The sequence below is a fragment of the Dermacentor variabilis genome, chromosome 7 (assembly GCF_050947875.1).
Source record: "Dermacentor variabilis isolate Ectoservices chromosome 7, ASM5094787v1, whole genome shotgun sequence".
NCBI lineage: Eukaryota > Metazoa > Arthropoda > Arachnida > Ixodida > Ixodidae > Dermacentor > Dermacentor variabilis.
Window position 1 is genome coordinate 65,082,877 of NC_134574.1, and position 63,087 is coordinate 65,145,963.

Below are 63,087 nucleotides of genomic sequence, written 5' to 3' on the forward strand. Positions count from 1 at the left end.
GAGCAAGCATCGGACTAGGCCAACGAGCACTAGGTTGAATAGCGTCAGACTCAACACTCCGCCTTGCGGTACTGAAAAGTGCCGCCACCGATTCCGGCTTCAATCAGAGCACCTATAATGGCATAATGTGCTATATTATCATAGGCGCCTTTTATGTCTAGGAATAATGCAGCAGTGATTTGTTTCCGACGTTTTTAATGCTGAACAAACGTAACTAAATCGATGATATTATCTATGGATGAGCGCCCACGCCGGAAGCTAGGCATAGCATCTGGGTACACGTTGTAATTTTCCAGGTACCATTCCAGGCGCGTCAAAATCATTCTTTCTATTATTTTCCCTATGCAGCTGGCCAGAGCGATGGGGCGGTACGATGACAAGTTTAACGGTGATTTACCAGGTTTGAAAAGTCGAACCAGGCGGCTGCAATTTAATTCACGTGGAACCAAACCGTTGCGCCAAGACTCGTTGTAATGGTTTAGCAGCATGAGTCGTGCTTTCTTCCCAGGATTGTCGAGCGCCGCATAGGTAGCCCCGTCCAGGCCAGGTGACGAAGAGCGCCTGCAAGTCGCCAGTGCTGCTTCAAGCTCCTCCAGCGAAAAAATTACATCCATGCGGGAATCCCGTGGCACAGGAGTGGCACATGGTGTAATTGCGCGTTGGAACTGCAAGCTGGAAAGTCTTGAGCAAAATTCTTGAGCAATCTCAATTTCGCTGCGACCTTGGTGCATAGGTAGAAGTGCAAGTGCTCATATGCCCAGACCCGGGCGAGGGCATCACATTCGCTGACCGAGCACTTCCGTTCATGATGGTGCAGAATACAGGAGGTGATTGTGGTGGTTTGACGTTACCCGCCGTGGTTGCTCAGTGGCTATGGTGTTGGGCTGCTGAGCACGAGATCGCGGGATCGAATCCCGGCCACGGCGGCCGCATTTCGATGGGGGCGAAATGCGAAAACACCCGTGTGCTTAGATTTAGGTGCACGTTAAAGAACCCCAGGTGGTCAAAATTTCCGGTGTCCTCCACTACGGCGTGCCTCATAATCAGAAAGTGGTTTTGGCACGTAAAACCCCAAATATTATTATGTGGTTTGACGTCATCTCCTTTTATCACGCTGAAGCACAGCGCGTGGCCCATATCCTGATGTATGAGTAGTAAAATATACAGATACCTCAGGATACAAATGTGAGAAGAACATCACAAGATCTTAGCAGAGCTTTAAGTTGTTTCAAACAGCGTTTTGCTAATGCGGTCCTAGTGAAAGGCGCATTGCTTCGAAGCTGGACATGCACTGGTTGAAAAGGCGTCATGAAAAGCTGTATCACATCATGCCATGGTCGTCATACAGTCGCCAAACTTTCGTCACTCCATCTCTGCCATCCGACTCACATTACGGCGTTATGTTGGCGCCATCGTCGTCACGCCATCGTCATCATGCGCTGGTTGTCATTGCATCGTCCTCATACCATTGCCACGCCATCATTCTCGCTGCGTCGTTGTACATTTGCAGTCAGACTACCATCGTGATGTCGTTGCGGTCCTTCCACTGTCGTGATTCTAACTTAATAATACCGCTCTTGTCTTGTCAAGCACGAGCATGACCACGCAACGTGACTGGCAAAAAGTCATGAAAAAGACAGAAGAAACGATGAAAAGCCTCGTGGCGCAAGGAATGTACGGAGAAGGGGCGTGATTACGAGACGAGAAGCCGACGAAAGAAGGCAGCAGGGGGGAAGCAGTAGCCCGATGACTGATGGGTCTTGCTGCTGCACCCGCTTGGTCCTTCGGAGCCTCGTGCTCAACATTTAAAGCCTTCGTAACGTTCAGCGGAGCACCGACCAGAGCCTCTCTGCACCTTCCTAGACTATCTGCACCTCCCTGGCGTTCCTGCTACGCTATGCCATATAGTCTGACCACCCTTGTTCGGCTTAATAACTCAGCCGCAGCCCACTCGACGACTGCAGCCCTCTTGCCTTAAACTGGTCGGGTACTCCACAACGAACCGTGGTGATATGTGAACTTTGATCATTTATTTCTGTAGCTTGGTGTCTAGTTATTGTCGAAATGTTTAGAAATGCTAATATGTAACATTTTCTTTTTGGGAATATGCTTTGAAGTCCTATAAAACTTTTTTTTGCATTTGTGTGCGACAGAAAGCGGACGCGTCGACATTATTTTCGACGCATGTTCGTACTGAACAAAATCAAGAATCTGCTGCAGTGAAAATATATACACCGCGACACGCGTATAACCGAAGCAGCGGGAGCTTCAGAATCCCCACTATAAATTTTAAATCAACGTGGCATAAGCAAAATGGTGGCCCACTGCTTTGCTTGAATGCTCATTGTGTTGCGGTCAGCAGTCATTGGGATATCTATTCGGCCGTCATTTCTTCATTATTATGAAAATGAGAAGAGTTTCAAACCGTTATTTGCGCCGGCTATTCTTTTTCGCAGGGCAAGCAAAACTAAAAGCACAAGACTGGTGACAGTTCAATAGCACAAATATTTGCAAAGTTCTCTCCGCACAAGAAAGTAAAAGAAAACTAGGAAATACACACTTCCGTGAGCAAGTCAGTTTATAAGAATCTGAAAACACGCACATATGTTCATGTCTGCACAAGACACATAACAGCATATAATAATTGCAGGCATGAGTTACACAAATGCAACTTACTACACATGCTGTGGTGTTTAAAGAAATTACAATTGTGGGTTAAAACACGATATGTTAAGCAAGATAGTAATATATTTGTTTCTTAAAAAGCTTTTAGCACCCTCAAGTTATCTGTTCTGTAGCGCGCTATTACTACCCATGGGCCAAGTATCTTTATTACAATGAAAGTTACACTGAAAGGTCTACGGTCTAACAACACAAAATCGGGATTTAATCTTGGCCTAGTGGTATTGTTATATGGGACTTCGAGAAGGAGGCGTTGTACGTATATTCAATTGCCACAATAACACTGCGGTCTAGCAACGCCGAGAATTCGGTGACAATGTGAGCCTTGAATATTAGGCCAAGCAGCTGACCGTGTAATCAAGTTGCAAAGTTTCTATTGTCGCTCAAGTTTGGTGGAATGGAAAATTTAAGGTTATGGTCTCTAAGCGCTTAGATTCTTTATCAAACGAGGTATCTGCGTTTAGTCGATGGGACATTTCTCGCAGCAACAGGCGGATTTCACTATGGTTAACATGGATACTTACTGTATCTTTATATTCGCGACGCCTGTATTCAAGCGGCGTCCGTTGCAAAATTTGTATTGTTCTGGAATCCCCTGATACGTTAAAATGTGGTTTCTTGCACTGACTTTTCTGCGTCCTTTGATGGTTTCATATACCGAATGTCCATTAAACGAATTTTGGTCTGCGCTATTTATTGAGGTGAGGGTTGCTTCGGAATCGCCCAAAATCACCATTTTCTGTGCCATCTCCATGTGACATTGTAAAGCGCAAGGCCGGTAGGAGCGCAAATAGTTTGTTGATTGTAGAGGGTGTCACACGGGTTATGCCAAACCTCCATTTTATGTTCAGGTCCGGCGTAGTAAACCAGGTGCAGATGAATTATGGTGTACATGATTCGTTAGTGTACACATGAATGTACTGTTCATGTATGGAGAAAACTTGGTATAGTTCAAGTTGCTGCACAGGCAACATTAAAAATTGTATCTTGCGTATGATATCCTCGACAGACCATTCTATATTGCACGTTGTCAGCATCCAAGGAGGGTAAGTAAGAACTATTACGCATATGAAAATATGCGCAATAACTTTTCAACAATCCTAAATATCCTAATTGATTTCGCTGTTGTTTCTTTCCTTAAGATGGTGGGCGCCCCTTATGCAGCTTCAAAATACGATAGCCGTGTCTGCGCGTTTGAGCTCTTCGCAAAACTGGAAAACTCGGATGAGAAGACTGAACGATAACCCAAGGTTGCTTGTGGGACATCAAGACATACTATAAATCCTCTTGCGAATGAACGTGGATGTCTTTCCTCAGAAATTCGAGATAGATCATGCAATTATTTGCTTTAGCCGCGCATTGTGAAATTACGGTAGTGATGCTCTGATCCTCCCATGTTGTTTCAGCTAGTCCGTGAAGCACACTAACAACATAATTTTGTTGTTTGTTTAAAAAAAGTGTACTGATGTGTGAAGCTCACGACAATTGATTAGCGAGAAAATGCCAATGATTTTGTCCTGCTTAAAAGACGCCAAGGTCTTTACTTCTAGACTAAGTTAAATATCCTTCAGCTGCGTCTAGTAAAAGGCAGTAGAGCTGTCTCGTGGTAAGAAAGTTCCATGCCCCTTTCTTCTAAGAAATTGTCAATCACATCAACGTCTTGCTGCAACGTCGACTGTAGCTCACCTACGCCTGAACCAAAATCCCATTTACAGAGGTCATCCACTTACAATGAATACTGTAGACTAGGTGAAAGCTATTGTGGAAAAGCACAATTACACAACTGAAGAGAAATGGCATAAGCACACTACTCTGTAGAAGACGCTGCATGACGATTTGATAGATAAATAAACTTTATTGAAAGAATAATCTGAAGAATTGTTAATGGTCGGGGCCCCTAGTCCAGGGCTCCGCTGGCTCTTGCCATCTTCTCAGCCCTCTGTATCAGCTTTAGCTGGTCGTGGAGGGCCGAGCTGGACAGCAGTGCCTCCCATTGTTCCCTTTGTGGTGTTCGTGTCGGGGCGTATTATGTTGTGTAGTGTGCACTCCCACGTAATGTGGTATAGGGTTGGTATGGCCCCGCACCACGTGCATTCCTCCCTGTAGGCTGTGTGGTGTATGGGACGTAATATATGTAGGCTCGTGTAAGTGCCTCTCTGTAGCCTACGCCAGGCAGCATCATCCCCTGTGTTTAGATTTCGGTGGGGTGATGGATATCGCAAGTGGATATCACAACTACGTCTGTGCTAGTTCACGATGGCTGAATACTCGAGGTCGACAGGGACCGGGTCTTCTGCGGCCGGCATGATGAGTGCTCGGTTGTGCACGAATCCTAGAACTGCTCTCTCGGCATGCACGTTACCCGTGATGCCAGTATGGCCCGGTATCCAAAGGATGGTTTGGGTAGTGATGCCCTCAGGGTCTTCCTTGAGTATTTGGGCTAGGGTTTGTGTAGCAGGTCTTCTAATTATTCCCTGAAGGAAGTTACGGCAAGCCGCTGGGAATCCGTGAGGATCGTCAGGGGTTTTTTTTTGCGTGTTGTACTTCGCGGATGGCAGACCCGATGGCTTCCGATGGCTTCGGCTTCCGTAATCTTTCAGGGGCGGTTTCATGCAGTGGAGGTAACTTGGCCTCGGTTGGCGCATACCACTGCCACTGCGCCCTTGTTCGTCCCATACATGGCGGCGTCCGTAAAATGGGCCGTGGTATTGAACATGATTGCTTTCTCCATGTACTGGGCCCTCGCTCTCCTCCTGCCGGAGTGTAGATTAGGGTCCATGTTGCGTGGTATCGGGGCAAAGTGATACCTCTCCTGGACGTGACCTGGTATTGAGCAGGTTTCTTGGGTTCGTGTTATTGTAGCTTGGAACCCCAAGGTTGGTAATACCTATGGGCCCCTGCGAGTCCGTGCACATCTCTGTTGTTGCGAGACGTAAAGGGCTTCCGTCAGTTCGCTGAGGGTGTTTTTTATTTACTCTAGCCGTCATTGCTTCGCATAAAATGTTCCTGCCTGTTAACTGTGAAATATATCGCAGAAATCGTCCTGGTAACTGGTAACTGGTACTGGTAACCAAGACTAACCTGGTAACAAGCACATGCATATGACTTGCAGTGTCAAAAGCTGTCTTAATGTGTAGAAAGACCCAGATAGTCATATTTCCATAGTTCCGCGCTTGAGACAAAGCGCAGCGAAACCGTCGTCACCCATTCCTTGTGAGAACGTCGTTATGGTGCCGCTGCGGTCGTTCAGTCATCGTCAATCTAACTTCGTCATCCGCCTAATGTCACGCTTTGTTGTCACGCCTGGCATGCCAGGCCATCATCGTCATATTACCTTTGTCGTTTCACTGACGCCATTTCTTCGAGAATCTCTCGTAATCATATTATTGTGGATTATTCTGCTTTCGTCATTGGTTCGTTTTCATAACCGCCATGCATTCATTGTCATACAGTTGAGCTTATGCCGTCGGCATCATACCGTCGTTATCATGCCATCGTCACAATACACTCGTCGTATTATTATTGTCCTTGTGCCATCGTCGTCACGCTGTCGCTTTGAAATTGCCATATTTCAGTATCCTCATCTCACTGTCATCATGCTGTCATCGTCATACCACTTTTGTTGTTCCATCGACACCATTCCTTATTCGTCACTACATCATCCTGACTGTGTCATCGTCGTATAGTCGGTGTCATACCATCATGCTCATGGGCGACCACGGTAAGCAGGTGCCTTAGGAAGTTGGGCTGATACCAGAGACCATGTATCTCACGTATAGCCCAAGCAACGTAAGTCTGAGAGGGACCGCTACGGAGTTTAAGCAGATATCCTTTCAGCACTGTCATATTTCGCTACATTGCTTGAATTCCACTTGAATTCAATTTTGGTTCATCGTGTCGACCCACACAACAATGGAGTTACAGAATAGAGCACCTAACGTTGATATTGATGGCTGGTTTTTTTTTTACTTGCGCGCATAAGAACATTAACATGACTATTCTCTCTGAAGTTCTTCACCCGGAAAAGATCTTAGCCTAAGTCTCGCGAAATGTGACGCCTATTTATTTTGCATCTGTGAAAAAAAGCAATGTACTCAAATGAGCGAAAGTATTGGAACCAAGGACTGCGCAATAAACCGATTTTCTTATCTGCATATACATGTACTTACAATTGAGGGTTGCAATTGAAATGTGGCTTTGCCGACTTTCGACTACACTTATGAACCGTAGTTTGGGTGTCAGAATTATTAAGTATATTGATTTTGAAGAGAAACCTGTGTTCCGTGTACTTTTGTTCGTGGATGTAAACGAAGCCTATCATCTGTCATAGTAAACGCTACAAATATTGCGTGAAACATGCGTGACATGAATGCTCTACTTAAAAAGGACAAGCATCTCGACATTTAGATGGTTCGCCTCAGTGTGCTTCATTTTCGTGGACGATTTGACTTTTTTTTTCGCTTTTTATGCACTCCAAGAAAACCTGAAAAAAAACTGATTTTTATTTTCTTTTTTTCGAGCGCTAACATCTGTGTGGCCAACAGATTTTACAAAGTAGGAGGAATGGTAAACGAGATCGTGTAGGCCAAATAAGCACAGCTTTAGGAAACTCCATGTGTTTGACTTGCTCCTTTGACAACGTCTTATCAAACGTAGAACATATAGGTTGAAAATGAAATTTATATCTTTAGTTTTTCTTGCTCTATCAGCTGATAACAATCAAATTAGTACACCTTCGACTTTTCATATAATAGCTTCAGTTGGCGCTTGATGACTTTGCCATTGGTGTTCCTGGGCAAGCGGTCCATAAACACAACTCCACCGTAGAGATGCTTAAACTTTTCAGTTTTACCTGCAAAAGTGAATAAAAACAGACATACAGGACAAGATGTTTTCTCGTTGTATGGTGTGCCGTTTAACTCTTTGAATCTTAAGGCTGGTCGTAAGGTGAAAGCCTGCGGAAGCGTAGGGAAAGTACATATGCGGCCATTTCAGAACTGCTTCGTTAGCACTAATAGTAAAAATGAAAATACGATTGATACAGCGGCAAGTTGTAGTAGGTTCATTTTACAATTCGTGCTATATGTTTATCTCTTATATTTGACTTTGGGATTCTCACTGATGCCAATAGGAAAGTGGCAAAAGCGCCTCTGTGTAGCACAATGTCAAAAAGAATGACGAGTGTTGTGCAAAAGCACAATTCTTTGTGAAAAATCTATGCATAACTCTGAAGCCACTCGGTCAAATATTTTGTGCGCCGACCAATCACGTTTACTGCTAGACAAAGGTACCAGAATGGCTGCAATGAAGATAATTGTACACAACTTCGTGAATTTTCTCACAACGGAAATGCTGTTAGTTTCCGTTCTTTTCACTCTCCCCTCCCACCATTTACTTTATTGCAGCATCAACATTTAAGGTTTTATTCTAGGCTGCTCTGGCCGTGGTGGCGGAGTGGTTCAAGTAGGATATTGTGAGAGATGCCTAGCGTTCTGGCAGTTAGACCAATGCAGTATCAACAAACAAGATACGGAGGGGCACCGTACTGAAGTTTTCAGAAAATCTTCTGTCTATACTGATAGTCGTTATAAAAACACAGGATGAATATAAACCTTCTGTAGGCAATATTTCGCCAAGGCTCGAGTGCACTGAGGTAGTAGAGTGTTTTAGTTACGGTACGCTTCGCTCCGAGCTGCCCCGCTAAGCCACAGCGGAGCGGCGAGCGATTTTCACGTTTTAGTTATACGTTTAGCGCAGCGGAGCGGACCTTTCGCAGTTGCAGCGCCCCCTGGCTAAATTCAGGGTAATGGAAGAAAATAAAAACACTTTATGATCACTCTTGTACAGTAAAACGTATATGTGTATATATATAACTTATTTTCCCATGAAGTATCTAGACGTGCGCTTGTAATGCGTTACCTGTCCATTTTATCCAATGGAAAATAAAGCGCCGTCTTGGGGAACGCCACGTGTTAGCTAGCGCGCTTGCTTTCTGCATCCAATCCAATCCGTTCTGACGCCAACGCTAGCCAAAGTGCTGCGCGGAGCGCTCCGCTCAGGCAGCTTCTAAGCGGACCGTGTTCCTCGCTCCGTTATCCCGCTTACGGCTAAGCGGACGGCGCATGCGCATTCGCGCTTCCGCTCCGCTTAACTGCTTAGCGGAGCGTAAACACGCTCAACTAAAACACTCTAGTGTCTCGGTGGTCATGGCGGTGCAGGAGCGCAGGAATTCAGAAAAAACCTGGCGTAATGTCACAGCAAGAGGGTTTGAGTGTAGTGCGCACTGCAGTGGTGTGGTGTGTAATGTTCGCATGTAAAACATAAAACAAGTTGCTCACGAGAGAGCTTTTATCTATGCATCTTGGCTTGGACGCAGCAGCTAACATTCAAGGAAGGAACGGCCAGCGCTTAACGTGCGGCAGGGTTCAAGAATGCGGGCTCTGCAAAATTACTCCCATTCCAGTTTAAGAAACGTTATTGCATCTTCTATATAGTTAGCTAGCGGCTGACAAAATATGGAAGACACTAGCACATTTAGGGGAATGAGACGGAACACTATTTAAGTGGTTAGGACGTCTTTTCAGCAAGCGCTTGAGGGAATGACCGCCTGCTCGGGCTAAAGCATGACTGAAAGACATAGCCACTGACTAAGAAAAAAACACAAGTAATTATGTTAGGCTCTTTGCACAACCGTTGTTGACGATCAATCTTTCCTGCGGGTGTCCCTTCACTGTACGCTTACTGTAGACTGCACAAGTGAAATATAGAGAAAATTTGAGATAAACGGGTAACTAGAGTAACTGTGCCGTTGAGTTCTTTGCACAAGTCAACGGCCCAGTTACTCTTTTAGCAAAGATGATGAGAAAAGGAGTCATGACAAGAATATGTCTGCACAGCCAAAATGAAGGCGCCTAACAATTATTATAGGTTGCAATACCTTACAAGAAGTTCAATATCTTAAAATTTTTGGTCTTTACGTATGCTAATTCCACAAAGAATACATGCATCACAAGAAGTTCATTACTTTCAGGTTGCTGGAAATAATTTACCATGGCCTAATTATAACAACAATTACGAGGCAGGTATATTTGTGTGCCATCGAGCTTTCCTCATTTATTCGAAGTTATAGGCAACAGAAGGTACACAAACACCGCTGTTCTGACTATTTGGTGAAGCTTGACAACTATGCTACCGCAGTGAGCCCTAAATTTTTATTGTCGCCCGCTACGACAGCCCCGTGGCTATGGCTTTGAGCTGCTCAGCACGAAGTTGTGTGTTTTGTTAACGGCCGCCGAGGCCACATGCCGATGGAGGGTGGGTGCAGTAGGATTGCGTATCGTGCTTTGGGTGTACGGTGAAGAACACCAGGTAATCACAATTGATCCTTAGCCATGCATTATGGCGTCCCACACAATCCACTCTGCAATTTTTGAATGCGATAACCCGTCATAGCAAAGTCGGTTGTCCTCAATGTAATATTCGCGTGATGATAAACACAGTCAGACAGATCAGCGCAGTTGAGAAATCGGTGAACCTAATGGGTGACGCAGCGCACAGTAACAGACTGGTGCTGTAATTGAAATATTAAACTCACGCGGGCCTGATGAAGAGCATGCGTGTCCGAGTGCGACAGCATTCACCCGTCTCGTGGAATACTCACTGGACGTGATTTAAAACTACAGTTGTGCTGCATTCAATGACTGCGCTTTCTAAATGCTGCTCTGAACAAATTTCTACTTATGAACGCGCTCGCTTGTTGTGCCGTGTGATCCTGACATTTCTTATCTCAATGATGAGCAAGTGACGGGAAGAGCTGCAAGAAAACACGGCCCACTTATTTTGCCGGTAGAAGTCGCCACTAGCCATTTTCCGACCGTAGAAACTCTAGTTTTCTGCTTCGTAACTAGCGTGCGACGTGATGCCGGGATGAGTAAGCGAAGTGGAGTGGTGACCACGCAATCACAAGTAAAGTTGAAGTTGCCGAACCGCCGCGCATTATATACAAAAAGGAGTACACTGCCTCAAAAATAAGTAAAATGTATGCGGATCCCACGCATTGTGGAAGTGGAGTTAGCCTTCATTGGTGCTTGGCAAGAAAGCTGTTTTAGAGCCCATTTACAAGTATACAGCCTAGAGCGAAATTTCGAGCTGAATTTTGAACTGTGAAACGCCTCGCTCAACATAAGCATTGCGCTCGATCATGCGCGGTGATAACGAAGACAAAATTGAAAAGGCCCTTAGTTATCCCTAGGAGGATAAATGCGAAAGCATGGCGACCACCTCGCGATGCCTACCTTTAAGTCGTCATCTTTTAACTTCACCGTAATTAACAATGAAGGTCGTGGATTCAACCCCTACGAAAGGTCGAGGTTTCAAATCTCAAGAAAGGTTATGGCTGAAGTGCCTTAATAATTTACCCTTAATTAACACCAAAGGTCGAAGGCTCGACTCGCGCCAAAAGTCGTGAGTTCAAGTGCCTTATTTCACTGTTTCTTAATGAAGTGAGTCTGAAATAACTTTACCCTAATTAACACCAAAGGTCGTCGGCGCGACTCCCACGGGATATCGTGGTTTCGAGTGGCTTAATTCGCTATATCTTAACTACCTGAATTAGGCTCGCCCTAATTAATGCCGAAGCTCGTGAATTCGTCTCTAATCAGAAATGTATGATTCGTGGCCTTTTTCCGTGGTCACGCCAGCCCCGAATTTTCCACCACATGAGCCATATAAAGTTTTAGCATTAATAACGAATCTGGAATGACCACGACGGTATGACGGCGTCGGAATGAGGACGAAACATGAGAATGGCGGAGCGATAGTGGAATTCATGCGACAAAAGACAGCGATGGAAGGACGACGACGGCGTGACGACATTGGAATCATAAAACAAAATGACGACGATGAACCGCAAAGGCACATCGTCGACTGTATGACGACAACGTACTGGCAACGATGGAATGACGACCCTGGGATCCCTACGGCAAAATGACAACGATTGGCCGTAATGGCTGTATGACGACAAAGCGATGACGGCGATGACAAACTCAAAGAGATGACGACAATTTAAAGACGATGATGTAATGACTATGACAGCTTGAAGTCGGCAACGTGACCACGAATGCGTGGCAACATCTGTATGAAGACAATGTAATCACAACATTGACATGATCGCGGCGGTGTCATGAAGACGATTTGACAATGACCTCATGACGACGACAGCTCGACGATGGCGGTATGAGGACGACCTGACAATGCAGTGACGACGAGAGAGTGAAGATGGCGGAAGGATGATAATGGCAGCAACCAAAGGAATCATCTCAGTTGCACGAAATCGATAGAATGTCGACGGCAAAATGAAGACGATGGCGTGTTAGTGTTGGAGGTCTCTGCTGCGCTCATGTCCATCACCTGCCGCCAGGGTCACTTCAATTTGCACTGTATTCGTTGATGCTTTGCACTGAACAATGTGGAAATGAAGAAAGTCGAAAATCGAGCTCTGTGGCACCGTCAATAACGAAAATGTCATACATCTCTTCCTTTTGGCTCCACCACAAAGATAACAGTTTGTTAATGACGAAGCCATACAGCTCCGCTTTTCACTTTGTTCATGTCATGCTGCTCACTGCTGCCGTTTAGGAGTTCTTGTGAGAATAGACGGGTCTGCGTTCTTTCTTTTGCCTCTTCGTTTGGTCTGTTAGTATATATTTACCCAGTATAACAAACCTCTTACTCCGCGCACCCGTATTTTATCAGTGCGCAGGCATTTTCACTATTGGTTTATATTAATGTTTGCGTATGGTGCATTCCTGCAATACGCAAATTACCTGCACGTTGGATGGGCTATGCAGTGTAAATAAAGCTTAATGGCCATGCATGTTTACGAGACTATTTCATTAGGTTAGCGGTCTCGCAAAACGCTACGCCAACATTCTGAGGAGTTTAGCTTGCAGAGCGCAAATAAAATATTTATATATATCTTTTTCTTCACCACAGGATATAACAATTCAGTAAGCTATTTTCAAATTTCGCTACATCATGATGGTACGTGGGTCATTTACCAACAAAATCAATATTCCTGCCCGTTTATATTATAAGCTTATCATATAAAAGAAACCAAAGATTATTTATCAATTCATGTTGGCGACGAGATTGCAAATAAAGTTATCCTTCCCTGTCAACATTCAAGCTATCGTGGGCCAGTTGTAAGAATAAAAAGAGGACTGTGACCAAACCTTGGGGGATACTTTCCAGCATAGTTATATACTTTTTTTCCAATACATGGGCTGTACATCATTGATAGACACTTGAGAATTGGTCGATCCATTGTGGTCTATTGAAGAATATTTTATTTTTGTAGGTGTCCAGCAGCCGTCCTAAATATCGAACCTTGGACATGACCCATTCAGTAATTAGAAATGTGTTCGTTTCATCCAATGCTGGAGCAACATTAAATATTGAAATAGTAATTAGCAGTTATCTTCTCAGTAGAACAGCTACAGTTATCTCAGTAACAGTCATCTTCTCAAAATTTCATTGCGCGAAGTTTCCTAGATATTGTCACAACCGCTCGCTTGAGATGTCAACTTAATTGCTCCATAACATGCATCGACATTTTTTGTATTTCTCCGCAATTATGGAGCCTCTAGACTTGTTAGCGGATGTTCTGCCCTGTTCTTGCTTATCCATGTTCTTTCTAGAATCCCACCTTGCAATATGGGGAAGAGTGCGCCGTTGTTCCCAAAGAATGCACATGCGGTCATTAGAACTTAAAAAATGCACAAGTCAATCAAGGACACCACAGAAGATCTACAGGTTCTGTTTCTTATAAAGAGCTGCTTCTTAGCATTTTCAGGTGCCTGTATTGCTAGCTAGTACGTTCTTCTTGGTGTCACATAAAACGCCTCCTTTCAAATGTTCATGGCTGTTATGTCAGGACGGAACCATCAAAGCATATAATGCAGCATGACGCGTGTAACTCCTGCCTGGAAGTAGAGAAATTTAAAGATGGTACTAAAGACATAAAAATAATTTCACAAAGGGAACAAATGAAGGAGGACACCTATCCTTCAAAACACCTCCACATACGTCATTGAAGATAAGTATAAATAAACTCAACGCAAAATAAAGGCGCAGTATGAATACAGAGTGAATAGCAAAAGTGGAAATCTAAAGCAGAGAGAACGATGAGTGCTTTGGTTTGTTCTCTGTGCAGTGTTACAACAGTGACCCCATCACAACACTCCAGAAAACCTTCAATGACGCTCAGCAGGACTTGTTGCAAGTTTTGATGTTAAATGGGGCCGCCTTAAAGGTTGTAAAAGCCTTCAATAAGGTGCAAGCATGGCCTGGGTGGTGCAGTATAGCTCAGATTTTCGAATACCGGCGCTTGGACGAAGCGCAAAGAAACATAAAGACACACTCAGCACAGTATGGGTATTGCACTTTGTGCTTGGTGGCAGCGCTGGTCCTTCATAATCTGGTAGAGACTTCCCGGGTGCCTCCCTGCCACAATATTGTGTACAGAATGTTTTGCCTTATCGGGATACAAAAGCAATAGAAGCAGCATGCGAGTATGCTGGTTACACTCTCTCGGATGACGCTCTCTCCGACTGCCTCGACAAGCCTCCGAGAGCGACATTCCTTTGCTGCCTTTAGGGGGGTTCCCCTACCGATGACGATGATTTTTTGGATCCTGTTTTGAAACGAGGTCCTGATATATACTTACCTAGGGCCTTGCAGTTAATCAGCTATGCTATACATGCTTTTCATTCTAGCTTTTCTCTATGTCTTCTTAACCTTTTGCTATGTTCGTCAAACTTCTCCTTCTACCTCGTAGCGCTGGAAATGTCTAACAGATCTGGTCGTATCAATCATTTTCCTGCTCTCCTTTTCACCAATGCTCCAAATGTCTCTTTCTTATTTCGATTGCTCACCGGTTGATGATTAACTCTTCTCTGAATTACCGCCACCTCTCGACCGCAGCTATCTCGCTTTTGTATAGCTTTTGTTGCTGTAACAATTCTAGTACACCACAGTATAATATGCTTCCAAAGGCGGATCTGTGTGCTCTGCGTTTTACGACAGTTTCCCAATTTCTTCGGGCTGTTGCCAGGTGCTTTGTGAACTGCAGGCCCTGTGCGTGTGACGTCATTTATTCGGCACGCTAGTGGGTTGTTTGAGAACTGTGTGGGGATTTTTGCTTGAATTTGCTGCTGCTTTCGTGACGTCATCGGAGCACCAAGATTGTCTGTTTGAAATTCTCAGGCCTGGTGAGGTGCAGTTTCAAGACTCATGAAGAAAGGAAGCCCTCTTTCTGTTCATTCTCCAGATGTGCATTCGTTCCTCAACGGTTATAGCTGCCCACCCACACGCTACAATTTGAGCTAGCGTGATTTGAAACATAACATGGCACGAGAGCTAGCGATGATAGCGACAGTATATGCTACATTGAGACACAGTAACGCAATGGTTATTTCTTGGTATGCTCAATATGGCAGTAGCGGATACCGGCCATTTTGTCAATGCACATGTTAAACTTGTTGACGAAATATAGCTTGCTGCTTAGGTTGATAAATTATTTGAGTACGCAGCATACCACAGTTAGGCAACTGAACACAGTCTTGAGATATGTCTGCAAGATTCCGAGACAAAAGCCCTAGGTGTAGCGTAGCCATCTACAAACTTCCCGCGAAACACAATCAGTATTCAGTATAACCACCCTGGACACCTTTCCTGTGCTCATTGCGTTGTTCTCCAGAAGCAATATCGCCCGTTCGCACCAAAGCAAGTACTGCGACGGGGCTTCTGCCATATTAAGTGAGGTGTGGTATTGTGCAGCTACAAGACGACAAGGGGTATTTTATCAAAAAACACTATGGTTTCCCGTTCTCTTGACATACTTTCCATGTCTCCCTCCCCGAAACAATGACATTTATAATAATCGCTGTATGAAGTACCAATACCTGTGTGTAGCCGGAATAGCACGTTCACTATGGGTTAAGCTCTTTAGCTGCGTTTTTATTTATACTCGGTGGCATCAATATATTCAAGCGCAGAATTTTAGGCAAAACTATTCGCAAGTTACATCAGTGTCTGGACTGCTGTTAAGTGGTCATGTCGCAAACACTTACCGTCATCGTGTACGATGTTTCAACATTTTATAGTGTCATACACAAAAGAAATTGACTTAGTCATTTAAGCCGGCTCAGTTGTTCATAGCTGGTTATGACACAGTGTCCGAGATCCGCCGGCTCGTGGAACACCTTACTTTGAACGCAATTTATGTTTGCTGAAGTGTTTCCAAAACGCATAAAAAGTGAAAGTTGTCAAACTTGGTTGACGTTGCTTACATGCGACGTGTTCCTTTAGCATCGCTGCCACCTCGGGCGAGGCTGCTGTCGGGTCTCGTAGGACAACGAAGGCAGCTGGGGCGTCGCCATACCTAGTCTTCGCAACTCCAACTACGGCGGCGTCGGCCACACTGGTGTGGCTCTGCAGCAGGCATTCTAGTTCCACAGATGACACTTGCTGATCTAGGCACTTCATGATGTCCTTCATCCGGTCGACAAAGTACACGCGACCGTCTTCATCGTAGTACATTATGTCCCCTGCAGGCATGTTATTTTAAGGAAAGTTCTTGTTTTTTCTTGTGTGTTTGTTACTGGAAAAACTGCGCTTTGATCCCAATACGTGATCTTCGGAAAAGACCGCAGTGCGTCTTATGCGCTTCAGAGCTTTAAACTAGGTGGGTGGCGTTTGAACATTTGTCTTCATGCAGTACAATCTGGAATCATAACTGTGTAAAACACTTTAGTATGTTACGTTCACTGCGTCATGCTAGCCTGAAATAACGAGCAGATGCACGAATAATTCGCTTTTCTTTAAGTGAAGGTTCCTTCCTCTCTTCCTCCAAATTTGGAGGCTCTATCTTACTAAATTGAGAGCTATTAGGTACACCGGGCAGGTGAGACAGCTTGTACCATTGATATTTACAACTGGGCATGCAAAACTACGTACCTGCTTTATGTTTGCCAATGACTCACGAATGGTTTTGTATATTCCTAAACGATGTGTGGTCGAATTGAGAAGTAAAGCAAGAGTTAGGGAGTGAAGTAGTGGGTAACAAAACTTGAATATGTTGGCTATAGAAAAGTGCAGACGGAATAAGGAGCAGAAGAAAAACCAATGCGAACAAAGTGATATGATCCAAATGAGACAAGAGAAAGCACTGAGAGAGGATCTTTCAGCTACAGAGAAATGAGTGGGCCACATATTTTTCACCAAGTACACGCATTGTGCGAGGAGTGATTAGCTGCAGAGAGGTACAGAAGAAGTCGGCCGAAGGAGCGGGCGAATGTGATTGAACAGGTGAGCGAAGAGCATTGAGCTACAGGAAAGAGGAGAATTAGTCGGCTACACAATAGTGAAGTAGTCGACTACATAAAATTGAAGCACATTTGTCGCGAAACGAGCGTCTAGTTAAAGAGAAGTGAAGACGTCAGCTGGAGTAGTAGCCGAGTGTGCATGAAGAATCGAGCGAGAAGCTCTGAGCAACAGAATAGTGAAGAAGTGTTTAGAAAGAAGTGAACACACGTTGATGAGAGTTTTCATTGAGGGAGCGGCGTTCGGCTATGGAAAGTGGAAAGGAAGTCGGCAATGAATATTGAAGTAATGGGCTACATGAAAATGAATAAGCACATGAATTGGGCCCGTTGAGCTGAACTACATAGATGTGGAGTCGAGAGGAAGAAACGAAGAAAGCAATATAAGACCAAAGTAGAGTGAGTGAAATAGATGGAGCCCGGAAAGAAGCTGTACATTTGCGCAAATTTGCAGTTCAGTTCAGTCAATTTGTCAAATATTGCCGTTAGGAGCTTTACATTTTCATGAAATTTGGATTGAAATTTGCAGAAACATACTGAAAGCGTTGCTTAATACTGGTTTCCACATAAGCGTAGGATCCTGGGACATTTACTTTTGCGCACGCCGGACGAATCTGGATGGTACAGCGGACAGATCCTGACAATGTGCCTGGCTTACTTAAATGTGTCTGTTCACTGATAATCGGTGATAAAATATGGAATTACACAATGGGCAGAATATTGTGCTTGAATGCACAAGAAAAGCCTTCCCAGAAGGTTGGAAACGTCAGCACACCTTACGGCGTCACGTATGCTCCTACATGGGATTTATAAAGCACTTTGACGCTTGAGCGCGTCGTAAACCGTGGCGCTATGTACCGTAACGAAATGAGAAATGTAAGAAATTTTGAAACAAAGCGTCCGATGTCGCTCTCTTGCAGCGCTTTGAAAAGCATCGCTTTCCACTTTTGCACAAGAGCGGCCTTCGATTTATGGGAATATGTGCTAGGGTACAAGAGAAACTGGCGTATTTTCTCAATATATGTTGGCTGCAATTCGTTATAAAGTGTGCCTGCAGTTATGAAGTGTGCCGTCGCACGCAAATGACCGGGCGGAAAACGTTTTGACATTAAGCGCGTGGTGGTTATATAAGACACTATAAGCGCTGCGCTTTTACGCACGGAATACCTCATAGGCAAAAATACACGTTCAAAAGCCTGTAGTACGTGCCAAATTGCACCCAGCGTAGCAAGACTTTCTTGTGCTTGAGACAAACTATTAAAGTCGATAATTCTAGGGAGCAGAACATTGTATTTGAATTTCAGCAAGCGGAACTTCCTGGAACAAAAACCGGTAGACCTACTAACTTCGACGCACCTGATTTGCACCATCCTTCGTCATCCATAAACTCCTTCATGAGCGCGGGATTTTTGTAGTATCCCTTCATGACGCTCGGAATGCGGAAGTACAGCTCGCCGTATTGCCTCGGTCCCACTTTCTCGCCCGTGTCCATGTCGATGAACTGCCGAGGCACAAGCAAGACGAAAAAAGTCCAATATGACAAGTAGTAAACTACGAGAAGAAAGGGGGTTAACCGAGGGGCCCGATTTTTATAAGTAATATCATGAGAAGCCAACAAACACTGACACCAAGGACAACATAGGGGAAATTAGTTGTGCTTAATAAATGGAATGAAGAAACGATAAATAATGGAAATTAAAGTGGATGAAAAAACAACTTGCCGCAGGTGGGAACCAAAACCACAACCTTCGCATTTCGCGTGCGATGCTCTACCAATTGAGCTACCGCGGCGCTGTTTCCCCATCCACTTTGTTGGGTGTCATTATTTATCGTTTCCATTTTTTCGTTTCCATTATTTATCGTTTCTTCATTCCATTTATTAGGCACAACTAATTTCCCCTATGTTGTCCTTGGTGTCAGTGTTTGTTGGCTTCTCATGATATAAGTAGTAAACTAGATTCATAAGTGCAGAATGCACTGTTACATTGTCAGCTGGGCGCCTCATGCCAAAAGCGTCAGAGGAACCAAGCATTCCTGCAGCTATTCAAGCTGGCCATTGTAAGGATAAAATATTGTGTACTGATCTGCGTGATCAGAAAAAGAAACAATTTTTAGACCGGCATCTGACATTCCCCGTTTCGTTTTTTCGGTAAAGTGCTGACAAAAATTAATATGTTCTAGCGATTCATATTTATACTTTTTGTGCGCAAACAAACAGGGACAAAGAATAGGGGCAACACAAGGACGAGCGCTTTCTAACAACTGGTTTCATTTTTGAAGAACTACTTACTTAAATACCCACAGAAGATACCACAGAATACCGGTTTGTTTGCGCACAAAAAGTATAAATATGAATATGTTCCAACTAGGCCGACTCGCAGTTATGCTTCTGTTCTAGCGAGTCAAATATAAACAATTTTAATGAAATAGCGCCTTCAGGCTCGGTCGAGGCGATTGTGCAGGTCAACATCGTACGTCTAAAGCAAAAGTAGTGATGAAAATAATAATATTTAAAAGGCGTCACATACATCTGCAAAAAATTAGACCTGTGCTGCAAATGTAAGAGGCCTAAAGTGCTGGGAAAAACAAGTTGAAATGGACAGGTGTTTGCTTTCTTCGTCGGCCTCCCGTTATGTAGCTGGATCACGTATTTCGTTAATTTTTCGCAATGTTTTATTCAGGCAGATTTTTCAACCGGCTGAGTAGCCGATTACCCAGCAAACCGTTTATTAAATAGTTTATGTTGTCCTACCTGACGTCTCTGTAGAGAGTTCATGCATGGAGCCTATATAGTACAAACTTGAGAAAAACTCATCAATGTATTGAAACTAGTTAACTCCTTATTAATTTAAGGATTTTCAAAATACTGGGGATATGAGATATGGTCAAACTGGATTTTCAATGAAGAGAGTTAAATACACCAGGAAGAGCATGAAATTGATGTAAACGCTGCAAAAGGACACAGTGATACAATGGGTTTCCTATTAATTAATTATGGAGTTTTACGTGCCATTACCACTCTTTGATTAAGAGGCACGCCGTAGTGGGGGAACTCCGGATTCATTTTGACCACAAGGGGATCTTCAACCTGCCCCCAATGCACGAGCCACGGGCGTTATCGCATTCCACTCCATAGACATGCGGCCGCCATGGCCCGGATTCAATCGCGCGATTTCATGGTTAGCAGGGCAACACCATAACCGCTAAGGCACCATGTCGGGTAACAGGTTTACTCCCGCAAATGGTTAATTCTGTGGCGTAAGTAAAAGGAAGGGACAGTAACAACTTCATTCTTTGTCCTTGCTGCTAAATCGTCCTCTATATATCGGACACATAAAAACACTTAACGCTGTAGCACCACCCAATCTTATTGATATACAGCATTATTTGGCAGACTCCTAAATCTTAGTAGCGAAAATATTTTGCTGAGATATTCCTGCTCCTACGAGAAGGCGGCAATGACACTGACGCGTCTTCACAATGACGGTTCTTCGCCCTCATTCGCCATGTCAGAACCATGGCACTCTTGATCCTTGTGTATGCAAAGCACGGATGCGTGCGTAAGTGCTGTTTTCAATCAAAATCAGCGCCCAGAACACTTCTTGCCTAATTAATGTACGCCATAGAGGAAGTGTTTTGCGTTTAGTCAGTTCGTTGCTCATACTCCTCCATTATTTCAAGTATTCATTCTGTCCATGCAATCACAAGAAAGGAACACTAATTTTTCGGTAGCCACTGTCACACAATGGTGCATCGCGAAACAAGGCAAGCACCACATGTTGCGACTCGAGCACGGAACCTTGATTTCATTTACGATACCTGACGATACCTACGACCGTCATACCAAGTTAGTAGGGTCTCCAAGTGATTCCATTCTGCACCAATATCTAGGTGTGCTATAAACTGCCACGCAATGCCCCATATACTAAGCTAATGTGGGGCATTGCATACAATGGATAGCATGGGTATGTGTTGAGGTCTTTGTGCCAGGCTTAAATTGCGCTGAAACACTGCGCTAGTTTTGTTTACATTGCGCAACTTTCAACGCTTACTGCTGCGTTGTGCTGAAGCAGTTTGAGTAGCTTGGTCTTTCGGCCACCTTGCTCACTGACTTCTTGGTTTCAGAAGTTTCAGCTTCAAGGCGATACGACGCCGCAAAGCTGAGCTAGAAATGTTTGCAGCTACAAGACTTTTCTGTACTCCTCGTACTCTGTGCATGGTGTGACGTGTTGTGCTGTGTATTCGTCTTCCCCTTCCGCTTTTTCCCTACTTTTCATGCGAGCGGGCATGGTGTTGCTTTTACCAAACAATCGCTGCCTTGCAAGTCTTTCTCTTTGCTGATTTGCATACTTCCCACAAATAAGGGGTGCGTGAACACCGGCCTTAACACATCTGAGGATACTTTACTTCCGATGAGTAGCTGAGGAAACCACATATTGCTAGTCTTGCGATGCTAATGCCAAAGGCGCGCGTTGAAATCCCGGCCGCGCCTCAGGCATTACGATGGGGGCGAAATGCTAAAACGCCCGTATACCGCACATTCGGCGAATATTAAAGAACCAAAATAGTTTAAGTTAATTCGGAGTTCCCCACTACCGTGTACCTCCCAATGAGATCGTGGGTGTGGCCCCTGAAATCCCAGAATTTTTTTTTTGACATATATCGCCACTTCTAATTTCGGAAAAGAGCTTTCTTCCACTTGACTAGAAATGAAACATGAGCATAAACGACTCTACTTCAGCAATAAACTGAACTCATTAAGACACGGTGAATGCGGCGTTGTTCTTACCTTGAGCTCGACCATCGGTGCCGGAAAGCCAACGTTCCCCGAAGATATTTCGCCATTAGGAGGTGAGCAGAGGACACCGCAGGATTCAGACATAGCATAATGGTTCCGAAGGCTGCGGACACTGTCAAAGACTTCCAATATCTTGTTGGCAAATGTTTGGGTCAAAACGGTGCCACCCGCGTTGATTTTCTTTACGGAGGGCAGCTTCGTCCCTGTCCGCACCATGTCCGCCAGGTAATAGTATAACCGCGTCGGAACTGTCGCTAGTGTAGTAACCTGGCAAAGAGTCAATTACTAGCAACGTTGCTGCGTACACAATTTCTATCAGAGGTTTAAAAGGTATGCTTCGCAAGAAAGCAGTAGGAAGTAATAATAAATCTGCACTCAGTGAACAATATACCGCATCCAGTTGTATTCCGAACCATTTAGCATCGTTCAAAAAGGTCGTTGCTTAAATGAACGGCTGAATGAAGATAGCGACAAGGTTAAGCAAACGCCACCCGGTTTATTTTTTATGCTACATTTACATGACGAGAAATAAATGCGAAATAAGTCGCCTAGTAATTAAAGCAAGGTAAATTGAAGATTTCCACTAATGACACAGAATTGCTTTTTCCACGCATGCTGGGACGATTAGCGTCTGTTTAAGATTCTTCGGTAGCTCAGACAGGTTCCTGTCTGTTGGGTTCCTTTCCGAAGTCAACATCTGGAAATAAGTGGATCGCCGTGGCTATCAACTGCCTTACCAGCTACGCCGAAACGAAAGCCCAGTGCAAGGGCAGTGCGGCGGAAGTTCATCATTTCTTCGTCGAGAACACCGTGCAACGAAACGGTGGCACATCCCAGAAGCCCGACAGGCCATCTGCCTGCTCATCAAAAACCAGCAAAAGACCGAAATCCGACTCTGCAACCTTCGACAATGTTACGTGTAATCCAGCCCGGCGACCGCGTTTAGGTAGGCACCCTAATACGCCGGTGTCGACTCATGGAAAGTATACTGCGGCGTTATTTCAAACCATACAAAATACTTCGATGTAGTGGCGCACTGGATTATGAGGTCCTGCCACATAGCATCGCTTGATCACACGGGCGCCACGCACGACCTGAAGTCGTCCCCGTGGCGCGTCTCAAGACACTCCACGAGTGCGAATGAACTTTGGGACTTTATTTCTTTAGTGTTGCCCGCGTTTCTCAGTGGCCCTGGCGTCACGCTGCTAAGTGCGAGGTCGTGGGATCAAATCCCGGCTGCGACGGCCGCATGCCGAAATGGTCGAAACGCAAGAACACCCATGTAGCCCGCATCGGGTGCACGTTGAAGAACCTCCGGTGGTCAAAATCAATTTGGAGCCCCCCCTCCCCCCCCCCCACTACGGCATGACTCCCACTCAGACAGTGGTTTTCGCACGTAATGCCCCACTTTTTTCTGCTGAAATGATTCTGCAATCTTACTTAATTATTCGCAGGGTCCAAAGATAGAGCACACATGTAAAATGTTATTAACTTTCGTTAGCCACCAGAAACATGGCTTCACTATTTGCCAGATACCGAAACTAGCCCAGCTATCCACGCGGTGTGTAAAGTGATCACTCGGGCGTGTACTCAGTAGTAGTCACCGATTTTACCTGTTGTCAATGCTGTCGCCGAATTCTATACAACGCCAATGTATGCCCGACGCGATTAGTTTCGTACATCCTGGAAGGCATGTACACATAGCCGACGGGCTTGACCTGCAGATAATACTTCGAAGAACGCCAGTACGTCGAGCCGTCGGTCTAACTAGACGCTGTTGATCTCGCTAACGTGATGTAACTTGTCGGCGCGTTCTCCCTTCGTCGAACTATATTTAGGCCTTTAAGGACTCTACTTTTAATACTGATAAAATGCGCGAATCACATCGAGAAAAATAAAAACCAGGTACTTGATTTATGAGGCTGGCACGGTCATTTACGACGAACTGCGCCAAAAGCAGGTCGAGCCTTTCGCGCAAACAGCACACACTGAGCACTTTCTCAAAAACAAAGTTCCTATTTTTGCTATGCATTCCCACCGTGCATGATCCAGGAACGGCTTCTGCGCGTTCACTTCAAGTAGCAAAGCCAAATCGTAGGCCATTGAAAAGTATAGCCTTCCACTAGTCGCCTTTGACGCTGCAATTTTGGGAAACTCTTTTGTCTCGCGCCCTCCCAAAAAAAACGAGAACCACGAGAGCAGCACGCAAGGCTCCCTACGTAAACACGCAAGAATCGGATGCGTGCGTACGCAGTGACTGCGTACGCATCACGTAATGTTCGTGTTGCGTTCTGCACATGCGCACTTTGCAGAACCTAGTGATCGTACGTACGCAACGCCGTTGCGTATGCTACGTACGCAGTACTAAAATTGTCTAATTGGCAGTTTTAGCTGTGCGTGCTCAACGGCTCTGTCTACGCAGCAAACCTGCGGATGCGACAGTGCGCATGAGCAATATGGAGGAGCAACTGACGGTCCCTTGCGGGCATCCGCAGCTTTTCAAAAGCTGCGTAGTGTCCGCTACGGACTGTGCGGCGTTTGCGAGACGTTCTCGCGTGTCCACGAGAGCGCATTTTTTTCTATAATGCTCCGGCCGAAGATATGACTCCGGCTTGTGGTTCGACTTCGTGGCGGCTGATATTCACTGCACAATTTCAGAATCTGGCATCTGGCGGTGCTGAGCAGCACACGACCGGCTCCTCCACGTGCAAGTCATCGATCCTCTTCTCAACTTTTGATTTCGGCTGCTTCGTGGGCTGCTTCGTGGGCAGCCCACGAAGCCCACGCTTTCATGGCTGCTTCGTGGGCAGCCGCTTCGCTACAGACACACACTTTCATGTTCTGCTCACACGGAACTAAAACTCCCTAATACGTCGAGCCTCAGGACTGCCTGAAATTTTTCTCTAACGAGCAATTCCAACGTATAAGGGTTTGCTAATTCGAGCCGTCTGGTCACTTATTCAGCTTATAGTCATAGGTCTAATCTACTAATGAAAAACATTCACAGTGAGCAACCATTGTGGCCACGCCCGCGGAATGAGGGACACGTATGAAACTTGAGCATTATTGTTGAAAGTTAGATGGTTGTAATATTAGCTTCTCACATTCAAAATGTCCCTTCGAAGGTATACAGACATCGTATTTTCATGGATTATTTTTCATAACAAACAATTTATGCATACGTTTTTTCTAACCTCAGTTTAAACACTACAGCATGGTTAATCTCAAAACAACTGGTGCGTCTTTTATTTCCTGGAATTCACAAGAAAAATTAATATCATCCTGTGCCCTGAAGCGACTAGTGCCGTGACACATCTTTGTAGCCCATGTCTCTATAATACATGTATACGCTGATAGACCCATCGTCTAAGTATATCAGCTGCTACTTTTGACCTCCCAGCCTTGTCTATTCTGTCAAGTGTGAGCACATCTCCATGTGAAGTCGGTGGAGGTTGGTACCATCCACGAAGCCGTTCATCTCCCAGGAGCCACTTCAGACGTGGACTCTCCTTGTGGCAATAAACCAGCATTTATAGAGTGTGTGCTTAGACAAGGACCTTATGATTACTCTACCACGAAGTCGATGTCTTGTGAAATGGGCATCATTTAGCATATAAACGGGAGCCCAGGCAATGCCGCATTTATTAAAAGTAGTTCGCCTTCCCGGAGGCCAAACTTAGCTGTGCGCAATTTTTCTACTTCGAGCTCATTTTTGTAACACGACGCTAACATCATATAATATTACACCGTGCGCGCGGCTGCAATTAGTTACCAGAACCAACCTGAAATGCTTCATCGCTGGCTCTAGATCTTTCATCCTGAGCTTCGACTGCGTATACTACCGAACATTCAAAGCAGTCACGCATGCCTTCTCTTAGGCTGACATTTGGAGTCGCATTCTCTTGATGCTATTTAGGTGTAAGATGGTCTTACGCACAGCTCGGGCTTTAAATTATGCGTTGTGATAGAAACACGCGCTTTGTACGTTCCCGCTATACCAGCGTAAAGGATAGTCTATAATTGAATCTCTGACACGCATTGACAAGAGGCGAAATATTCAACGCCTTCATTTGGTCTGCGACCGAAATGCTCCGCTCGTCCAATTCTGAAGCCTGTCGCGGCTTTTCTGACAGACAGTGCAAATGCAATCAGCGCTTTCATTTTTGTTTTTGCACATGTTTGTTTTACACTCGTCTCTTGTGGACGTCATCACTGTCTTTTCCTCATTTTCATATATTTCCCATTCACCGAACCCTGAGAACACATTGCTTCAGCCCGCGCATTAAGCTTTTCGCAGATAAAAAATATTTGTTTGTAACGCGTGCGTGTAGTAATGAGAGCATTGAGCTTCAGCACAATATAGTTCACAAAACTTACATTGTATTTTGTGACGTAATAGACGAATTGGTCAAAGGTCAATCCCGGGTGTACTATGACGCATGTGGCTCCCGCGCAGGCCGCCACTGGCGTGAACATGAAACCGGATGCATACGTTATGGGATACCAGGCGAGGAGGACATCTCCGGGTTCGTAATTGACGAGGACCCTGAAAGTTCAGTCAAAAGAGCAGGCTGATCTTCCCTCACTGGTCTTACTGACAATTGTGACTTGAGTGAGACCATGGCAATAATTCGCTTTAAAAGTGTATATTGCTCTACGCTCGTCTTCAACAGTGGTTACTGAAAGCTGGGTGATTAGAACAAACATTAGTGACAGAACAACCGTTTTACATAACAGAGGCACCGCTACGGCGCATGGAATGAATAAATTAAAACTAGCTTCACACAAAAGAGTTGTGCTGGCACGCAAAAAATTTGAAAGAACAGGAGAGGCACTTCGTTTGTATTAGTTACCGTGCGTGCTTCTCTTATTACAGCTAGGCGTTGCCCATTGTCGGTGAACGTGTATGATGTACAAAGTTACTCGCCTTTTTTGTCTGGGCTACAAAGAGTAGAACGCCCATACGGATGTTTCTTTCTGTTACTGCGAAATATTTTAAACGACTTAAGCTTTTGTAGACCACACAGACGTTGGAGGCGTGCAGTCGCTTGGCGCATGGGTTACCGTGAAGAAACTGTTTCGTGGCAGTACTTTGGGCACAGAAGCACTCGTTTCCGTTTTAGCGTCTTGGGCGGTGACAGGAACCAGCGAATAGCGGATGCATCCTCATGCCTACGTCTTAACTTTACGCTAAAAGGGAATGGCCACAGGACACAATTGCAGAATTTTGAGAATGTGCAGAAAGAGGTAATGATGAGCCACCATGCTTAATATGCCCAAACGGAAGCTTAAGCACGGGGCCAACTCCGCTTGTTCTATTGAAATAAACGGACGATGCGGAAATAATTTTGAGACAAACACTGGAGTAATTTCCGTAAAGCTTGTTCTATTTCTCCGAGAAGGTAAACTCTAGCAACTCCAGAAAAGATCATTTTGATATAATACTTCCATTGTCAAAGAAATTGCCGAGCGGTGGGTTAAAACAAAATCAGAATAGAAATTTACAAATCCTGGCATCTGGAGAAAAATAGAAGATATTGCTACGTCAGTGAACTCATCTTCTAGACCACCTAAAGCTCACAAGTTTGATATATGAATCACCAGTTTGCGTGGAAATGTTAAAGCGTTTACGCGTGTTTTGCAAGAGTCCTACTCACAAATTAATAGGCGTGTGCGAAGATACGAAATTTTCGTTTAAAGAGCCCCCCCACTAGGCCCCATAGCAAGCGGCCCCACAGCAAATTTTCGTTATACGCTGGAAGTTGTTACCTGTCTTCTAGGGAGCGTTCTGCCGCAAGAATGTTACAAGTCGGTTCATTAATAGCCGAGACAGAAATATTTCAATATCGCGAATCCATGATTTCAGAGGCGGGCTTCACTGCTTAGCGAGACTCCCTCTTCACTCGTCCCGTCTGGCCTTCGCAAGCGAAATTACTTCCCTGCGTTCTCCCATGCTGGACCTCGAGGATCACGTGACACATACGTCACAGGCCCCGCCTTCACTTTTTTTTTCTCCTCGCTTTTTTTTTGCGGTGCTATGCATTCCCGCGGATGTGTCGCGCGTGAGCTGTCATCTCGTTCGCGCAGCACACGATTTTGCGCGCTGTGCGTAAGGAAACATGACTAGTTGTATAATTCAGTGCTACACGAATACCGAGGCAGAACAAGCTGATCGAAGAGCATGATCACGCGCTGGAGCACGGTAGAAAATGGCATAGTTTTGGTACCTGCGCACGTGACCGCACGACCGTCGGAACAAGCAGACGAAGTGGAAGGACATCTCTCTTGCTTTGGTGCGAAGTAAAGCAAAAAAACACGCAGACATTCCGTTTATGTGTTTTATTATTTCTCTAAATTTCAATTCGTCAATTCAAGCAAAAGATTACACAAATGACAGATGGTGCCTTCAATAATTGTCGAAGTGACGCGTCACCATGAGTGACGTCACAATGCGGACTCGAGTATGTAGGCGCAGGGACGCGAGTACGTCATCCTCCGGCTTGGAGCGCGACGACCGCGAGGAGAAGGAAGACGGCGTTCGGTTTGAAATTTCAGATCTTTCCGCGGCGCGTAGTGATGTAATACTTTGCAGACACGTTTGTTATTGCGCAATGTGTGCTCGGCACTTGTCAGTTCAAAATGGCCAGACCTGGGGCCCTATAACGTAAAACTATTCCAATATGTTTCTATTCCAATTTCCTGACGTCAAATTTACGTAACCACCGACGCAAGCACCGGGCGATCACCCGCAGGGTTGTCTGAACAGACCAATCAAACGCTCTCCTCGTTCATATGAGGTCACTTTTGTTTGCTAGAAAAACGAATAACATTGCCTACACTGAGCGGCTTGTCGTATCTAATTGGCTAACAAGAGGCGAGGAGAACGCTCAAGTGGAGAGGGATTCACAGGGGCAGAGCCAGTGCACTGAAAATCGATAACCGGATGAAGAGGGTGGTGCCGGCGTCTGCGATTGGCCGGCTTTCCCTTACTTAGATTGTGGTGGCTGGTCGAAAATTACGGCGGCATGCAACGGAAGCTTAAGAATGACGCTAAAACTGACCCTCAGCAAAAAAGAGTTGGCAGAATGAGGTAGTGAACGTGCCGAAAGTGCTTGAAAACGTTACACGGTCACGCAAGAAGTTTTATTATACGCAAATACATCCATGCTCTCCGGCATGTGCGAGTAGCCAGCGTCTCAGCCATCGGCGGCAGCAATCTTTTATTCCTTTCGGAACGGGGCAGCCTGCGGCTATTCCGAAAAAAATTCAGTTTTGTTCGGCATATTAATGCATCTTTATCGCGTACACGTCACTTTGACGCGGTGAGTTTGTGCGGTTTTGTGCCGTCGCGTGACAGGCAGGTGAAGTGGGTGCAGCCCGAAAACTTTTTACCAATAGCCGAGGGCTAATGGCGGAAAGGGGTCGAATCAGGAATAACTGTCTGTCTTTTTTCTGTCAAATCATGCATAATCAGTGTGTACACATCATATCAGATAGGGAGGTATTGCGGTTTTCGTGACGTCGCGTGATAGACAGGTGAAGTGGGGGGTGGTCGAAAAAAGTTTTTGACCAATCGCGGAGGGCTTATAGCAGAATTGGAATAGAAAAGTTTGGAATAGTTTTACGTTATAGCGCCCCTGGTGAGGGGCCCTTTAATGAATTGAACAACGCCCTATTTGATTCGGCCTTCGAATGGAACAGTAACTATTCGTAAGTGATAGTATTTTGTGAAAACATTTCGAATGCATCAAAACCTCAACTGCGCTGAAGTAAACATAAAATTGGTGAATAAGTACAGTAATTTTTCAACCCCGCCCACATATATACATAAAACACGAGAGTTCGCGTAGTGGAGCAGACTACCGTCGCTTGAGCAGCCATACAATAAAAACTTTACAGCGATCACTCGCACTCTCTGATGAGCCCTGCGCATGTGCAGAAACTACTTGTTTGCTCTTAATGCTCCATTTGTGCTTTTAAGAAAAAACGAGTCATAATATACTGTACCACGATAGAAACTTGCTAACTTTGAAATTACTGGGATATAAACGTCGCTTTATAGTAATTGTGACAACGGCTGCTGATTATTTGTAAACTATCAGATTTTCCATTCTGTTACCTTCTGGCGCTATTGAATTGGTATTCGATTCACTCTCAAAAATCACTGTTCGCACGCTGCTATAATTAGTCGTATACTTCGGGGTGATGCATGATACATCAGTTTTAGAAAACATCAATTTGACAAGTGTAATATTTAAGTTGACAGCTCATGTGAAATTGTTAAATTGTTTACGACGGTTTTGCGAAATTCTTACTAAAAATTTGTACTATATTCCATAGCACATACATTTTATTTGGATACTTTAAGTGCATTACCAGTTGCAGTTTAGATAATTGCGATATCTTTATCGCTGTAGAGTTACAAGAGTTGTAAGCTTGATGCGGGAGTTGTTCAAAATTTTGTAATCTTCAGAAATATTTTTAAAAAGACATGGTACGAATTCAAAGTGCACTTATGACACACACTACTGTTCAACTCATTGTTCAGAATGCCACAAACCGCATCAAGGTTTGATCATGTGGTGGCCGTGAAAAATGATTTCATCGTTCCAACGTATTTTCCTAGAAGCGCCCAGCTCTTACTCTTGAGGTACCATAACGCTAAACGGGATTTTTAGTACACCGTAGTTGCAGCTTTCAGAATGCACAGATAGCGGTGACCATGCATCGGTGTGTTACATATGCTTACGACTTGCTTAAGGCAAGGCCAATTGCTTGCTTAAGCGCAATGTATAGAGGGTCCTTACTTGGTCATATATAGGTTGGCCACGATACTGTAGTGAGATATCTCCATTCCTTTGGCGTCGCCCGTCGTGCCGGACGAGTAGAACACAGCGAGAGTGGTCTGCTTAGGGTCTCCAATGGGCACTTCTTTGAAGTCGTCTTCGTTCAATTCGTTGAAATCAGACACGGGCACAAAGCCAGGAACAGGCTCACCGATTACAAACAAACACTGCAAAATGTAACGTACAAACTCTGTAAAGGATCAGGAACACATCCGGAAACATGTGACGCACAGGCCCGGTAACTAATGGTACACATAGGTCTACAGAAGCAGGAGCAAATACAGCGCTAAATAAGCGTACTTGATGAATACATTGTAATAAATTCATATTCTGGTATAGAAAAACGTCGTTGTGTATTCATGATTCCCTAGTTGCAAAGCGCCCGTTGAATCAGATGAATCATACAGGATGTATTCTCTGGTAACCCACTAGGGGTATTGACGACGCCCCAAGAGCCATGACAGCTCTTGTATCAGAGTACTTACTAATTTATTTTGATATAGATGCCTGCTCATTACCGGAACCTGTAGTGAATTTAGGTGATGGTGGCGATTTTCGCTGCTGATATGACGAGTTATGCTGCGCACACTACTTGTTCAGGCAGTCAGCTTGCGCCTCTTTTGTTCATAGTCGACAAAGGAAAAAAAATAATTATGGGCTTTCACATACCAAAACCATTGTATGTTTATAAGGCACGCCGTATTAAGGGACTCCGGTTTGATTTAGACTGCCTGGGGCACTTTCACGTGCTGCCTAGACACGCTGCACGGACGTTCTTGTTTTTCGCCACCGTTGGAATGCAGAAGTGGTGATTGGCTTTGGTCTGGCGTTGCCAATCACGAGGTCGCGGGATCAAATGCCGGCAACGGGGCCACATTTCGATGGGGGCAAAAATGCAATTTTACGTGCAAGTTAATGAACCGCAGGTGGTAAAAATTAATCCAGAGTCCTTCACTATGGCGTGCCTCACAATGAGACCTTGGACCTCGTCGCGCTTTATACGAGTTGCCGAAACGAGAATCCGTGTTTACAGCGAAGCTGTATACCTCTGTCCCTCAATGCATTTGTTGTGTCCGTGGGCAAAAACTCAACCTATCACTGCGGGATAGCACGGGTCACGTGCGCCGCTGGGTTCCTTGCAGCACCGCTAGAAGGCCCTTGGTTCCGCGCACATCCGCGGCTGCTGCAGCGGCAGCGGCGGCTGTGCGGAAGAAGGAAAGAAAATAATTCGCTTGAATGAAGTTGGTTGGCGAGCGATGCTGTGGTATCACGTGAACCGATAGGCCAATATGACGTAGGCTTGAACTGGGTCCTGCCGAGCCAGAGCGCAACGCCGCTGAGCACATTGGCGTTGCTCTTCCTTTCGACGGCCATCTTATTCGCACTCAAAAGCGTGACACTTTGGGCGAGTTGGTATGTCATGACATTTTAGGCTTCTAGCGCAGCTCAGAAAGAGCAAAAAGGAAGGTGAAAGGGGTAATTGAAGGGAACGGAGAACAGAGTGAGCGGCGAGCGCTCACTCTGTTCTCCGTTCCCTTCAATTACCCCTTCCACCTTCCTTTTTTGCTCTTTCTGAGCTGCGCTACAAGCCTAAAAAGTATTCGCGCTGCACTTCAGGCATTCTAACTGTAGTGGCTTGCTTGGCCAAGCAGCGGTACTTCCTGCCTAGCATGAGCACGACGCTGGTGTGCACATTGTTACATTCCATTCCCACATTCTGAAGAAGGCGCTCAGCAGGACGACGAGGAGGACGGTGGAAAGAGATCGTTCGTGGTTGCAGTTACTCTGGCGTCTTGGCCGTGATTTCTCTGTATATATTTTGTAAATATAATTTTACCTAATCTTTATTTACGTCACAATATTGACGATGCTAATCCAGTCGTCGCTCATTATCTTCGCGCTGAACTTCGGGAGTCGTTACTATGCGTGCGACTTCTATGGCGCCATCAGAACGCAAATTAAATAAATTTTAGGCGTTTTTTTACATTAGAAAATGTAGTTATGTCACTCCCGGCTTCCTATGCTACAGCTGCCGCTTCGCGACATACGACGGCTTGTGTCACCATAATCTTTACCTGGAAATGCTTGCGGCTAACGCTACGCATTAAACGAGCTTCTTGGTCCTTTTGTTTTCTTTCTCCCGCATGGCAGGGACCGCCGCTGCTGCGGAATCGCTGAGAGAAGCGCCAGCTGGCGGTGGTGCAAGAAACCCAGCGGTGCAAGCGGCGCCTGGCTCCTGCTGTGATTGGTTGATTTTTTTTTTCCGCCAAGCGGCAATTGGTAGCACACAAAACAGGCAGGGACGTAACGGCACTCTCGCATGTAAATAAAGAACCTTCAACTCATTTCTCTTGCGTCCTGATAGCCCTATGGAAAGGCCACGCGTAATTACTGCTACCGAAGAGCGGCGTGAATACTATGAGCGGCGATGTGAACATCAATGTCCCTATGCACCACGGAGTCGCGGTCAGGCTAGGTAGGACGCAGCTGTTCCTCCGGAAAGCAAGTCACGCACAGTTAGGACGCCTGAAGAGCAACGCGACCACGATGAATAACGAAAGCAACAGCTGGGCTCGGCAGACCCTATTTCAGGCCACGTCACAGTGGTCTATCAGATCAGGTGGTACCACAGCTTTGCTGGCCAACCAACTTAGCCGCGTGGATACGAGCCCATTTCAAAGCGAAGCTTTATTTGCTTCCTCTTTCGAGTTTCCAACTGCTGCTGCTGCTATTGCTACTGTCTGCCACACCGCTTCGGAGGGTGGTTCAGAGCGTGTGTATGCATGACAGGAGCGAGACAGAGAGGAAAGGCGCGGCGAAAAACTCGTTTGGACCTTTGCGCCGCGTCCAATGTGCACAGTGCCCTCGGGAGCTCCCTTAGCGCTGTCAGTCGTAGTACAGTTGTAACAGTTCCGTGACACTACGCGAAAGCATTGTAGAAATTGAAGCGCTTACTTTACGACTAACGTGCAAGTCCAGATGGAAGCTAGATAGAATGGTAGAAATGATGCCGGAGTGGAAGCAGAGAATGGGGAGAACCGACGCAGTCACGAAAGAACTGAATAACAGGCTTTCTAGTTTTCACTCGCAGTTTCAATATCAGAGGGCGGGGGGGGGGGGGGGCGTCATTGGGAGAACGTGACGTGGGAACGCAAGGAATGTTACTGCTACAGACACGACACCGGCTGCGCCCAAACGCGATAAATTTAAGTTCGAGCTAAGGCACGATACATTACTGCTATTTCTGAAAAATAAACACCATGCATATTTGTCAAGGAGACACCTTAGGCAGGGCGTGCAGGAGTAGAGCCGCCATAAAGCACATCGTAGACTCTAGGCTACACTACTGAAGCGATCACACATCCAATCAACACTTCTGTGACCACCGCGGTAGATTTGCGGCTATGGCATTGCTCGAGGCCATGGATTTGATCCCGATCGGGGCAGCCCTAATTGGGCGGGTGTAAAATACAAAGTACTCGTACACGTATATTTATGGACGCGTTGAAGAACACCACACTGTCAAAATTAATTCACAGTCTGCTACTACGGCACGCGCTACAGCGTGATTGTGATTTTCGCACGTGCAGCACCATAATTCAATTAAAGGGTGATGGGCTATGTGAAGCAATTGATATGCTGAACCCTGTCAGAGGTTATGAAGTACGTCGCGCAACAACGCCTCAAGCTAACACTTCCCCTATGTGTTCTGTGTGCTACGCATGCAAACAGCAATGGGAAAGGCAACGTTTAACACCAATTCACCAGAATCGTGTTCTGCACATTCATGAAATTAAATATTTGCGGTCAACATCAGCGCTAATTATCGTCAATCAGAGCAAACAGCACAGAAAGCTTCGCCTACATCGATTCCCACAGTGCGTGCGATTCGAGTATATTTTTTTATTTGCGTGCCGGCGCTGTGATATGCTTCCACACTGTGCTAGTATAGGGGAGCATGGCAGCGCCTACGCAGAAAAAATTGCTGAACAACATTCGGATTACTGGTAGCACCCTGGACAGAGGAAACATCGCATTTGTCACTTCTATGTTGAAAGAACTGATGGATGTACGCCCGTGCTACAACTCCAATTGAACCGATTGTACGTGGTCGAGAGTTCCTTTGCGGGCCATGGTAGCCGCCTTCCGATGAGGACGAAAATAAAAACGACAACAACAACAACAAAAAAACGCTCCGGCGTCGTGCCTCCGCGTGCATATAAAGGACCTGAAATGGTCGAAATTCATCCAGAGTCTCGCAATCGGACGGCGCTCATGGCCCATACGTTGCTTTTGGGTAAGTTAATTTTTAGCTATGACATCATCTGTTTATGATAAAAAGTTACAGGTAGAAAGATATCCTTTCGAATATTAGCTGTGACGGTATACATTGAAGGGTATTTGATCGGCAGTGGGACAATGTGAGGAAGCTTAAACCGAGTAGTAGCTTTGTCTTGCTCCACAAGAATATCGCAGGTTGGTCGTGGCACAGAGTAATGGCTAGTGCTGACCCGTCGCACTTTTGAATTCTGGTAGTTGGATGTATGTGCGCATGCGCCGTTACTAAACTACACGCAGAGGATTGCGTTATGCTAATTTAAGTAGAAACCACATGTAAAAAGGTTGATGTGCTAAGGAGAAACATTATGCCAACGCACATGTGCCAAGCGTGGGAATGGAACGAACAAAGGGAAGTTTAATCGTGTCAAACTCTTTGCGTTTGAGTTTTCTGAAGTCGTGGAGCGCCATTTTAGGGCTACTGCTGTGATAAACTTTAATTTCACGCTAAAAAATTTCTTTCATTGGTGATTTCGAGACGCGCCGTTACAATGATATGAAAAAAAAAAACATGCGCTTTTACTTTGGGCAACATGTAAAATTCTTAAATCAATTCAACAGTTAATTTATCCGCGCAATATATCTTAAAGGCTCCGAGAGCAATCTGCTTGGAGCTCTTTGGCCAGACCTGAGTGCTGCGCTGTTTAACCCTGCATACGAATCAATCAATCAATCGATCAATCCTAGATGAAGGTAACGTATAGCCGTGCTGAAACAGTAACTTATTAAAAAGTGATAGTGGGGTGTTCTTTGCAATGTGAAAATCCCTCCAGCTTTTGACTCTTCGTAAAAACCTTCGAAAAAATTTTGGTACGCACTCTTCTTGAAACAGGTTTTTGGTGCAAGAAACAGTATATTTGTTTGCAGCTTGGCGAGTAGAAACGAATATATTAGATGGTTTTGGGTCTGTTGTGCCTGGGACACGGTATTAGTAAAAATTTATCGCTCACGCCATATGAGAACCGTGCTACTTTGAAACAATGCGCCGTTCAAGGCACCCATGTGACAGGTTTCGAATTCACGAGCTTTACCACTGTCACGTTTCGCATTTCCTCGTGATACCTCTTTCCTTCCTTTTTTGTAGCGATTTCAATCATATTTATTAAACTGTATTATTTATATCATTCATTTATTTTATAATTATTTTGTTCATTTATTTATATATATATATTTATTTATAATCACATTTATTGCAATGAATCATAATAATTAGTGTAATCGGCACACGCGCTGTAACGCCATAAAGTAGCTGATGATTCAGTACCTTAACTTTCGTTTTTTCCTTAACTGCAGTAACCTTAGCTGCGTGCTGTGGACTCGTCAAGATGTGGGTTGCGTCTGCATGGTCGACTTGAAAGAGAAGCTCACCTAAAGAAAAAAGAATACGGAACAGCCATAAGAAGGAGTTGTTATTCGAATTAATCGCAATGGGATCCAAATTCATACAAGCACAAGAAATACAAGCACTCCATGGAAGATTGGCATACATTGGCCAATGAGCTTAATGGTGCTTTCGTAAGGACAGCGTTCGCATGCGCAAATAAATATTTGTCTATCTGGGCGCATACGGCTGCTGACGAAATATAACACGCATGCTTGTCAGCTGTTCCTATAGAGAGCCGTTGCTCCATTTTTGAAACGCCTAAGGAGAGCGTGTGGTCAATTATTCATAAACTGAAAATGAGCGCTAATAGTGCAACGGATATGCACTTATATTCCACGAATCTTGCTTGAAACGAATGAAAATTCAACTTAAATTTGGAATGCGATTGAACCTCCAGTTGAAGATGATGAATGAGCGAATTTGGGGTGAGGTACGGGCGGTGGCACCGCGCTTGATCGCTTCACTCATCGCATGAAGGGAGTAGGAGGAGCGTCGGATTCATTTTCTTTACAGCGCTATATTCGGGGTCGCCCCATATTTTGACGTACGATGACTTGTTAGGAGGAAGCTTTAGCTCGGGCCCAACTCCGATGGGGCCTATTCAAGTACATGTAAAAGGCAAAAAACGCTTTTCTGATGTAACCCCTGGACCGATTCTAATCAAATTTGTTGCATATGAGACAGAAAGTTAAATTCTAGTGACTGTTGGAAGCGGAATTTCGATTCAGGGCCCGCATCTTGTGAAAAGGATTTTCAAAAATTAGAAGGGTCTAAAATAATAGATGCACAAGGTTTATAAATTAACAGCTCAGCATCAAAAAACAGATATCGCGGTTGTATAAACGGTATCCATTTGATCATTCAATGCGGACAAATCCCCCTATAGGCCTCGTGCACCGCCTATAGAGGCGCCACTGATAGCCACCTAGCGGGCGCTTCCAACAATACGCGCGGGAGCCGTAGCAGACGACAACGCTTTGCAGCAAGGGTGACTGAAGTTCGCGGCTGCGATTTGTCCTTTGTTCGGGCGCCAGACTGCTACTTCTGCGGTGACAGCGGTAGGGAAGACGCAGACCTCTGTGGGGGCGGGTATGAACAAGATATTACCGGTGTTGGGGGCAACATGGTCCACACTGGCGCCAGGTGCGTCCCGCAGACAAACGCCATGAAGACCATTTACATGAAGTGGAGCTCATGTAAACTAGCCGACAAATTTTGTTGACTAATGCGATGTCTCGACCGTGTTCTTTTTTTAATTCTACCCTTGCCGTAATGCTGCTTCTGTACCTCAATAATAAGCACCCGTCGTTAGTGCAGGCTTAGATAACAACTAGGTGCACGTTAAAGAACCCCAGGTGGTCAAAATTTCCGGAGTCCTCCACTACGGCGTGCCTCATAATCAGAAAGTGGTTTTGGCACGTAAAACCCCAAATATTATTATTATTAGATAACAAATCCGCACGGTGCGATGTCTGCATATATGCCGTTGTGATTTTTCTGCCGAAGAATACATGTGACGCCGCCGAATAAGTGTAGTGAAAGTCGCCTGAAGAAGAATAATTGCGAATTTATTGATAGAAACGCGTACACTATAGTCAACGAAGCCAGCAAACTCACGGGTTAATAAAAGCGCGTGTTAGCGCTGTACCGTCGAGAACTGCCGTTCGCGCTGCAGTTTTTGCAATTTTAAATTCCCTAAGGGAGCTGCTTGGAAACGTACAAAGTTATAGTCTAACGTTGCAGTACCTTTTTTAAATGTTACTAGAGAGAGGTGCCACATGATATATTTAAAGGCAGAGCAGCGCCAGTCCAATTAGATCCAGCGCTGGCGGCAAGGCCAGGTTTAGTCCTATGCGGCGTAAGCATAATAATAAGAAATAATTTAGTTGAGTAAAAAATTCCCTTGCAAGAAGCGACTACGTTGTGAAACAAACAAATCACTCGGCGTGTTAAGTCTACTCAGACAGCATCAAGGTGTGATGACTTACCAAACGTGACGCGAACTATTCAGCGAAAAATGGATCAGCGAAAAATGGAACAAAATACCATATGCAGCAACTATTAGCAATTCTCGCCCTGAGCTACCTATTTTCTAAACACATTTCCCAAAAAAAACACGATATCTAAGATGCCCTCGGGCGAAATGAATAAAGCTGTTAAAGAAGCACTTGCTTGGTGTCATTCCGATAAGACACAGCGTGATTTATACTCTTTACGAACGAGGCAGGGTGAAAACCTCGCAGCTCAAAAGAATCAAGAGTTATGCATGAAGCAACTAGCAACAGTTAAACATGTGCGAAGCCACGCATAAAATAGATGTAAAAACATGAAGCGCGCGACAGCTGGTGCGAGGATTTACCGGGCCACATAAAACTAACAATTTCAGTTCTTGCAAACTTCTGTAGCTTTAACATACAACACAATGCGCTCATGCAGTCGTGCTGCCTAGCTAGCCCAACGCGGTAAAGAAGCCGAAGGAGGAGAAGGAGGAGACAAAGGAGAGGAAAGACAGGGAGGTTAGCCAGTGTAAGTACCGGCTGGCTACCCTGTACTGGGGAAAGGGGTAAAGGGAATAAAAGGAGAAAAAGAAGAGGGAAAAAATGGGAAAAAAAGAGAAAATTCACACAGTAACGCGAAACTACGCGCTACAACGTTCAAAGGCGGTCGCACAATTCGCAGTTCCTTAAAAACTTCAACAAAGCCCTTAAGGCCTTGAGTGCCGAAGCCCGTCTGGACCAATGTCCTAGAGCTTTTTCCTCTGTAAAGGGGCGATTGTCCAGTTTTGCGACAGCGGTCACGAGCACTTTTCTTCGCACTGCGTAACGGGGACAGTCACATAGGAGGTGTTGAATCGTCTCCTCGCAGCCGCAGGTGTCACAAGTAGGGCTGTCGGCCATGCCAATGCGGAATGAATAGGAGTTCGTGAATGCCACGCCGAGCCACAGGCGGCACAGAAGTGTTGCTTCCGCTCGTGGCAACCCTGGTGGTAGGCGGAGTTGCAGACGTGGATCCAATTTGTGGAGACGTGCGTTCGTGAAATCACTGGTGTTCCACAGATTCTGCGTAAGCTCGCGGGCGAGGGAGCGAAGACTTGGGGCTGCATCTGTTCTTGACAGCGGTATGGGTATAATCTGGGCACCATCATGAGCCGACCGGGCAGCGTCATCCGCACTGTCATTTCCTGAAATTCTACAGTGTCCCGGTATCCACTGGTAGATGATGTTGTGTCCCTTGTTGATTGCGTGATGGTGGAGCAGTCGGATGTCTGCGACTAGTTGCTCATTTGGTCCATGGTTGAAAGGAGACATCAGACACTGAAGAGCTGCCTTTGAGTCACATAAGATGGACCATGAATGTGATGATTTGTGAACTATAAACTCCAGAGCAGCACGGATAGCTGCGAGTTCTGCAGCCGTCGATGACGTAATGTGAGATGTCTTGAACTTGAGGGTGAGGCACTCTGCGGGAATCACCACTGCTCCAGCTGAACTATTAGAGGATACAGAACCGTCTGTGTAAGCATGGATGCGTCCTCTGTGCTGTTCATGTAGCGCTGAAAGCACGGTTTGTTTGAGGGCGAAAGTGGACATCTCCGTTTTCCTTTTGATACCGGGAATAGCAAGAAGAGCCTGGAGTGGATGGAGGCACCACAGCGGTTGAGGTGGTCGTGCTGCAGGCGTGAAGTTTGACGGTAAAGTTCCATGGTTGGCGGCAATAATCTTGCTAAACGCTGAACGAGGTCGAGCGGCTGGAAGGAAGGCGAGATGATGCGATGGAAGGCGGGCGAAGTGCCTGATATGCATCCTTAAAGTGTCGACTTGAAGATACGTGTTGATGGGATGGTCATGCGCGATGGCTATTGTTGCTGCCGTGGACGCACATCTGGGAAGACCAAGGCAAATTCGCAGAGCTTGCGCTTGTACAGATTGGAGGGCACGGAGGTTGGTCTTGCCGGTCCCACCCAGTACAGGTAAGCTATAGCGCAGGAGACCGAGGAACAGTGCGTTATAGAGTTGGAGCATCGCACTCACAGACGCACCCCATGACTTTCCCGCAAGAAATCTGAGCACGTGGGTTATCATGACTAATTTCCTTTTTAGGTAGGAGATTTGGGGACTTCAGGAAAGGTCTCGATCTATTATCACTCCTAGAAACCGGTGCGTCTTCTCGTAGGCAATTGGCTGTCCATTAATTCTGATAACGTACGGTTTCATTGCTTTACGCGTGAAAGCGACTATAGAGCACTTCTCGCAGGACAGCTCCAGACCTCGTGCTCGAAGATAACCTGATGTTAGTGTGGCCGCTTTTTGAAGTCTGGCACGCACCTGAGGACGCGTCGCTCCTGATGACCAAAGGCATATATCGTCTGCATAGATCGACACATGGACGGATTCCGGAAGGGTATGGACCAGGTCGATGAGCACCAGGTTAAATAGAGTGGGGCTCAAAACTCCGCCTTGTGGTACGCCTCGGTAGGTGTTGCGTTGTGATGACGCACCGTCCTGTGTTTGCACAAAGAATGACCTGTTCTTCAAGAAGCTGGATATCCACCGAAAAACAAGGCCGCCTAGGCCGACCTCGTCCAAGGCGTCCAGGATGGCTTGATGGGTTACGTTGTCATATGCGCCTTTGACATCCAGGAACATCGCCGCTGACAGTCTCCTGAGGCTTTTTTCGTGCTGAACAGACGAGACAAGATCTATAACGTTGTCTATAGAAGAGCGTCCGCGTCGAAAGCCTGCCATAGCGTCAGGATATAACCTGTAGTGTTCTAGATACCACTCTAGACGCGTCAGCACCATCCTCCCCATCACCTTTCCTAGACAACTGGCCAGAGCAATGGGACGATAAGACGCCACATCTAGGGGTGATTTACCTGGCTTGAGCAAAGGCACAAGGCGGCTGGACTTCCATGCAGCTGGAACTTCTCCTTCACGCCATGAATTATTGTACACGTCTAGAAGTGCATGCCGGGCTGTGTGACCGAGGTTTCCAAGAGCTGCGTATGTCACCCCGTCAGGCCCAGGCGATAAGGAACGTCTGCACGCTGCCAACGCCGCCTGCAACTCCTCGATGGAAAACAGATTGTCCATACGAGAATCCCGCGAGATTGGAACATCACGGGGATCACGGATAGCGAACGATGGCGGTAAACCAGCAACTTTGAAACAGAAGTCCTCCGCTACGTCGATCTCTCTGCGACCTTGGTAGAGAGCCAGGCATTTGAAGGGGTGGCGTTGTTGCGGTGATGTTCGAAGACCACGCACTGTTCTCCATATATGTGACAGGGGTTTATGCGGATAAAGGGTATCACAGAAGGTCTTCCATCTTAGAGACTGCAGGGAGTTGATCCGACGCTGGATCTTCTTCTGTATGCGTCTCGCCTCCCTTAGGTCGTAGATGGACTTGGTGCGCCTGTACCTTCTTTCCGCGCGACGGCGGATTGCTCGAAGCCGCTCCAATTCTGCTTCGAATTCAGAAAATTTAGGAATAGGCCTGAAAGATCTTGTGGCTTCTTGAGCAGCAGCGTTAATTAGCTTCTCGATGTTGCCAGGCAGACAGTCCTGGATCTCTTGGCAATTCTTCTCCATGAGCAATGTGTATTTAGGCCAGTCGATGTGATGAAGAACTGTAGTAGAGTGTGACTTGCGTATGCCGTCGATTTTAACATATGTTGGAACGTGGTCACTACCATGCGTTTCGTTGTCCGTGAACCATTTCACACTGGCACTGAGGCATCTTGAAACAAATGTCAAGTCCAGGCAGCTGCTGTATGTCAATCCCCGCAGAAAATTGGGACTGCCATCATTTAGGCAGCAGAGCTCATGGTCCGACGCGAAGGATAGTACACGTCTGCCTCGACAGTCCATCTTTAAGCTTCCCCATAGCGGATGATGCGCATTGAAGTCGCCGGTAATAACCCATGGTCCAGGTGTCGCTGTTAAAATTGCACCTAGTCGTGCGTTGTCAAATCGACTATTAGGTGAAATGTAGGCACCTATGAGCGTGAGTGCGACGTTCTTGCATTTTATAGTCAAACACACATACTGATTGTCGTCATCAGGTGCCACTGGGTGTAAAACATATGTGAAATCGCATCTGATATAAACGATGACTTTGCTGCGGTCGGTACAGGTGGCAGACATGTAAGCTTCATATCCTGATAGGCGGATGGCGCTCTCAACGTTTGGTTCACAAATGACGATTATTGGAAATTTGTTCTTAAAAACAAACGGACGTAAGTCCGAAATACGCGATTTAATGCCTTTGAAATTCCATTGGAAGATAGACGCTTCCTTGACCTCTTTAAGAAACGAATGTAGAGGAGCAGCCATGGTGCTTCTCAAGACCGGACAGTACCGGATACAGGGCATCCAGTATTTGAAGTGCGCCTCGAGCCGCCGGAGTGTGTATGGCGGTCAGTAGTCCTCGTAGCGTGTTCATAAGGGCCCTTATCATGGTGACAACTTGTTTGTCGTTGTGTTGGTTGCTGCCAGAAGGTGAAGCATGATTCGGCGAGCGTGCTACATCTTGTCGCTCCGCTGGTGGATCTAGCCGTGGCAATGGCGGCCACTCCTCGCTTGAGGCAATGATATGGGAGACATTCTGCTGAGGAATCTCATTGCTGCTATTGCTAGTTGTATGCAGAAGTTGCTGGACTGTCAGTGGACGCGGTGCATTCTTAGCAATAGCAGTGGGTTTCCTAGATCTCCGGCGACGTGAACGTCGACGTCGCACCTTAGCGGCAGCCTCCCTGTGCGAGGAACCATCCCTGACCATTTGCCTCAGGACTTTCGCCTCATTTTTCACATGTGGGCAATTCTTCGAAGTTGCATCGTGAGAGCCCTGACAATTTGCGCACTTTTGGTTTTCTGCACAACAGGCGTCGGAGCTGTGCGACCCAGAGCACCGTGAGCATACGGCGGCGTTTGTGCAAACCGCACTAACGTGCCCTATCCTTTGACACTTCCTGCACTGAAGCGGCTTTGGCACAAAAGGCCGTACAATGTGTCGGAAGTGACCGACCTTGACGTGGGACGGTAGGCTGTCTCCTTTGAAAGTTAACTTGACACACTGCGAGTTTTGCAGGCGACGGGCTTGCAATATGGCAATTCCCTCTGTCGCCGGCTTGATGAGTATATGCAGGTCAGCATCGCTTATGGAATTATCTACGTCATACACAACGCCGGCCGTAGAGTCATGATGGTCTTGTTTATAGCAGCGTACGTTGATGCTATCCAGCACCTTAACGTTGCTGAGAATGTCTAGCGCGCTGCGGTTTGTGACATCTATAGCGAGGATGTTCTTACGGCCATTGATCCTTATATCTTTGATCTGACCCCGAACAAGCAGCCACAGGCACATATAAAATGGTGAGGTCTGATGGCTTTCGCGTCGAGATCACAGTTGCCTTACTTGTGGAAGGAGACGTCCTGACGAGCCTTCTCTTTGCTTTGTGCTTCGCTACGGGCACGAAGTCGCTGTCATCCGAGGTTTCATCACTGGTCCCTGAGTAGATCACAGTGTCCTCGCTGTAGGTGTCACTCGGGCGACTAGACCGCTTTCTCGGTGCGGTCGCTGTTGACGTAGAGGGACCAGGAACCTCTCCAGGCGACTCCACGTCCATCGCCGTAGTTAAGGGAGTGGCGTCTCCCACAATGTAGCTTTAAATTCTCAGAGACAAAAAGGCAGCGTTCCACACAGGACACTTCGTGGAAAACAATATAAGCGGCAAACGGCATTCCGAACTTTAGCGAAATTCCTTTAAACCACATGCCGCACTGCAGAAGGACTTATCGCTTACGCGTCTAACTACAATCGAGTAAAAAAATAATAATAAAAAAGAAAAAAAAACGAAGCGACGAAGGAAAGGATGAGAACAAGAAATTTCGCGCCGAAGCGACGATCCATTGACACCGTTGCTCCTGCTGATGACGCTTTGCGGGGAATAATTAGAACCCTATCGCCGGCACGTTTTCGCCGGTATTTGAGCCCCCCACCCTGCAACAATTCTTCTTCGACATTCTTCGGAAGCTTTGGCCATCCCACACATGCGAAGGGTGTTGCCTATTTTGCTCTCAAAACACAAACAAGACGGAGAAGCACTATCAGCGACGCAACAAACTACGGCGTGCTACGGCGCGTGGCTCGCTCCTCTCCCATGCGTTCCGCGCAAGGCCGCCACCAGTGGCGCGGCCATCGGCGTGCACGCCGCCTATATCAATTTATATCTTACGTGAATTTGTTACCTTGTGTACAAGGGTTCTGCGAAAGCTGTATTTGCATATTACAATATTTTTTTAGATTTATCTGTGACATACCAATTTTGTCCGCTTTAGATGTACTATCAGATGCGATTCACAGAATTGGATTATCAGTTTTTGTTGCTGAGTTACAGAGTTGCAAACTTGAGAGTCGCTATTTGAACGTTTTAGACTTTTGACAATTTTTCATAAAAGCTTAACGACGTAAATAAAAAAATTCGAAACCAACAGTCACTAGGTTCTAAGTTCTTTCGTTTAAATACAGCAAACCTTATGAATTTTAGTGCAGTGGTTGCCGAGAAAAACGAATTATCCATTTACATGTATTTAGATAGGAGCACCTCAGCTAAAGCTTCCTCTTAATTATTTTCAATAATATTCGGGACTTAACACGTCCCAACTACTATCCGAATACGGGGTACGCAGTTATAGGGGAGAAGCGTCCGTGGCGTAATGGTTGCAGCATCCGGCCTCTGTGCTAGACGTATTGTGTTCGAATCCGGCTATTGGACAATTTTATTTAATTATTCATTCAAATATCACAGTTTCGCCATCAGGACGATACAATGCAGTCGATAGCAATGCGTTAGAATATAAGGCGAGATAGCGCTCGTAGCTTGGGTGGCAAGGTGAATTGCAGTAAACACAGACTGGCTAAGTAATTACACGTGACGGGACATGCGCAGACACACAGAGCAACAGAAAGAACGCGATCACCGGCAGGCAGCATCGGCTAGAACCACACGGCCTTGTAGGCGTTGTCGGTTTGCTTCGGCCGAAGTTCCCGTACTCCGCATGTTCAAAGTGGGCACGATGTGCGTTCGCTCCGCGCTTTTGCACTGCAGGAATTCGTCGGTGTTGTAGCTTAGTTTCGGCCTTCCGATCCCGCAGTGCCGCGTCTGGGCCCCGCCGGCGTTTGAGTAGCAGCGCACGCCGCCCACGCAGCAGCACGTTGTTTGGGGTGCCGGGACCACGGAGAGGTGTTGGTGCGTATGTGGGCCAGCCTTGCTTCAGTGCGATTAGCGCTTCGCACGATCTTCTCGGCTGTGCGGGAAGCGGTGCTTCGCGGCAGAAATCCCGCACAGAGAACTAACACTACGGCTACTGCGTCTGGGAAGACGACGGCACCGGCTGGGAGGGTCTGCATAGCTGCGTTACAGTTCGTACCAGCATGCAAAGCTGTCTAACCTGTGGTCTTATGGAATGCCGCTGTCTCTGTTCACCAGTCTGTGCGATTGCAAAGCTATTAAGCCTAGACATATTTCGCCAACTGGCATTCAAATTCTGAGGCTAAGAGAAAGCGTGCATCTGATGTTGGTAATGTTCTTTAGAAAACGGACTGAAACTAAGGACATTAATATTTCTATGAGCAATTATCGACGACGGCGAAACGTTGCACAGACTGTTCATGTAATTTATAGAGCAATGAAAGGCGCCACTTGCCTGAACGCGATGGCTTGCACGCGAGCAATGCTTAAAGGGACTGACAACGAGCCAGAATGTTTTCTGAGACGTTGATTGAAATTATTTGACCATGATTTATTGTGATAAAATTCAGTACGCTGTTCAGGATTTAAGTAGGAAATATGATGTTAAATTGGCGAAGATAGTCAGAAAACCCAGTCAGTGGCGAGGCCTGGCGGCGAAATCTTGATACTTCGAAACGAAGAGATTGCTATACGTAAGTCGACTGTCATTAAGTACAGTATAACTATTGCTTAAAACTGCAGTTAGTATAATATTAGACACTTGCGCTTTATTCTATGCACATTACACAGTAAAAAAAGTCCACGCTAACGAGCGGCGCTCGCCTCGTTCCACATGCATGGCGCCGCTCATACTGTTCTATGCGCGCGAGTAAAGCACGAGTTTGCAAGTACCCAGAGTTTTATGATCTCCCTGTGATACAATGTCCCATCGACGAGTTGTGCCTTAAATAGGTTCGTTTTTTACCCTCGTGGCGGCGCCTATGTCACACTGTACCCACGCCGAGCTCTCAGCCGACTGTCGGCAGATTGTCGGCGTCGGTACAGTGTAACAAACGCGCCCACATGAAAGGAAAATGCGGTCGCCGACAGGCGGCGAACGGAAATCGGTGTCGGGCAGGCCTAGTGTGAGTGAGCATTTACCAATCGGCATTCTCCAGGCGCGCTGCTTGTGGTGGGGACGGTGGTCTATCGTGCAAGTCGGATTCGTCGCTTCCGCGCCGCATTCTTCCATTGAAGCACGACATTTGGGTGCTACTTCGTAAGGATGTAAATTCTGAGCACGTAACCGAGCTAAGGTTATTTGTTCCAGCTCGCTCAGGTCTACGAGAGACGACATCAGAAATCAGAAGCGCGCGCTTGGCTACAGCGACACGAACCGTGTATCACGTGTGAAAGCGTCGTTTCGTTTTCGATGCGCTTGGTTTCGTTTTTCGTCAAGTACCAAAGCAGTTAGATAGGGAACCGCAAGAACACGTAGCTATTGTCGCAGAAATACTTTAACACTTTCGAAAACATGAATCGAAGGAACATCGACTTCGTAAACAAAATAATACTTTTTCACACCTACGGCCGCACTTGTCGTCTGCCTGCCACTAGTGTCGGCCTATAATCGCTATCGCGCTCACCTACCACAGTTTTCGGCATGCGTCCAGTGAACGACTTCATCTTCACTGCATATCGAAAAATTATGATAAAAAATGTCCACGGCGTTTTCCGCTTTACTACTTCATGATTAGACGCTGTGGCCGGTAAGCTTCCCATTGCACTAAAAAAGTGGGTACCGTGAAAATTGGGTGTCAGCCCCTTTAAGGATATTCTATTCCGTCGGCTGAGCCATGCGCCCGTGGTCTGATGGTCAAGGCGTCGAGCGACTGCGCTATAGGGGTCCACTGTTCAAACTGTGCGATCGAACATTTTAGAGCGCAGCTCTTTGGCGTCCGTTCCTGGGTTTCGCGTCGTCGTCGTCGTCGGCGTCGTCGTCGGCCTCGTAACCAGCTCCGCCCCCCTTTCATCCCCCCAGCGCTAGCAGCGACCGACTGATACCGCTGGATGCCGCTGACGCCGCTAGAGAGTCAAGATAACGTGACTGCATAGAACACCGTCGCCGCCATGCAGAAAGAGGAGGAAAGGGTCCCCCCCCCCCCTGTTCTTGTGTGGCGGATAGCTGGGGTTGACTCACTATCGCCGTCAGCGGCATCAGTCAGTCGCTGCTATCTCTTCCCTCCTCCCTTTATCGTGTTGTCCGCTTGCTGCGCGCGCTTCTGCCCCCATCGTTTGCCGCTGGGTGTACACGCCGCCCCCCTCCGCTTCCGCTTACTGCTGGTTGCTCTCGACGGCGGCGATGAGCCTCCGCTTCGGCGGCGCGAACGGCAGGGTCTTCTCGGCGGCGGCGCTTAGCCTCTGCTTCCCCCACGGCTGTGACAACCTCGCGAGGCACTTGTATAGATCTCGTCTTTGAGAATCAAGCATTGGTGTACCAAGTCGAACATATATTAGTCTATTTCTCCGACCACAAAGCTTCCTTCATGACTGTCAAGAACTGTTAGTGGAGTCTTTGTTAAAGGAATACGTGTGAAAAATAAAAAAAATTATGTGATAGCGCATACATGTGTTGCTCGATTTCTTTGCCTCAATCTATCCAAAAGGTGAAACAGCTTATTTGCTGCGCTCAAATTTCGCATTAGGAAGTAACGTAATCGTCGGTAATTTTTTTATTTATGTTTCTTTAATAAATATAATACAAATATGGAATATATACAATTTGGAACGGTGACCAATGCTCCCATGTAACACATATCGCCCAACATTTTTAGGCTCGCGATCTCCTGGGTCGGCCCACGGTGAGAGGCTAGAAGCATAGCCGATACGGAAAATTTCTGGAAACGCGCTAACAAATAGTTTATCTTTATAAAATGGCACATGGGGCCCCAAAGGTGCAGTCGGAGTGATCGCGATATTCATGGTGTGCCGCTCAAGCTCCACGGAAGGCGTACCTTACGATGCGCGTGAGCGACATAGTGGCGCTTCGCAACAGGCGAGGCAACTGCCGATACACAGCACAGATTTCTTGCAAAGGCCAGGCATGTCAAAAACGCGGCCGCGGTGAGGAGCTCCGTCAGCGGCGTTGCAGGCGTCGCCCCTCGGTAGTATACCGACGAGATGAGACGGACGGAAAAAGCTACAAAACAAGTGTGTTTTAGCTTCGCATTGTCCATCCGTTCCATTCGTAGCTGTGCCCACACAGCTGCTCAGAAGGAACACTAGCGCGCGTGCGCAAAAAGCTCATGACAGAAGCGGAAAGCACAACCCCGCGTGTGCTCCTCTGCCGAGCTGCTTGAGCGTCTACGTGGCAACATTCGCCTTGCAGTCAAAGGGACTACACGGCGCTTGCGTCTGTCGAAAACTGACGCGCTTAATAACCAAGGCGCCAGCCATCTGGCTTTAACCCCTCGCTAACGCCGTCTTACGCGCAGTAGATCGCATGATCTTCAACCGTCGGCGTGCAGGAAACATATGCGCCATCGATAACGCCGGGACATTGCGGGCGGCAACGGCGACGGCGCAGACGCTCTATTTGGTGCCGTTTAGTTTCTAGCGCAATAATATGCAGCAAAGTCTCTTGAACAGGATTGCCAACTTCTTTACTACTGTGTCGCTAAAGTGAGCCGAAGGAGTTCGTACATTTGGCCCTGAATTTGGCGCAGATTTAGTAACATTGCAGCTAAACCTGTCGAGTACATTTTATAAAATGTGGTATTTTTGGAACGGCATGCTATAGGCTAGCTTGGCAATAACGCATCAAGCGAGAGTTTTTACATTGCTCTAATAAGCGCGCACGTGGGGAATAAACGGTGGATTGACCAACAGGGTCTATAGAATCTAACTTTACTAATGTAATAATAATAATACTAATAATAATATACACATTGTATGACGGCAGCTGAAATCGATCGTTTACCTTACAATTTCAGAATTTCAATGCCAGCGAGGGTAGAACGACATGGCTCACCTCATTTTCCTACTAAAATGACGTACTTGGCCAACGCTTAGCCTGCAAATTTGGTAGTTCTTGGCAATTGTGAAAGGAGACCTCAATTATGGGACACGATCTTGGTCTTGTTGTTAACAAGCCAACGAGAAGTACGTCATATTTACGCAGATGAAGTACTGCACTGCTGCCACAGCGAAAATTGCTGTAGAACGGCAAAAGATGCTGCTTCGAAAACGCTAAGGCGACTGAGCTATGCGGCGTCGTACAAAACAACCACAGGCCGAAAAACATATCCACAGGTGAGAAAATTGACCCGTGGCGGCCATTACAGGCCAGTGTGTGTACTTGTCTGTGCGTGCGCACATGTGCGTGTGCGTCTGTGGTTGATGTGCGTGACGCGTGCATATTATGCACGTACAGAGTGAGGAAAGAAACAATAAAGCAAACAGACCTGCACATTAACACATATACGTTAAGGGAAGTCCAGCACCAACGCTTGCGGGCACGTTTGGGTAACCATCTACTAAAGCTTCGCTGAACACCGACTCCCACAGGTTTACAGAATAGCCTGCAATTTCTTTGTCAGCGTCTTTCGCTGCTGCTTGCTACTGAGCGAGTGGCCCTGTGTCTCACGCTATAGTCATAGAGAAGAAAATTATGCAAGAGGGGACACTCGGGCGGAAACTGGCAACAGGAAATGCGTCACGCTAGTATTAACGCCGACCGTCTGCTACCGCGAGCATCGAAAAAAAAAAAAACAATGTGAAATGGGGTTAACAGAAACCGTCTCATTTCTTTTTATTCTTTCCCGGCAAAAGTAAAAATATCTGCTTATAAATTAAATAAAAACTTTGCGGCTTAATTCTGTCGCTTAGCGACAGGGGAATCGGTGAATGACGAGCCAGAAGTCAGACACTAGCGAGCGAGACCGGCTGCGCATCTGAGCGTTGGCCTGTTCGGCGTCCGGTCTCCCTGTTTTTCTATTTTTGGATATAGCCTAGTTTGGTGGGCTCGCGGCGAATTCTTGCGTTCCGTCTGAACATTGACATCGCATCACTGCAATATTGGACTACGGCAAGGTGAGAAATTTTGTTCCACAGTCTGCGACGCATTTCAAGCAATTAGGCTTACTACCCGGCACCGTGGCTAAACTTGTGACGCAGTCAACGAAGAACAGCGCGGCCGTCGTGGCGCAGTTAACTTGAATTTTTGACTCGTACTGGGATATGTTGCGATGCTTTCTATGAGCCCCAATGTTATTTTAACTCATTTCGGTAGTTTTTGGGCATGCTAGTCGCACAGGGCGCAGTGACGCAGTTTCGCGTGTACTGAATCTTACCGTGATAAGTTTTGGCGCTTTGTGTGACCCCCAACATTATTGCAACTAATTTCGTTACTTTTTCGGTACTTTTCAAGCGCTGTGGGTGCGGCTGGCGCTGTGACGCCGTTAGCGAAAAGCAGCTCGGCCGTGGTGCGCAGTTAAGTTTCGGGCTTTAATGCACAGACAAGACAAGTTCATGACACTTTCTCTGCCGCCCAACATTGTTGGAAATCATTTTCGGTACTTTTTTTGTTACTTATGAGGCACGCTCGCCGCACCTGTCTTGACGTAGGGAAAAGCAGCTGGACCTTGGTGACAGTTAGTTTGGCGCGTACTGAATTTTACGGCGACAAGTTTGTGACAATTTTTATGGCCCCGCCACAATTTAGGCTTTGTTTCGGTAGTCACGCATGTTGAAAACGCGACGAGCAATTATCAAGAGTGATAACACGGGAGTGTGTTGCTTGCGCAGGCAGAATGCGCAAATGATAACGCTAAGGGGCTCAATCACCAGGAACTTGTAACTCAGAAATTCTGTCTTCTGAGCGACTGAAGACAGGCTTTGCACCCACGCATTTGTATTGAGTGCGAGTAGAAGGAATTCTGCGAGCGTCCAGCATGGTTTGGTTGAGAGCCTGTCTTGTGGCCACCTCTGTCTATTCGTAGCGTACTATCGCTTCGATTGTTCGCCACGTTCTCCTGGAAAGGCACAGTAGCCCGTGTATTCGTGCTGTCAAAGTGCAGGAAGTAAGTCTCGGGAAGAGGGGACTGTTTGTAAATAGGATGTTTTCGTGGTATGTACGGTATTGGTTTGGGAAGAGTCGGGTATATTCTACGCCGTGTACGCAAAAGTGAACTGCTCTTGTTTGTAATGACACCCATTCACCGCTTTCGCACGTTTCACCTCTACACGCATTATTCGTATATGTTAATACCAAAATGACGCTTGTAATTGACTTTTGTCAGCTGACGTCGTCCGGTGGAGCTTCATACGGAAACTGCTGCTGCTTATCTGGCGCCACAATTTTAGATGAATGCAAAAAAAGCCTGCAACGAGCATTTATATGGAATAAAATAATGATTTCCTCATTTCACAAGGTCTCTGGCGTGTGTATGAAATTGCACGTGACACATATTTGATGGACGCTTGTAAAAATTGTTCGTGACCAATGTTAGTAATAAAACGATTCCGCCCGGAGATCGCGCGCGGTGGAGCTGCAGAAGCAAAATAAAAAAAAGCGCACAAAACCGATCAGCGCAGCAGGCATCACGCGTAGCAACAAGCGTTGAAAACGCGCACGTCCGAAACCGAAACCGGAAGTGTGGTTAAGGTATTATCGGCGACGGCTTGGTGCGCTGCAGTCAATTCGGCCGCTGGGCTCTGTGGACTGTCCGCAATTGTATAATTTCTTTCTCTACGCTTGAGTCAGTGGAAAAAAAATTCAGAGTGTCACGTTTATTTTCCGTGCACTGTGGCGGCTGCCCGTGACTGGGTCGCGTCACGTGACCTATTGCCGCTCTACCCTTTCCAGGTACTTTCAGTAAACCCGTCGAACACGAAGTGTGCGCAACACGGACGGAGAGCGTGCACCTTCTGGTTGGCGAGAGCACCTTGCTTCTGGGGAAAGCACGCGACAGAAGTTACCGCAACACTGTGCCTGGTTGCTGCGCCTTCGCACTTAACAACCAAACAGAGTCCGGAAAGGCATTTTTCTGCATTGCGTGCGTGAAGGACGACCGGCATCGAGACTCTGCGAGGCTACACAGAATTGGCCAGAAAGAACACTCGCTTGTGCGAGGAAAACTTGTTCAATAACTTAGACGCAGGTTGCTGGACAATTGCTGCTTTCAAGCGGCTGCACGTGCGTGTGGCAGTTAAACTTTACCTGCCCGGTTCGCGCGCCTCGCTCTGCTTGAAGCTTTTGAAAACGATGGAGCTAATAGAAGTGGTTTCGAGTGAGCTATTCTGTTCGCGCGGCCCGCTTTACATTGCGCCATGGAAAATCACGCAGTACCTACATCTCAAGCAAGCTCTTCGGTTCATGTGGACAGCTCTCATTTGCGCTATGTTTTCTTTGGAGTAACAAAGGCGAGAAAGCCTGCCTGGCAGCGCATGCATGCTACATTTGGAAAAGGGATGACAAACACGTAAACGAAGCATCGGGAGCGTTAACCACAGAAGAAATAGACTTCCCGGATGCATACATGGATTGAACTCGCTGTCTTGTTTATGGTTGGATGGTATTACGTCTTTCGGTTTTATGGGTGCCACTTTCAATTTCATTAGGCTGTGCATGCTTGAGTTTCTTCCTTTATATCTACTTCCCTAGCAATAAACTTTCAGCGTGAGTAAAAACGCGTTGTACGTAAACATTGACTCTGAAAATCATTGCAAGCAAGCGTAGACTAACCAGGCTGCCGGCAGCCGACAGTTGATAACCCAGAAGATTCATGTGATACACCACAAGGAACAGGGAGTCAAGGAGCACTTGCGATGGCCCTCATGTCCCCTTGTCGAACCATTGACTCTAGGCTGAGGCTTCCCTTGTTTGCCCACAATTTCCTCTGTAGATGTAATGATAAAATGAATACAGCCGTCGGGCAAGATTGTTCTTTTCACAGTCGAATGCCTGCTATTGTGTGAAAACTTGGTATTGCAATAAAGACCTTCCTTATTGCTGTATGTTTCTAGTGTGAACGGATATTCGTTGTTAGCATTGACATCCTACTTTGTCATGGCATGCTTTCCTTAAGATGCCAGTTTTGCTGGCAGCACAAAGCAAGTCAAAGACTTCTAAGATATACCTTTACCTGTTAATGACCTGATTCGATTAGAGGGTCCGGAATAAAAGAAGTACTACCATCGACAAAGACAGGGTGGGCTTTCAGAAGCACTGCACCACTGTTAAGTACTAGCAAGGCGAAGAAGAAACATGACAACATTCCAGAACACAGTAAATTTCTTGAAGCGCACTACAAGTTGGAGATGAGCAAAGGCACGAATATCATTGATAAAAAGCCCACTGCTACACATAGTTCTTCTATCCGTATACGAAAACAAGCTTGCACCTTGCGTGAATGAAGAGCTTAGCGTGGAAGGGCGTATGATGAAAGAATGACGTAGAGTGAACGCGCGCATACGTTACGTCACGCTGCCAAAAACAACGTATATTCGAGTGATGGTTAGACGCACTGGAGCCGCCAACGTAACCGGAAGCGGCCAACGCGCTACGACGCGCTACGACGCGCTCTGCGTATAACAACGTTCTCCCGTGCGCCGATAACTTCGGGACTATATTGGCCTCGAGCTCCACCACTGGAAAAGCTGGCGCCACCGTCGGCGTGACGTGCTAGGAGGGATCACGTGGGCATAGCGGCCGCGTCGGCTGCTTCGGGCGCGCCGAAGCGAGCTGAAAACGAGTTTAAATTCCCTCGTACGCTGCGGTCCTCATTTAGTGGCGAGATTTTCCCGCTTCGAGTGTCTCCTTTACAACGCTTGAAAGCACTACAATAGGTAGTGGCTGCCTTTGAAGGCGCACAACATGGTAGGCTACTGCTCGGTGCCGCAATGCCGGACGCACGCGACGGAGCACGGTGTCAGCCTTATTCACACATAGCTGTAGGACAAGAAGCTGTGTGAAGCTTGGCTCGCGAAACATAAAACCGGCAAACAGTCATCGGCTACAACTCGGGTATGCAGCAAGCACAGACGCGAGGAAGATTTCTGCTACGGCGCCCGGTCTGCGATGTTCTGAAAACGCGCACTGAGACGCTCGCCCGAGTCCGCTGCCCGACTAATGTCATGACGGTTTGGTCTATGAACTTGTCGATGCTATAGATACTGGCAAGTTCAGTTGAGTGGAAAGGCAGCGGTAAGAAGCACATTTAAAAAAAGCATGGCATATGATCATGTTTGTGTTATGAATTAATGCACTGGATTACAAAAAAGGAGCAGCGGGGAATTGCACGCTGAGAACACCGATAAACATACAGTGCGACGCAACTCGAGAAATAGTATTGAAAGGTCAAAGAATTTAGTAGAAAAAAAAAGATTGAATCGTCGCGACGGCACATCACTGTCCCCGTAGGCGTCGAAGTCTCTACAATGAAATTATTTTTGAACCGCTCTGATAGCGCCCACGCAACAATGGTTGCTTGTATACTGTCAAATGCTCATATTCTGCGGCCTAAAGCTCATGGCACGGTGCGAAAACGCGCGCGCGGAGAAAGCGAAACAGTGCGCGGACAAGCATGCAGACGCGCAGTCGGTCACTGCGAATCTCCGCGATCGCTGCATTGAGGCTTCATTCTATTACGCTCCACTTAGTTATACAAACACTATAATAACATATTTCAGATAGTTTGCTCTCAGCATTTACCTACCTTTCACGTAAGAAGCCGGTTCGGGAGACTCCATCGCGGCGACTGCGCGCAGTGGCGTTCACTGTACATATTCGCTAAAGTGATAGCGTCTGTATACGATTGTGTGCTTTCAGTTTGCCGAACATTATTATTTAGACAGTAAGAAACTTCTCTCGTCTCGAAAGTACTTGCAGAAATGTCCGGGAGAGCTCGCGCGTGGTGTTTTCAATGAGCGCTGACAGCAAAACCTATGAGGAGCGCGCCACGTGATCCCTCATACTACGCCAGCGAGGCGCTTCCGATAGATGGCGACTCCGTAACTCCTCGCCGCCAATAGGCGCCTTTGGAGCCGCACGAGCCCAGGCAATCTGACAACGAGAAGAAGATCCCGAGCTGAGGGAGCGAGAGGCCAAAGCAATCCCGCACCCTTACCGGTAGATTACCTAACCGTGACGAAGGCCAGGCGCACGCAGAGCAAACTTCTATTACCCCCATTTTCCAGTAGGGGAAGGGTAGGTTATTTCATTTAGGCTATAACGGCGGGATCGGCGCGCCGCCGGCGAGCCCTTGCACGGGCGAGTTTTCGCCGCCACTCGTCGAACGCTGCCAGTTCCACGGGGAAACACACCAACGCTTGGCACTCCCATCCGTTTCCTGAGAATGAACGGAACGCAAACGAAGCCCGCGCAGCGCGCGCCACGCCCTTCCCTGCCCTTTCCGTCCCCGGCGTAAGCCGAACGGCTCTGCTTGGTTGTGCAATCCCCACTAATGACTCATGCTCCGGCGCCGGTGCAGCTGTCGGCTCATCAAACCGCCCTTTCCCGCAGCTGCTCTGCTCGGGAGCAACTGAGTTTTTGCGTCACCGCTAGAATGCCCCTGGTGAGGCAATACAAGCTTGGCTTGAAAAATCATCCAGTTTCGCCAAACGGAACGCGAAATTCAGTGGGGAAATCCGCCTCTTACTCAACGCACGTAGGCAGCGTGCAGGCAGTCTGGAAGGGACATGGCTGCCGCCATCCGCTATTGCCGGCGTGCCGCGTACCTTTGCGGTACTCACAAATTTTGTTCAGTGACTATCCCACGACAGTTGACAGCACCCTCTGGACACGGAGTGTCACCTAGCGGGAGAGGTGGCCGCGAGCCACACAGGCCACCGCCGCACAGTGGAAAACGCCAAGAAGCGATGAAAACTTAGTTGGAGAAAAAAAGAAAGTGCATTGCTTGAGCATAATGTTAGCGCGTTTCGTGATCCTGTTTCGTTCGGCACAAATAACCCCAGCGTATAGCGTCCGTGAGTGCAGGTTACTGTTTATTGATTAGGATGGCAGGGACTATATGCGACGTATAGCCAATTGGCACCCTTTGAGTAGCTTTTGAATAAAAGAAAATTGCATTCTCCAATGGTATTTCTGAAACAACAATTTTTTTTAACTTCACATTCGCTAAAATGTCGCCAACTGTTCTGTCACGTCGGGAAAAAAATATCCTTAATCGCTAAATAATTGTGGCTAAACACTCCTCAAGACCTTTCTATTTGGCTACGAAATTGCGATAATCGATAACACTGCTTAAGAATAACATTTCGAAAATGGAAATTAAAGACAAGAATGGAAATGAGATTTTTACCGTGGTGTCCTGTTGGCCACGCAACATAAACCAGGCTTTTTCGTTTGTTGCTTTTGTTGTGTAATAGAAAAATATCTGCACGCTCAATGTATTAGAGCTTTAGCTCTTATACTTTGAGCACGCAGAGTTTCTCTCGTGGTCTCTGGTCTCTCTAGAAAGAAACGATGGGAACAGTGTCCCGCTTTTTCAGGAGGCAACAACAACGTTCCACTGCCTCGCTGGCACCCGATGACGGGGTCGAGTTCGCCGCACAACCAACGCACTGTTCGTTTTTAGAAACGAGCGAAGGTGACGCTGGAGGCTGCTTTCTCCCGAGCTGTTCAGGCGAATTTTGCACCTCCAGCCACTCTTCCTCGAGCAACTCCGACGCACCAATGGAGCTTCAGGCAATGATTACTAGGCGAACTCTGGCGCTAGGGTCTACGGAAGCTGCAATGGCAGTGGTTGCGCCAGCATGGAAGTTAAGGGAAGTACATGGATTTCCCGAAACTTCGTCCTTTTGCCTTCAAAGGGCTTCGTAAGCTCATCATTTCCAGCAATGTACTGCTTAATAAACAATTAAGTAAACATTACTAAAATTGTTCGAAGGCAGGATTCGAACACAAGGCCTCTAGCACAGAGTCCCGATACTGAAACCATCACGCGACAGACGCATGCATCGATAAGCGATATGAAACACCCTTAAGAATTTATCGCGGGAAGCCAGTGCCTTGCGAGGCTTGCCGCGTTTCGATGTGGCCACCTCGGCACGCTCAAGTGAAGAATATAGATTGCTCCAAAATTTAGGAAAATCTAGACATATAAAGGGTAATCAACAAAGCCACAAGGAGGCCTGAATCAGCAAGCACGAAGATCAGACAAATTCATTTAGTTCCCGTCATTCCCATGGCGGCTCAACAATCGTAGCGCCACAGCTCCCTCTAGTATAGTGTAGAAAACTCTAGGGAATCTTCCAGTGCAAGCGCCGTTTTCTCGAATTAGACGATGGATTGGATCCGAATGAGCCATTCCGTAGCCGCAGGCGCCGTTTGGATCCAATTAAATCCACCAGGCGTGCAGTGCGAAGCAGGTCTCGTAACGAGCTCGTGACCACTCGAACGTCACACTTGTGGTCACGCTCTGCTCCAAGAAGACTACGTGCTCGGCTTCAAACGGTTCAGCAGGAGCGTGTGGCCGCGCCTTGCCGCTGACGACATCCGCGCGGCCTAGGCTAATCGCGTGCAGTGTAAACGAACGCGCGCTACGAACAACCATCACCCATCGCGCACAGCATGTGGATTGACTTAAAAACTTGCACACGAACAATTTTAGCATAAGAGGCTTGTCTTATATATAGGCCCATGTGTCTTATTGATGTGAGGATAATCAGCAAGGATACCAGAATTTATTGAATGCAGCAAAAACTCACGCTTCACGAACTGTTGGAATATTTGATAAGTATGGATGCTTTGTCCACGTCATTCATATATGTGTTAAGATCTCGAAAACACCATGTCGAAATCACACAGACGTGCAACTAGCGAGTTAATGGCCAGCAGCGCTTCACGACCATAGTAGCGACCATCGTATGCTCACCTTACGTCATGTTGAGTACGCAGTAACACCTAAGGAACGATAAGAACTGAATTACAAACTTTAGGGGGAACTGCCCTCATCATCAGTACGCAGTAACACCTAAGGAACGATAAGAACTGAATTACAAACTTTAGGGGGAACTGCCCTCATCATCACTGAAGTTGTACAACACAGCAGCTTATATGCAAACCTTCTGCGTTCAGTGGCTTCTCTTCTTTTGATTTCGTCATTTCCGGTTTCATGCTTTCCATGAAACACTCTATACTTCAGCTGACGCAAGATCAAGAAAACTCTGCTGCTGTTAGCCCTTTCTTGTGCCAGCGAAAATGGTAGCAAAGCAATGCAATGCAGCGCATGCCGTACACTCACTTTCACTGAGCACAGGATTCGACAGCAGCACCGAGGCCCCGGTGAAGGTGATGCTATAAAGAGCAACCATGTTCTCGACACTGTTTTCCAGATGTACGCACACGCGGTCGCCCAATCCGATACCTTGCGCCTGGTAGCCCGCTGCGAATCTTCTCAAGCGAGAAAAGATCTCGCCACGGGTGAGACGCATCTGCTCGTCCACCTGTGAAGGAGATAGTGACACTTATTAGACAAGAAATCAAAAAGTTATTTCCTGCTCCTTATAGTTCGTGTTCTGTAACGCCTGTGAATGGGGGTAACATTTATGTTCAATACCCGGCCAAGGAAAGAGGAGTTCGTGATTGTAGTGAGCCTTACGGGCCTGTTTGACAGTAGATTTATGACGTTAAATTATAGTGGATCCCAATGAAGATAAAAAACTTCACAATAAGAAAAACGGAATTAGGACTTAATTAGGTATTCCTCATTCGTGACCCGCATCATAAGATATTACCAAAGATGAACTACGCAATCGGTGCGTTGTGTCAGGACTAAACTATAGCTTATAGGCTAAAGCTATGGTACGTAAGCACTTGTGTTAAGTGCTAAACTTCAAGCATAAGAACGAAACTGAGAACCACGCAACGTGAGACGGCAATGACAGGCTTAACCTTCGCTTAAAGGATACCGGTGATGTGGGCTACGTGGCGAAATGGTGTAGCTAATCAGCCTATTCAAGATTACGGGGAGGAACTGCAGTTGTGCAAGCTAAATAATGCTTAGAACAGGTCGCCAGTCGTCTACTATTGTATCGCAATGGGTAATAGGCCGATGGAGAGACAGCCGAGGTCTGCAGAGAGTTAGGTGCTATGGTCTGGCAAGGCCTGACAAGCAGTCACCGGACACAATAAAGAAGTTATTTGGGGCTTTCCTGATTAGCTTTTGAATTGTTGCTGTCTATGTCAAAGAAGTTGATAAATATTATATCATTGGTCGCGTTGGAAGCGGTCAGACTGGCGCGAAATTTGGGTGGTGGAGGAAGCTGAGCTTTCAAAAGCATCATAAGTTGCTTTGCAATGCGTTTCGCTGGCAAATGACCGGAGGTGGCGGCTTATCCACCACCACAGCCCTTCCTATTTCTTTAGAATCTATGCAGAACAATGCGTAGATTATCTTCGGTATGGCTGTTCAATTATTCACAACTGATGCGTAGTTATGTGATGCAACACATGCAATTTGGCTCCACGGTTTTGTAGAGTAGGCATTCAAACGTTTACATATGCATGTTCAAGATAGGTACGGCACGTTGTACTGCGTTTTGTCTGGTTGCCCTGCAAAACAATACAAAAGTTCGTGTCGATGGATAATTTGGGCAGCATAAAGGAAACTCCAAAAACATGCCTTTCTCGTTCTATGTTGAATCAGCATAAGTTGTATTTCTTAGAAGAATTGATTGCTTGAAGAAAGGTAGACAAAGACAAGCGCTACTCACAACTGCTTTTTTTAAATAAAAAAAGCACGATATAGCTTCAGTGTCTCACCAGTGCAAGTTGTTCAGGTGACGCTGTTAGGAATTCTTTCATAGCTGTGTAGACGGAGCACAACGGGATATCAACCTTCGGGTACGGCGAGTACACAATGCCATCCTTGATTGTTGCCTTCATGTTGGTCGTCATTCTTTTTACGGCCCACAACTTTAGACAAGTTCTGTAATAACAATTACAAAATTGAAGAGCATGCAAAAAAAAAACATGAATGCGTATAATCAGCTACTTCGAAACTCTCCACCGTAATAACCACGTGCAAGGAAGAAGAAATACGGGCGAGGCCAATATTACTGTCACATCAATTTAGAAATCGTGGATCTGTATTTGTCTGAAGCAGATAGGTCCTTTCACATAGGCTGAGGAAAGCACACAATGTATAACCTAATGTGAAAACAATAGCTTAGTTATTATCTTATTATAGGCCTATTATGAGAATTTGCCAACACCGAACCGCAATTTGGTGCGTCTTCGAGAGACGCGGTATCAATTAGCCCACATTCGGCGTTTCCTCTTACTCGCTCCGGTGTAGGGAACATTCAGCTGACGCCATGTGTGCTTTATTGTTGCTATACTAGCATCTTCCATAGATCTGTCGTAGCTGAGAATGCCCGCAAAACGCGCTGAGTTTCTGAATGCTGGCTGTACAGCAATATGCTACGCTGGGTAATGCTAGTGCACATCTCTTCTGCATGATGTGCGCCTAAGCGATGTCTATATGCTCAGTCGATGGCATGGAAACAAGAGGGAGTAGCTAAATTTTCGGGTGTCACACTTTGCAGAAATCTGCGCGGAAGGTTCACACCACGTGACGGGTGAAATATGCAATAAAACTTTATTATCCGGACATACTAAATGCACGTATTGCATAATTGGTAAAAGTGACTTTTCGCCGCACGCACGCTTTTGATTATTATTATTTCGTATTATTCCTTGACGTAGCTGTGAAATTTGGGTTTCATACGCTAACTACAAAAGTCCCAATAAACCAACACGTGTGAGCACTTCGCGTATCGATCGCCGGCGCTTTCAAGCTGCATAAACGAACTGCTTGATTTCACAATTAGCAAATAATTATGTAATCTTATATCTGCTCTACGTAGCTTCAAACGAATGCGTATGGAGCAGGAACTTGAAGGCAAACAAAGAAGACCGAGAATAAGTTAGAGATCGCGCAAGGAGCTATGAAACAAAAAAAATCAGGAGTAACGTTTAGAGTCGGGAAGAAACCGGTGGTAATCAGAGAACAAACGGAGAGGGCCGAGGTTCTAGTGGGTGAGGCCATATAATGCGTAGGGCAGATAACCAGTGGACCATTAGGCTTGCAGAATGGGTGCTAAGGGAATGTAAGTGCAGTCGACAACGGCACAAAATTAGGTAGAGTGATGAAATTAGGGAGCTTGCAGGCGTAACTTAGAATAGCCTAGCGCAAGACAGGGGTAAATGGGAATCCTTCAAATAGGCATTCATGCTGAAACTCACATAAAAATAAGCTGCTGCCGTTGCTGCTAATAATTTTGACGATGACGATGATGACATTAAATGCATAAGCGACGGCTATAACTTTCTGTAGATGAAAGCGCTTCTCGCAGAGGACACAAGAGCTAATCAATGTCAAGCTGTGGCCATGGTCACAAGCAAACGTGTCCTTTACTTGCCATTCTCATCGATTGTAGCCTTCTTAACGTGCACTAAAACTGCGTCTCAATTATCCTTGCCAGTCAGACCAACTGCAGAAATGGGTACGTTATTTTGGAGAAGATGGACGTTGACCTTCGTCGAAAATGCTTTGCATAAGGTTTTTTGTCTGTGTTGGTGTGATAGGCGTGCTGTAACTGTTCCTGGATAGCCCCAAACCATCTGAAAATTTGTTTGATTATGGAAGAAATAATACAACCTTAACAAAATATGCTTGAATTATTTCATTCGAAATGTTATTATCTTAACTCTAAACGTATTTTTGTGCACAAAATGTAAATTTAGGGTTTAAATAAAAATATGGTGACAGCGAACGGAGCCAGAATATCTTTTTACACAAGTGAAACATCAATAGCATGATATTGTCAGTGATAGCCACTTCATTTACTCCTCTACAAGTTAGCGAACACGGTATGCCGTGGAAGCTAATTGGTCTTTGTTATATAGCGTGTGCTTTAGGCAACTCGAAAATATCGTTAAAAATAAAACGGTACACCTAAGGAGAATGAGACCAATGGCGTATTCTTCGTAGTCGTCTCGGTTACTCAGACTACTCTAATTGTGTCATTCATGAGCTAGTTGTTTACGTTCAATACTGAAAATTTCAATTAGTCGCTCAAGAGCACGAACCGTATTCGAAAAGTTGTGCAGCGCCTTCAGAAACATGACACAGTTGTTGCACGTCATTTTTTTACGTAGTCCTTTTTTCCTGACTTTGAAGAAAACCCGCGAAACATAAACAATGACGTGACTGCGCCCTTGGAAATTTTTGTTACAGCGCCATCAACGGTGTTTCTAAAGGACTAAGTCTACAGGCCCGTCGAACAGTAAGTAGCGTGTTGTAAGCCAGGTTCTGTGCCGCCACATCGATTATTAATTAGTGCCATTGCGGATTCCCATCACCACGACAATGGTACTTGTTGTCTGACGTCCGATGTTT

The 63,087-nt window shown here is 46.3% G+C and overlaps 1 protein-coding gene across 1 annotated transcript; it reads right to left on the reverse strand.

The window, feature by feature from the left end:
- Positions 1 to 7,246: 7,246 nt before the first annotated feature.
- Positions 7,247 to 60,569, reverse strand: LOC142586818 (putative 4-coumarate--CoA ligase 2). The gene is made up of 9 exons (XM_075697684.1): positions 60,447 to 60,569; positions 58,927 to 59,128; positions 36,310 to 36,413; positions 30,669 to 30,874; positions 26,239 to 26,407; positions 21,853 to 22,128; positions 18,420 to 18,564; positions 16,032 to 16,289; positions 7,247 to 7,534 (listed from the first exon to the last, which is right to left on the reverse strand). Exons 1-9 carry the CDS (start codon positions 60,567 to 60,569, stop codon positions 7,407 to 7,409), a joined length of 1,611 nt encoding a protein of 536 aa, XP_075553799.1. The 3' UTR covers positions 7,247 to 7,406.
- Positions 60,570 to 63,087: the final 2,518 nt, after the last annotated feature.

Coding starts and splice junctions, on each gene's coding strand:
- LOC142586818 (XM_075697684.1), bottom strand. CDS start 60,569: ATGAAGGCAACAATCAAGGATGGCATTGTGTACTCGCCGTACCCGAAG. Junction 16,290..18,419: donor CGAAGGATGGTGCAAATCAG/GTGCGTCGAAGT, acceptor ACATGCCTGCAG/GGGACATAATGTACTACGAT. Junction 7,535..16,031: donor GCTAAAGGAACACGTCGCAT/GTAAGCAACGTC, acceptor TCACTTTTGCAG/GTAAAACTGAAAAGTTTAAG.